This window comes from Aethalodelphis obliquidens, unplaced genomic scaffold, assembly GCF_003676395.1.
Source record: "Aethalodelphis obliquidens isolate GAN/ISIS:26980383/991018 unplaced genomic scaffold, ASM367639v1 scaffold53, whole genome shotgun sequence".
NCBI lineage: Eukaryota > Metazoa > Chordata > Mammalia > Artiodactyla > Delphinidae > Aethalodelphis > Aethalodelphis obliquidens.
In genome coordinates this window covers 6,094,644-6,156,795 of record NW_020837997.1, presented here as the reverse complement: position 1 = coordinate 6,156,795, position 62,152 = coordinate 6,094,644, and the positions used below count along the sequence as shown (strand labels likewise).

The following is a 62,152-nucleotide window of genomic DNA, read 5'->3' as shown; positions in this document are numbered from 1 at the left end:
GTGTGTGTGTGTGTGTGTGTGTGTGTGTGTGTGTGTGTATGTTGTGGGGTGACCCAGCCCATGCCCAGGTGGGATTCCAGGTATAAGAGAATCCCCAGTCTGTTGACATGGACACTCCCCACCTGGGATAAGGTTCCACCTGGCAGCCGGGTGGCCGTGTGGGTCCCCCATCCCCTGACCTAATGAGGTGACTCTGGCACTTCCGGCAACAGGTGACAATCTGGGTGGCGTCGGGACCATCGTAAAGCTCAGTCTGGAGGTGGGGGCGGCTGGAGCTTTGTTGTGCGGGGGAGAGGAACGGGCCGGGCGGCCTCCTCCCTTCCCGGGGCACCGCGCCAGGCACCTGCTCAGGTGGAGCTGCACCTGCCCGGAACCGAACGCTGGGAGGGAGAACGAGTGGCAGGGTCGACAGGCACCGGGATGCACAGCCAGCCACAGACACCTGAATTCTAGCCTCCGCCGCGCCCCCTCTAATTCTTGGGGAAGGGCGGAGCTTGGGGGTGCTTCAGGACCTCCCCGCTCCCCCCTTGTGCGTACCTCCACCAGCCGAGAAGGGGACTGTGCTGGCTCCACGGTGCCGGCCCAGGGAGGGGGCGCCCAGTGCTCGGGGGAGGGGGGGACCCGTCCTGGCCGCCCCGATCCCGGGGGCTCCGGCAGCGCGCGGGCGGGGGTCCCCGGCGCCGGCTGGCCGCCAGGGGGCTGAGGACGCAGGTGCGCCTACCTGCAAAGCATCGCTGGCCATGTCCACGCGCCGTCCGCCAGGGGTCCCCGCGCGGAGAGAGGGGCGGTGAGAGGAGCGTGCGTACGCCCCACGCGGGGCGGGGAGGGGGCGGGCGCGGCGCGACCCCCCCGCCCCGGGCGCACGGCCCTCTCCGGCCTGCTCGGCTCTAGCCCCGCCTGGCCTGGCCGCCGTGTCCGTGCGCCTCGCCCTCCGGCCCCAGCTGCCGCTTGGCTCGGTCACGTGACCGCTTAGGTCGGCGCCCGAGGAGGGGGCGGGGCCGAGGGGGTGCGGCTCCCGGCGGCCCCCGGGGCTGCGGGGTCCTGCCTGCCGGACGGCCCCCTCCCCGGCCGAGAGCGCGTCGTCGTCTTCCCCAGCCTTTTTCTCTTTCTGAATCCTCCTTCTGCCCACGGGTGCTCCGTTTGAGCGCGCAGGAACCCGAAGAAAAGAGTGAGCCACGTTAAAGCGGGGAGCTGTGGAGGCCTTTGGGCCTCCCGGGATCTCTCAAAAAACAAAACCAATTCATCCCCGCCTGTGTTTGCAATTTTAGGCCTCTTGGAACGGTCCGTCATTCTAAGGCACCGGAGCTTCCCCATAGGCTGGAGACAAGCTCTGAGCAGACTTGTGTTCAAATCCCCGCCTGCCTTGGGGGAGTCCCCAAGCCCTAAAAGCCCCTCATCTGTAAAACGGGAAGGATTTACCTACCCACCCCTTAGGTGTTGGCAAAATTAAATGAGACAATACCTGCCAAGTGCTGTGAACACACAGCTCAATAAAGTTTAGCTGCTGTGATTTTTAGTGTTTTTGCCGTTGTTATGAAAAGGGATTTGAACCCTAAATCCGTCACGGACTCGCTGCGGGCCCTGTGGCCGCTGAGTCCTCAGTTTTCCCTGCTGTAAAATGGGGGCCCGCCTCTTCTTCGGGGCTGCTGCATGCAGGTGGCGCTCCACAATGCACACTCCTGCCCTATCGGAGGCAGAAGGGAGACCTTTGAGGAGCTTCTCAGGGTCTCCGGAGTCTCTGTAGCACGCAGGCAGGCTCGTGGCCGACCCCGCACTCCCTTTCAAATCCGGTGACAGGGCCAAGCCGCGGTCCCTGGGGCGCTGGGCGGGGAGCGTTCCCTGGCAGCGCCGCCTCATTGGCGCCCTCCTGGGACCCGCCAGAGCGTGGAGGGCTGCGGGTACCTTGGTTACCCGCAGCTGTGTGTGGTTTGCACCGTCCCAGAGGCCGGGGCGGGATGTTTTCTTTCTCCCTTTTTCCTTTGGGCGACTCTTTGGGGCTGGTTGTTGTTGGTGGTGGTGGTGGTTAACAGAGAAAGAACGAGAAGGAGGAGGAGGAGAAATTATACCAATCCAGAATCCACCCACTTCTCACCCTTCCACTATCTGCACCGGGTCCAGTCTTCATCATCGTTCGCCTGGACCAGTGCAGTCACCTCCTCCCGGGTCTTTCGGCTCTTCCCTCGACCTCGTAGTCTCTTTTCCCCACAACACCCCAAGGACTCCTAGGAACACCTGAGTCAGGTCGTGTCCCTCCTCTGCCTAGATCCCTCTTTGGCTCCCACTTTCCTCAGAGTAAAAGCCAAAGTCTTACCCGCAGCCCACAAGGCCCTGCACGATCTGCCCCCTTCACCTTCCCTCTCTCCTCTTCTCCCACCTCTTTCCCTTGCTCCCTCCCTCCAGCTACACCTGCTTCCTGGCAGTTCCTCAAATATTCATCCATTGAATTAAAGAAACCTTTGAGCTAGTTCTTTTTCTCTTGATTTAAATATGAGGAAACTGAGGCTCAGAGAGAAGCCCCTCACCCCAATTATAAAGTCAGGATGTTTAGAGTCCTTGCCCTGTCTTCCTCTAATTCTCCAGCCCACCCATTTTACAGATGGGGATGAGGGGGCAAAGCAAGGCTGAGAGCCAGCCCAGGAACTGGGTCACCTTAGCCAAGGATGGGCTCTCTGCTGCCTGCCAGGTTTCCAGGCTGCCTCCCCGGATGGAGCTGGGGAACCCTGCCAAATTCTCTCTCCAAGCTTCCGGCATTCATTTACTCAGTGAATATTTATCAGCACCCACTGGGGACTTTGGTAGCACTGGAAACAGAGTCGCACTCTGGGCTTGAAACAGGGAGACCAAGGACTTATTGTATAATCTCAGCCAAATATGATAACTGCACCAGCACCGCCCTGTAGCTCCTCTGGCCTCTCTCCAATCCTCTCTGGGGCCTTGGAAACCCTAAATCACACCCACCCCCACAGCTCTGCCTGCTGGAAAACCTGTTTCTGGCTCTCTGGAGCTCTTAGGAAAAACACCACTCCTCACCTGGCCTACAGGATGGTCCTGTCAGGCCTCTGCCCACCTGTCCAGCTGCATCCCCCTCCACTCTCCTCATCCACATCTAGCAAAACTGGCCTTCTCTGTGTTCCTCAAATATTCTCACCTTATTTCCAACCACAGGGCCTTTGCACTGGCTGTTCCCTGGTCTTTAATGCCCTTCCCTCACATCTCCCCAAGGCTGGCCTCTTCTGATCATTTAGATCTCTGTTTAAGTGTCACCTCCTCTGCTTCCCAGAGCACCTCCATGCCCTGTCATCTCTGGTCCATGGCTCTGTTTTATTTATTTTAAATATCACTCCTCTCTGAAATTTCCCAGTAACTGGCCTAAGCTCGCTCAGTCTTTGTGGAATGAGTGAATGCATACACTGTGAGCTGTCAGGAGAAAGGTATCCCAGTCCAGTGAATGCCTTGAGGACATAGGTGCCCCACTACAGAGGAGGCAGAACGGCTGGCACTAAGGGACAAATTAGGAAATTACAAAATAGTTAAAGAGGAAGGGCTTCCCTGATGGCGCAGTGGTTGAGAGTCCGCCTGCCGATGCAGGGGACACGGGTTCGTGCCCCGGTCCGGGAAGACCCCACATGCCGCGGAGCGGCTGGGCCCGTGAGCCATGGCCGCTGAGCCTGCGCGTCCGGAGCCTGTGCTCCGCGGTGGCGGAGGCCACGGCAGTGAGAGGCCGGCGTACCGCAAAAAAAAAAAAAAAAAAAGAGGAAAAGGGTGTCTGGTGGAAGAAACAGTCAGGGCAAAGGCCTAGAGGTGGGTGAGGTAGAACTCGGCATGTCCTACTTCCTCTGCCTACATCTCCCACCCCAATCCCCTCACTCACACTCTGGCTGCATGACCTCCTCACTGCTCCTCACACATGCTGATTCCTACCACAGGGCCTTTGCTCTGGCTGTTCTCACTGCCTGCAGTACTTTTCCTTCTCATCTTGGCATTCTATCTTCCTCACTTTATTTCCATCTTTACTTAAATGTCACCTTCTTAGAGAAGTTTTCCCTGACTGCATCTCCACCTAAAACAAGGCCCACCCCATCCCTAGCAAAGTCTATTCCTCACATAGTTTGATTTTTCCTCCTTGCAAATTTTAATAAATTTGACTTTACTGTTTTCTTTCTTGTCTGACTTCACCAGGAAGATGTCAGCTCCCAGAGGGCAGGGATCATTGTCTTGTTCACTGTTGGGTCCCTGGCTCCTAGAACAGGGTACTCAAAAAATAGCTGCTGGATGAATAGATGGGTGAACAAACCAGGTATCATAAAGCATGGCTGGATTTTTTTTTTTTTTTTTTTTTACTGCTGATGAACCTGGAGTAGAGGGAAGGCTCCAGATGTTGCAGATGGTGGGAGTGGAATTCAGACTTGACCCTGAGGACTGTGGGAACCACTGGTGGATTCTTAGAAGGGGAGGAACTGAGTGAGGGTTATCTCTCAAAAGATAAGGTTCTTTGCAAACCAAGTCTCCACCAGTCAAGGCCAGAGAAAAGAAATGGGAGTAGATTCATCTGACACCAGAAGAACTAAATGTATCAACAAGGCTAAACTCAAAAACACCATGTGTGTGGGGGGTGGGGGGGCTGGGAGGGGGGGGATAAAAAAGCAAGTTTAAAAAATGATACAGTTTGATATTGTTTATATCAATTACTAAAAACCAGAAAGTGAAACTGTGTATTAAGTTTGTGGAATGTTCAGAGTAGCGGGCTTGTAGTATGCCTGGCATCCTGGCTGAGGCCCGCCAGGCTCTCTGGGTTCAATTCCTGACACCACTGCCTATGAACAGTGAGACCCTGAGCAAGTTACTTCACTGCTCTGTGCCTCAGTTTCTTCATCTGTAAAAGGGGATGATAATAGTGGCGCCTACCTCATAGGTTGCTGGGGAGCCTAAATGAATTAATTCTTGTAAAGCACAGAATAGGCGTTAAGTAATTGTTCAGTATCATTATTTTTATTGAGGATGTTTCTGTAGTGGGGGAGGGGAGTGGAGTGAGGGAAGTGAACAGAAGTGACTTCCACTTTAACGATAAGGTGTTATGTCTTTTATTTTGATCGAGGTATAACTTACATATGGTAAAGCACACAAATCTTTTGGTGTGCAGCTCCGTGAATTTGTACATACATACACACCCCTGTGGCACCACCCAGGCCACTCGCCTGCTGCATAAGTTTTGCTTGTATTCTTTCCCAAGCAACCTCCTCATGTAGATTCTATCACCATAGACTAATTTTGCCTGTTCTCGAATTTCATACCTAATGGAATCATTTAAAAATTTTTTAAATGTCTAGATTCTTTCACTCAATACATTTGTTTTGTTTTCTATTAGAATAAAATTCACACACCATAAAATTCACCCTTTTTAAATGTACAGTCCAGTGATTTTTAGTATGTTTGCAAAGAATATGATGTTTTTGGTATGCATCCATAATGTTGTGTATATCGATAGTTTATTCCTTTCTATTTCTAGTGTTATTCCATGGTGTGGATGGAGCACAGTTTCTTTATCCATTCGTTTGTTGATGGACATTTCAGTTGTTTCCAGTTTGGAGCTCTTATGCATAGAGAATGTTCACTGTTCGTATCTTTTTGTGGACAAAAAGGGTTTCATTGATTGTTAATTCTATACCGAGGAGGACTGCTTAGTCATGACATAGGTGCCTGTTCAATCCAATGGGTCTGATCTGGGATGATCCCCTCCCCCGCCAGGGGCGGGGACATTACCAACGTCAGGAGGCATTTTTGGTTTGGAGACACTGAGGCGTGGGTGCTACTGGCATTGAGAGGCCAAAGATGCTAAACATCCCATAATGCACAGGATGGCTCCCACCACAAAGAAGGATCCAGCCCAAACGTCAAGAGTGCTGGGGTTGAGATACCCTGCTTAACCTTATCACAAACTGCCAAATCGTTTTCCAAAGTGGTTTTCTCATTTTACAAGCCTGCTAGCAGTGAGAATTCTGGTTTCTCCACAGCCTCTCCTCCAGCCTCAGTACTGTGAGTCTTTTCCTTTTTAGCCATTTGGGTGGGTGTTTTCAAATTTTCTGTATCTTAAAATAATTCTGAAGTGAATCAAGCCAATGTGACAAATGTTACTATTTGTTCATCTTGGGTGGTGGAAGTACTTTAGCAGGCTCTGATCTTTTCTGGATTTAAAGTTTGTGGGTTTTTTTGTTTCTTGTGTTTTTTGTAATTGTTTGTTTGTGTGTTTTGAAGCATAGAAACCCGCCACCCTGCCCCACCCATGGCTGCATGGATGGTGGGTGTGCTGGGCTTTTTTTTTTTTTTCCTGTTTTTCCAGACTTTTTTTTTTTTTTTCAGACTTCTTTACTGGACTCAACTAGCTTCGGTCTCCTCCTCCTCCTGCATCATCTCAGATGATCTAATTACTCCAAGCTCACCTCCCACCTGCTTTCCTGGAGTACCTCCTCTGTCCCTGGGGACTGGTTTTCTCCAGGCTTCCAACTTACCTGGCTTTGGCCTCTATCTCCACCTGTAGAGGTTTTGGCCATGTCTAATGATGAGAGATGGCCTGGCCTTGAATCCCTGCCAGCTGTGTGACTTTGGGACTGAGATTAATCCTCTCTGGAGCTCCTGTTAACCACCCGACAATGGATATGGACAATGGATGTGCTAATACACGCACCTCATCTGCTCCAGGTGGTGATTAGTCTGTTCATATATTTAGATTTCTTAGAACAAGGCTGAACAACCAGGACAGGGACTGGGGTGAGGAGGGGAAGCACTTGCCTCAGACACAGAATTTAAGATACACATGTTTTAGCACAATTTTTTTTTAAATGTATTTATTTATTTATTTATTTTAGGTTGTGTTGGGTCTTCGTTGCTGCACACGGGCATTCTCTAGTTGCAGCGAGCAGGGGCTACTCTTGGTTGCCGTGCATGGGCTTCTCATTGCGGTGGCTTCTCTCGCTGCGGAGCACAGGCTCCAGGCATGCGGGCTTCAGTAGTTGTGGCTCACGGGCTCTAGAGCACAGGCTCAGTAGTTGTGGCATAGGGGCTTATTTGCTCCGCAGCATGTGGGATCTTCCCGGACCAGGGCTCGAACCCACGTCCCTTGCATTGGCAGGCAGATTCTTAACCACTGCGCTACCAGGGAAGTCCTAGCACAATTTTTAAAAAATCAAAATAATGCAGAAAATCCAAAGAAAGACAGGATCAGTAGATCTGATCGTTTCCTTTTGCCTCAGGTGCCAATATGGCTCGGCTTCACGCAGCACTGTTACTGACCCTATGTTTATTTAAAATGTTGATATTTTGTTCATCATAGATTTTAAAAATTAATTTTGATTTTATTTTTATTTTTTTAAAATTAATTTTGATTTTAAAATAGTCCATTCAAATATAATTTATGTTGATGACTGAGTTTTTTGGGTTCTTTCTGTTTGGTTTGGCATTTGGTGCCCCCCCCTTTAAAAAATTTACTTATTTACTTTATTTTTGGCTGCGTTGGGTCTTTGTTGCTGTACGCAGGCTTTCTCTAGTTGCGGCGAGCAGGGGCTACTCTTGGTTGCGGTGCATGGGCTTCGCATTGCGGTGGCTTCTCTTGCTGCAGAGCACAGGCTCTAGGTGCGGGGGCTTCAGTAGTTGTGGCACGTGGGCTCAGTAGTTGTGGCGCACGGGCTTAATTGATCCGTGGCATGTGGGATCTTCCCGGACCAGGGCTTGAACCCGTGTCCCCTGCACTGGCAGGTGGATTCTTAACCACTGTGCCACCCGGGAAGTCCCTGGTGCCCCCTTAAATTTTGCATGCGTCACCCTCATCCTGGCCCTGTTGGGTACACAGGAAGTGCTCTATAAGTGTTAGGATGTAATTATTATTGTACATACAATATTTACCTTATATTATGTAAAGTCTCCCTCTGGATTGACTGGTTTCTCTTCATTGGGCTTTTTGGCTGAAGTTACATACCTCTGATGACTTTAGCTCTGAATTTGTCTAGAACATGGACCCTGAGATAGCTTATACTAAATGAAAATGAAATGCTTGAACCTCTTTGGAAAACTGTGGAGGAAGATTTAATTGTGTCAGGGGCTTAGGGAGACTGGAATGCTGCAGCAGGCTTATTGAGTTTGTCCTACTTACTTTCCCTCCTTGTCCCTCCCCCCAAATCCCCCAATCCTAACAGCTGAGAAAAGACTGAGGTATGGGCAAGAACTGGGAGTAATTGGAAGTTTCACAGGGTGCTAGTGAGAGTGTAAAGTGGAACAACCACTCAGGAAAACTGTCAAGATCTACTGAAGCTGAACACCCACATGATCTTCCACCCACCATTCCATTCCTAGGTATTTCCCCTAGAGAAGTAAATTTGTGTTCACAAAAATACTTGTACAAGCTTTATTAATAATGGCCAAACACTGGGAAAAAACAAATGTCCATCTATAGGTGAGTGGAGAAACTATACCAGCTATATTGGTATAGCCACACAGTGGAATACTACTCAGGAATGAAAAAGAAGGAATATTGCTATGTGCAGCGATGTGGAAAATCTCAAAACATTTTGTTGAGCAAAAGAAGCCAGACACAAAAGACAATCTACTGCATGATTCCATTTATATGAAATTCAAGAACAGACAAAACTATAGTGATAGAAATACCGGTTGCCTGGTGGGGGCAGGAGGAAAGGGGTGTGGTTGACTTCAGAGGGACACAACAGAACTTTCTGGGGTGACGGAAATGTTCCATATCTTCACCAGGCAATTGTCACTCGGGTATCAATCATCAAAACTTATGGACCCGTTCCTTTTACAATACACTTTAGCTCAACTCAGTAAAGTACTGGGTGGGCGGGGAGAAAAAGGTTGGGGAAATTTAATACAAGGAAAAGTAAAATTAACAACAACAAAAAAGTTTTATGACGAAAACATCTGGTTTTGGTTTTTTGGCCTGAACCTGCATGGTCACTGGCACAGTGTCTGACCCAGGAAATGACTCTCAGCAAACGGGAATTGTGTCCTAGGACCATTTCTCTCACTCCCACGCCCTGAGGGGCCCCTTTCCCACTGCTGGTGCTAAATGTCCTCTCCACGCTGGAGTCATTCCAAGCTCCCAAGCTTTCTCAGAACCCTTTCAGAGCCTCCACTCTGCGGGACCAGGAGTTCGCGGATGGACATCCACTTCGAACACCAAGTTCTGAGCAAAGCGTAGAAGCCATATTTCATAAGGGCGAGACGCTCACCCCGGGCCCACATCCAGGCTTCAGTTGCCCGTACAAAATATGGCGGCACCTACTGAGGTCACAACCTCGATTACAAGACCGCGCGCTGGCAGACGCCCGCCTCAATCAGCCCACTCGGGCGCCAACTTTCAGGTTGACCAATGAATCCGAGGCATGAGGCACGCCCTCTTTCCACTCTCCCCCAATAGCTTCCAGACGTCTCCCGCAGGATCCAATCATCGCTTCCGTCTCTTTTGAATGAAAAGCGAGCGGTCCAGTGAGCCGAGCCGCAGTCGGACCCACGAGACAGGAAACGCGATAGCTTGTGTCAAGGCGCGCGACCGGTAACAGGAGTCGGGTGGCGGTCCTCGCAGCACGCGGAGGTGAACGAGGAATCAGGTGAGCGGCGGGCCCAGCTGCGGGCCCGCGGTGTGGAGACGTCGGACCTGCGGGTGAGCGGGCGATGGGAGACGCCAGGGGTTGAGGGAAGGACGAAGACTGGGCGCGAGACGAGGGGAGGCGGGGCGGCTTTGGTGTCCGGCGCGCGCGTTGGCGGCCGTTGGGTGCTGGGACGCACGCGCAAGGGGCGGGCCGGCCTTTGGCGCGCTGGGTGTGGAGACCGCTTCTGGCAGAGGCTGTCATGGCGGCCCGCGGGCTGAGCCCGATTCTGGGGGAGGTCTGCCTGTTCGAGGAGCCCCGATGCGATTCGGGGAGGGCGTCAGGGGGCGACGCCGGGGTGTGGGGCCGCGGTGGGAGAAGCCGGAGCTTGTAGACCTGACGGTCTTCTCCGAGTTCGAGAGACTCTCCCCTCCCCCACTCTCGCGTTTAGGGGGTGGATTCGTGGTTCCAGAGATTTCGGGCAAAAAAGATGTTCAGTAAGGAACAAACTCTTAGGTAGAAATTCTCGCTGGGAGCACTTCAGGGTGAAAGGGTACGCGTGCGAGTCAGAGTTGTTACTTATTCTGGTGTCAGCATTCAAGTTCATCAACTCTTGGGGCCTCAGCTGTCTCGGCCACCCTCTCTGGGTGGAACAAACACCGCCAGATCCTTTCCTGATCTAATTTGTTTTGAGCTTTAGATCCTATCTAGTCACTTAGTCTAGAAAATTTTGTATATCAAACTTAGTCTGTCCGCAAATTTGTCTCCCCATCAAAACAAAAAGACTTTGTTTGAATTCCTAATTTTTTTTTTTTTTAATACACCATCTACTCCCAGATTTGAAGCCCAGAGTAGATGACTCTGGCTCTTTTCTGTCTGAGCTTCTCCCAGGGGGTGGTCCCACCCTGTAGGGTGTTCCACCATCTTTTCCCCTACTTAACAATGCCACCACTGTAGTTAATTGGGTGTCTGGTTTTCCTTGCTGCTGGTCTCTTACCCGACTCCATCTTCTCTGGAGTCACTTGTTCTTGGGCAAATCCTGATTGAGTCACAACTCAAAAGCTTAGTCAGCGATTCTTTATTGTTTAGCAAATTAAGTATGAATGCCCTGGGCTTAACCAGCTCTTCCAGCTCTGTCTTCTGCCTCTACTTCAAGCAGCCAGTGCTTTCCATTCCCTGAAAGGGTCTGGTGGTTTCTGGACTGGCCTTTGCTGGCTCCTGTTCTTCTCTCTGATGCCTGGGGACTGACTCCTTCCTGTCTTTGCCAGTGTTGGTATCAGATTGCTTCTTTCAAGAATCAGATAAGGATACATGCTTAACTTTAGCCCCTAAACTCTGCTTTGAGGCCCTGATTCTAAATCCATTCATTCAGCCATTGCTGTTGAGTGCTTACACAATGTATGTCAGGCCCTGTACTAGGTGCTGGACTGACATGACTGGAGGGGGTTCTTTTTTAGTCGGGCCAACGGGCCTTTTTGGAGCAACAGAGGTCTGAAAGAAGTGGGAACAGCAAGTGCAAAGGCGCTGAGGCATGTTTGAGGCGCAGCAGCAAGGCCAGTGAGTGAGGGTGATGGGGGAGATAAGGTCTGAGTGTAAAGGGAGTCAGGTTGTGTGGGGCTTGGTAGGCTGTGGTGAGGACTGTTTTATTCTGAACGCAGCGTGAACCTGTAGAGGGTTTTGAGCAGAGGAGTGACGTTTTCTGACTTAGCTTTTATAAGCTCCCTCCAGCTGCTGAGGGGCATGGAAGGGGGAGTTGGGGATGGAAAGCAGGGAGACCGACCAACAAGGAGGCTATTGGCATAATCCAGGCAAGAGATGATGGTGCCCAAATGTCCATCAGCTGACAATGGATAAAATAACTGGTATCGCAGTACAAAGGAATATTATCCAACCATGAAAAGGAATTATGTACTGATACACGGCTACAATGTAGACGAATCTTGAAAACATGTGAGTGAAAGAAGTCAAACCATCACGTGTTGTATAATTCCATTACATGAAGTGTCCAAAATAGGCAAATTCGTAAGAAGAAAATAGATTAGTGGTTGCCAAAGGGAGTTGGTGGCATAGGATGGTAGCTAAAGGATGTCGTCTTTTTGAGGAAATGTGTGCTAAAGCTGATAGTGGCAGGGATTGCGCATCTATATGACTGTACAAGAAACCATTGAATTGTACCTTTTAATTGGTGCCTTGTATGGCATGTGAATATCTCCATAAAGCTATTCTAATCTAAAAAGAAAGATGGCAGCCTGAGACTGGCAAGGTAGCAGGGGTGAGAAGTGGTCTGATTGACCTGGCGGGATTTGTTGGCTGATAGAACAGGGAGAGAGAGAGAAAAGACAACAGTTTAGAGAATGGAATTGCCTTTTTTGAGATGGGGGAAACAGGCCTCAATTCCCAGGGGGAGAGGTGAAAGAGGCAGCTAGGTAACTGAGTATGGAGTCTGTGTCTCCATAGAAACACAGTTTGGGAGGCTGCACAGAGGTGGTTAAAGCGCCGGGGCTGATGGTCACAGAGAATGAGTGGCAGAAGGGCCAGAAATTGGGCCCGGGACGCTCAGCATCCAGCTCAGGAAGAAGAGGGACTGCTTTAGTACTTCCAGCCCCTAGTCTGGAGGCTGGGTTGCAGCAGGGAGGAGTAAGGCAGTATTTTCATGTTTGGGTCCCTTGCAGCCTGCACCCAGTAGGCGCTCTGTATGTATTGGATTAAACGAAGCCAGGCGGTGAGCGTGCTTTGTATTAATTCCATTTACCATCTCAGCTGTATTCTTATTGGCTCTGGGCCCAACGGGAGGTCTTTCCATGAGAGCACTTAATTGTTCCCCTGTGCAGACCACAAATAGCAGGAGTAGCTGGGCCTGGGCAGACACTGCTTCCTCACAAGCTCCTGTCTCTCCAGCATCCTGGCAGCCACATATCCAGGTCGGGAGTGGGAAAGCGGGGTGGGGGTGGGGTCCTTGGGGAGTGAAGGGGAGGGGACTCCTTGAAGCTAGCTGGTCTGAGGCCTTGACCTTGATGCTGAGAAGGAGGCATTTGTGCAGAGACCTGGAAGCAGTGCAGCAGTGTGTTCCCAGGGGTGGGGGTGGGCGGCCTGAGCTGGAGTAGGGGCTCGATGAGTATCAGCAGCCCGATAAAGCTGGGGGTGGTTTGAAAGGAGTGGCGTGGAGTGAGGTGGGCAGGGGCCAGTGGGGAGGGTTGCGGGCGGAGAGGAACTGGGGGTTCGCTTAGAGCAGTGGGAAGCCCTTGGAGGCGGAGGGTGTGGGTGCACGTGTGGGCGTCGCTGGCAGGGCGCAGGGAGAGGTGAGGTGGCTTGGCGGGGCATGGTGGAGATGTGGCCACAACAGGCAGAAGCTGGGAGGTGCTGCACACATGGAGTGGTGGGACCTGCTGTTGTTGTCAGTGTCGGGCGTGAGCTAAAGAGGGATCGGAGAACGATGTCCAGTCTTGACTTCAGTGGCTGGGTGGCTTTCTGTGCCAGCTCACAAGAGCTGACGCCAGCACCTCGCCCCTCTCGGACCTGTGTCAACAGCCTGCAGCTTCTGTGCAGCCATCTCCCTCTTCTCCCACGCTGGGTGGGTTTACCTGCATGCATCAGTCACCTTAGTTGCTTCCCTCAGCCCTTCCCTCCCTCCTCTGTTCTCAGCACCATGGCGGAACAGGATGTGGAAAACGAGCTTCTGGATTATGAGGAAGATGAAGAGCCCCAGGCTCCTCCAGAGAGCGCTCCAACTGCTCCCAAGAAAGATGTCAAGGGTTCTTACGTTTCCATCCACAGCTCTGGCTTCCGGGACTTTCTGCTGAAGCCTGAGCTCCTGAGGGCCATAGTGGACTGTGGCTTCGAGCATCCATCCGAGGGTATGCCTCCCTGGTCCTTCCCGCCGAGGCCTGCCTCTGACCGCCTCAGTGTGGTCCCCTCAGCCACCCGGTGAGGGGCCTGCACAGAGGGAACATCTGGTTTCTGATAGCTCATATGCTCTCTCCCCCTCAGTCCAGCACGAGTGTATTCCACAAGCCATCCTGGGCATGGACATCCTGTGCCAGGCCAAGTCAGGGATGGGCAAGACAGCGGTTTTTGTGTTGGCCACCCTGCAGCAGATTGAGCCCGTCAACGGACAGGTGGGTGGGAACCCTCCTTCCTAGGCCCAAGCTACCTGAAGCAGCAGGAGTCATGGCTCCTCTTTTTAAAAATCCCTGTTCCTGCATCCTCTTTCTGGACTTTTAAAATTAAACACAGTACTCAGTTGTAACAAAATCGCCCCAAAGACAACAAGCCAAGAGAAAAAACTAAAAAGTGCCCACAATTTGGCCATCCAGCAAGACGGCTGCTCGTTCCATATGTGCTCTTCTAGATCGTACACGCTTACGAAGGTGGGCTTACACTGAATACGGTTTTGTTCCTGTTGTTATTGCTGACAGGCCATAGCTGTACTTCTCATGTCGTGAACATTGTAGTCCCCTGTTTTGGGGGATAATTGAGGTGCATGCTGGTGTTCATTCTTGACATGCTGGGGCACACATCCTTGGGCTGCGTATAGGTGCATGAGCCCTTGTTACCCACCTTAGGCTGGATGGTCAAGGAGAGGAGGATTTTGTTCAAGGCCATGGTGTGGTCTCAGTGCTTGGTGTTGTGGGCCAAGAGGCAGGGGCAGCCTTCTCCTTGGTGGTCACAGGCCAGCCCGAGGGCAGGCTCAGGAAGCTGTTAGCATGGGGCGTGTCACCAGCTAGGCTGGATCTAACTCTTACTGAGGCCTCAGTGCAGGACCTGGCGTAGGGAGTCACAGCTGCGTAGCTGTGAGAAGACACAGAGAATGAGCGGGCTGTGAGAAGATGGAGGCATCTGGACTGCGCCTTCCAATGGCCCAAGGGCTGGGGGCCGCCAAGGGATGAGCACCGGCGTGGGCTCTGGCCGGGGGAGGACTTAGGGGACTGTTTTGAGTGTCTCTCCCTGACCGGCCCCACAGGTGACGGTCCTGGTTATGTGCCACACTCGAGAGCTGGCCTTCCAGATCAGCAAGGAGTATGAGCGCTTCTCCAAATACATGCCCAGCGTCAAGGTGAGCCCCTCAGGCCAGGTTGGGTGCCATGTGGTCCTCTGCAGCCTTGCTGGCCTCGGCTCTAGCCCAGCCAGCATTAACCAGGCTTGGCTGCAGCGGCTGCCTTTGAGGTTTGTGGTGGTTTCTGCTCCTTAAAAGCTTGATGAATTATGCATGGCCCCCAGAGGCCTGTGCTGGTCCCAGCCCTGGGGCTGCTTTTCGGTGAAGCTGGGGCCAGACTCAGGCCTCCACTGTCTCCAGGCACCAGGCCTGCTGGGGGGCTGCTGGCGGGCTGTTAGCTGAGTGGCCGTAGGCACGGAGTGGGGGGGTGAGCTTTCGGCCGCCAGATGGTGAAAGGAGCTTTCCGCCTGCATAGGTGTCTGTGTTCTTCGGGGGCCTGTCCATCAAGAAGGACGAGGAGGTGTTGAAGAAGAACTGTCCCCACGTCGTGGTGGGGACGCCGGGCCGGATCCTGGCGCTTGTGCGGAACAGGAGCCTCAACCTGAAGAATGTGAAGCACTTCGTGTTGGACGAGTGCGACAAGATGCTGGAGCAGTTGGGTGAGTGTCCTCGCTGGGTCTGGGGGCTGTGGAGGCCCACGCAGCCGCACCCTCCTCGCCCTCGCAGCCCCCCAGACGTCAGAGCTAGGCGGGTCCTGACAGGGCAGGCCGGAGGTTTCCCTGAAGTGGGATCCCGTGGGTGGCCAGCACTCAGGTCTCCTGTAAGCGATTTTAGGGCGAGTTCTGGTGTCGGCAGAGTGACCTGCTGCTTCTGAGCTGAAGCTTGAGTGGGACCATGGCACCCCACATGAGCCGTGTCCAGGCATATGTCCACGTTAGCCCTCAGTGTACCGTGGCCTCGCTGCCTGTTGGGTTAGTTCTAGGCCCCTGCCTGCCCTCAGTGAGCCCTGACAGGGCCGGTGGGAGATGGGGCTTGTGTCCTGGGAGGCGGCTGCAGCTCTCACCCCAGCGGCTGTCTCTGCCTCAGGCTCCCCTCCCTGAAGCGTGGCTCGAGGCGCGCTGGCACGGCTGCTCCGCTCTGGCAGCGTGTAAGTGGATTGCCGCTCCTCCCGCGCCTGTGCTCACCCCGAGTCCGGGCCTTCAGGCACCTGGGACTCTCCCCTCCAGCCAGTCCTCGCTCACACCGCCCTCGTCATGGTGCCAACGGCTCCCTGGCACAGGTTGGGAGGGGCTGGATCTGGTCTCGGGTGGGGGTCGTGGTCTGGCAGGCGCTCACGCCCACCTGTTTCTTGCCCTCCCCACCCAGACATGCGGCGGGACGTGCAGGAGATCTTCCGCCTGACACCCCACGAGAAGCAGTGCATGATGTTCAGCGCCACCCTGAGCAAGGAGATCCGGCCCGTCTGCAGGAAGTTCATGCAAGACGTGAGTAGAGGCCGAGACCTCGGTGCAGTAGCTTTGGCCTCCTAGAGTCCAGGCCCTTGCTGCTCCCCCACTCCCACACTGCCCTCACGGCACACGAATGCTGGGAGGCCAGCGGAGTTCTCTTCCTCGCTTGTCACGCTGGGAGCTGAGAGCTTGGTTTACACTAGAGCCAGACCAGACCTTAGATGCAGCTGCTGAGAGAGGAGTATTTACTGGGGTACAGCAGGCTCTCTGGAAGCATTGCAGCAAAGCAAAGGAGTCGCTCCTGGAAAGTTCTCGGCAGGCAGGATGCCCAGAAGTAAGCCCTGCCTGCCCCTTCCTCCTCTCCTTCCGGCACAGCCCATGGAGGTGTTTGTGGACGACGAAACCAAGCTCACGCTGCATGGGCTGCAGCAGTACTACGTCAAACTTAAGGACAGTGAGAAGAACCGCAAGCTCTTTGACCTCCTGGATGTGTTGGAGTTTAACCAGGTGATGCTTCCGCACTCCTGGGGCCTGTCCTGGGGCTCTAAGCCTTTGGGAGGGATTCTGGCCCTGACTGCCGCCCCCTCCCTCACAGGTGGTGATATTTGTGAAGTCGGTGCAGCGCTGCATGGCCTTGGCCCAGCTCCTCGTGGAGCAGAACTTCCCAGCCATTGCCATCCACAGGGGCATGGCCCAGGAGGAGCGGTGAGTGCATGCCGCCCTCAGAGCCCCAGGCAGGCCCCTTGGAGGGGAACGCCGCCCAGGATCCCTGTATCTGATGGCCGCCCCTTGTTCCTCCTGCGCCCAGCCTGTCACGTTATCAGCAGTTTAAGGACTTCCAGCGGCGGATCCTGGTGGCCACCAATCTGTTTGGCCGAGGAATGGACATTGAGCGTGTCAACATTGTCTTCAATTATGACATGCCCGAGGACTCAGACACCTACCTCCACCGCGTGAGTGGCCCCCCAGAGGTGTCCCCTCCCTGGTGCCCCCTTCCCAGGATTGGTGTTGGATGAAGACCTCTCCCTGCTTGTTCTCAGATCCCCAGCTTGTGTCTTGTGGCCTGACCCCTGCTCCTGTCTCCCTGCAGGTGGCCCGTGCGGGTCGCTTTGGTACCAAAGGCCTGGCCATTACTTTCGTGTCTGATGAGAATGATGCCAAAATCCTCAATGATGTCCAGGACCGGTTTGAAGTGAATGTGGCAGAGCTTCCAGAAGAAATAGACATCTCCACATACAGTAAGTGGCTCAGACGGGGCTGGGGGGCCACGGCGGTGGGGCCCTTTCTTCCCCCCGCCCCCTCCTCACTGACCTTCCCTGTGTGTGTCCTACAGTTGAGCAGAGCCGGTAACCATGTGCCTGGATGTCCTGGAGCCTCCCTGCTTCCCACGTGTTGCTTCAAGTCCTCTTCCTAGGTGACAGTGGGCCTTTTTTTTTACTGTTTAAAAGCTGTAGATTTGTGTAAGAATAAATTTTTATTATGGAAGCCTGGCTCCCACCCTGTCTGTTTCTGTCAGCTCTCGGCACTTGGTGGAAAACCATGGGCCTGGTCTCCGAGCCCTTAGCCAGGAAGAAATGCCACTTTCTATGTCAACGTGATATTTAATTTTAAGTGTCAACACTGAAAGGTTTATACAGATAAAAAACATTACACAGTATCCACAGCCTTCACATCAGTGAGAACCCTCTGCCCTGGGGGCAGATGGGCCTCTGTACCATGAGCCTTCGGCCCTGCCCTTCTCCCACCCCTGACCTCAGTCTTAGCTTAACCGGTGCTGAGCCCCAGCACCCTGGCCTCTTGTTCTGTAGCAAAGACAGATGAGCGGGGAGGGCCAGGCTGGGCACAGGAGCCCTCAGTCTGTCTGGGCCTTGTGTGCCAGGGCAAGGGGCTGCAGTCCTGGGCCAGCTTCTGCCCCTGCCCTGGGTCCTGGCTAGGGTGGAGCTGAGAGGCAGCCAGAAGCAGGCCCAGTAGGTCCGGCTCTCCACCCTGGCTGGGTATTCTGGAGTACGGTGCCAGGTGGCAGTTGTCACCCTCCTCTCCATGGTGCGTATGGGGACCAGGGCAGGAGGGAGCAGAGCAGTGGGAGAGGAGAGGAGGTCTTCAGCATGTGCAGGAGCTGCGGAGGCCACGGGAGCCGCTGGCCCGGCCAGGACGGCGCCTTCACATGCCAGACTCTGAGGGCCTGAGGGCCTGGAGAGAAAGGAGCCCCGTGAGAACTGACCCCAGGCCCAGGTGCCTTATGGCCTGCACCCCCGCTCCAGGCTCAGCCCTTACCTGAGTCTGACTCTGGCTGGAGCCAGACCCAGAGGTGGATGTGGCGAACTCGGAGTACTTGTTCCTGGTGACCATGCAGGCCCACCTCCGGTACTCCTCCCTCACCTGTGGGGCACAGGGTGCCAGGTCAGGGGAGGAGGGGGCCCCGGGACTAGGGTCCCAGCCCCGCCCGCAGCCCGCCCTGCAGCCCACCTTCTTGTTGAGGAGGCAGTACAGCACAAAGAGGAAGAGGCCCTGCAGGCTGTTGAGGATGCTGAAGGTGTAGCACAGCACCCAGCTACGCTGGTCGAAGAGGAACAGGCCGAAGACCCAGGTGCAGCCCAACACAAAGAGCTGGGCGATGGCGGTGATGGTCAGCACCCTGTGGGGAGGTGGGCAGTTGCCGCGTAAGGTCCTCGCCTCACACACCCACTCCTGCCAGGCCCCCTCCCTGCCCCTGCTCTCACCTGGCCTTCTTTAGTTTCTTTATGTCTGGGTTGATTTCAGAAAACTTCTGAGTGAGCTTCCAGACAGTAATCACGAAGATGACAGCATTGCACTGGGTGGGGAGCACAGAATTCGGATTAGGGGGTGTCCTTGGAGCTCACAGGGAGAAAGCCGGTGGAGCCGGCTCAGTGTGGAGCCAAGCACCTCAGGTTTCCACAGGTGTGGGGTGGGGAGTGAGGCAGTTACCAAAACGATGAAGGTCACAGGTCCCAGGAAGCTCCAGAGGAAGCCGTTGGCGTGGTCCAACCAGCAGCTGGGCGAGAAGGGAGGGGTCTGGTCAGCACCCAGTAAGCCCAGAGGGCGGGGTCACAGGCGAGCAGGGGCACTGTGTTTGGGTGCAGCCTCCACGCCCTGGCCCTCTCCCACCACCTCGCACTCACTACTGGGGGCGGCCGTAGCCCTGGCTCTTGATGGCTGCCGAGACGGCCACGATGAACAGCGGCACGCCGTAGCCGATCAGGCACAGCCAGCGCTTTCTCAGGCCTTGGCCTTGGAACACGCGCACCACGAGGAAGTAGAGCTCCACGCCCTCGAGGCTCATCCAGCAGAAGGCGGCCAGGAAGCAGTAGTGCAGCATCGCGGCCACCAGGCGGCAGCGCAGCCCAACCTGCGGGGCGGGGGCGGGGCGGAGGGACAGGTGACGTCAGCGATGGGCGGGCCCGACGCCGGATGGCAGGCGGAGTCAGGGCGTGGCCTTGCGGGGTTTAAAGCGGGCGAATGGGCGGGGCCCTGGGCTTCCCGGGCCCGACCACCGGACCCAGCTGGGAGTGGGTGGGGCTATTCCACTCAGGGCCCTCGCAGGTAGGTCTAGCGCTCAGGCGAGAGTGGGGCCTTCCACGGGGCGGGGCCTCACCTGGCCGCCTTCGTTCTCGATGCCCGCCAGGAAGACGGTAGAGCCCACGAAGAGGCAGATGCAGAGGTGCAGGTGCACCGTGGTGCGCGAGCCCTGGATGGGCCGCACCAGCAGGAAGGTGAGAATGCACAGCAGCAGGCAGACCAGCGACAAAGCCAGTCCCACCTTGGTGATCAGGGCCAGCTTCCAGTCCTGGATGCAGGACGGGGTGGGCGGGACTCGATTAGTGCTCTGAGGCCTTCCTGCCCTCCTTGTGGGCCCCACCACCAGCAGGCACCTGGGACCTGGCCTGTAGGACTCTGATCAGTGGCTCATCTCCCCCCCACCTCTTCTGCCATCAACATCTGAGTAAACCTGCTGTGTCTCATCCTAAATACCGCCCCCCCCCACCCCCATGGGTGCAGCAGGGATCCCTAGTTCTTCCGGATGGGCTTCTCCACTACACACCCAGACAGCTCTCCTGAGAAGGTCCCCAGTGAGGCCTCAATGGCTGCAACCTTCTTTCCCAACACTGATGAGCCCATCTCTCTGACCCTCATCTCTATCTCATCTCTTGCCCCTCCTACACCTGGCCACACCTATGAGCTCCTCAAAACCCACATTTTTGTCCTTCCTGGGCCTTGGGCCTGGACCACCAGCCTCCCCTCCTCTGCCTGGCCCATTCCAGGTACTCACATGGCCCAGCGTATCTATGGGTCCCTCTGAGGCCACATACAGAAAGCTGTGCTCCCTCAGGAGCTTTTAGGGATATTTAACAACTTGTTAGGGGGTGAGCGGTCAGAGGGGCACCGGCTGGAGCAGGGCCTGCAGTGCCAGGCCACTCTGTTTAGTTGCTGGGTCATGTGGAGGTCTGGGGGGGTCCCAGGGAAGGCGCTGGGAGGTGTGGTGTAGGGCCGCCTGGGCTGTGCAGCCATACAGAATCAGGTGGACCGTACCCCCAAGAACCAGCTGCCTGTCTCACCGAAGCCAGCCGTGCCACCTGTGGGCTTTTGCGGATGGCCCCTGGTCTGCTCACCTCCACATCGTAGTGGGCCATGAGGATGGCAAAGCTGCTCAGATGATTGCATTGGCAGGTGGTGCTGCCATTCCCGCTGCCCAGCGTCTGGCAGCCCGAGGTGGACCAGTACCCTCTCCTGTTGCTGTCACTCCTCCAGAAGGCGCAGATCAGCTCCTGCCTTGTCCCAGGCATCTCCCACTGTGAGCAGGTAGGGGCGGTGGTAGAGGTTAGCCTGGAGCCCACTCTTGGGTACTGGGCTTGGGTTGAACCCAAAGAGGGCTGTTTTTCATTTGGCCTTTGTCTACTGAGCACCTACTGTGTGCGTCAGGCCAGGGGACACGGGAGTAAACAGGGCAGACACAAGTCCCTGTCCTTCTGGGGCTGACATACTAGTGGGGGAGACAGACAGAAAATAATAAACCTAATAAATTTTCAATAAGTAAACTAGATAGTGTGTTAGAAGGTGCTGAGTTCAAAAGAAAGAAAGAAAAGAGCAAAGGAGAAAGGTGAGGTGTGATTACAGATTGTAATTTAAAATAAGCAGGTCAGGGAAGGCCTAGAAAAGGAGGTGACATTTGAACAAAGACTGGAGACAGGTAAAGGACTGAGTCATGTGGAGGAAAGGTGTCCCAGGCAGAGGGCACAGCAAGTGCAAAGGCCCTGAGATACCTGTAAGGAAGGAGCAGAGTGGGTGGAAGTGGGGAAACAAAGGCTGCAGAGGGACCACGGTGACCTTGGCCATGGGGTGAGCAGTAGGGCTGAACCCCCCTCCCCACCCAAGGACTCACAGGGTGGGAGAAGGCGAAGGTGACCTTGGAGTTGAGTTTATCTGTGTTCGTGTTGCTCAGAAAGACCAAGTTGACGGCTGAAAGAAGCCTGAGCTGGGCACCGCGGACAGGACTTTCGTAGATCTCTTTCAGCTCGGTTTGCTTCTCCAAGTCCAGGTCCAAAGAGGCATTGGCCAGCAATTTCTGCATGTTCGGGCTGGAGAGGATTCCTACCACGGTGGGACCTGGGGGACAGACACGCTGGCTACCTTCTGCTCTGCTTCCTTCTGTGCCCCATCCAACCTCCTAAGATGTCTAATTCAGGCTCACCAGTCCACTGTGATGCCTGGAGTCCCTCCCCATGGGTCAGTTTTCAGTTGCTGCATATTCGGAATCTCACCCCTAGCCATATCCCAGCTTCTCCATCCCTCTCCCTCAGGTGCCCACTCCGTATCCTGCCATTACCGGACTTCTCGGCTCCAGCTGCCACGGCCCAGTCCAGCAGCATCCGTGCCTGGCTCTGGCCCACGGTGATGTTTCCATTCCCCTGCTCCTGGACCATCAGGGACAGCTCTGAGGGGACAGGGGGCAGTGATCAGGGGCTCTGGGTGTATGAGGGGGGCCCGGGGCTGGGGCGGAGCAGGACGGGGTCTCACCTGTGTCCCCAGGAGAATGGTAGATGAAGGAGCCATTAGACATGGCTTTGGCCAGGGTCCTCAGGATTTGTTCGAGGCCTGAGAGCAGGTAGGTGGCTGTGTGGTGCCTGGAAGACAGGTCCAAGGCCTCCAGGTCCCCTGGGGTTTTCAACAGGTCATCCAGTGACATGATGAGGTACTGTGGGTGTTGGATGACAGCTGCTGGGTCATTGCACCACAGGGGCTGCCTGAAGGACCCTGATCTCACCTCCCCTCACCCCGCCCCCACAACTGGGGTACACACTGGAGAACCACCTGGGTTGCCTGGGGGACAGACACAGGGGAATCTTCAAGACACTGCAGTAGCCAGAAGACAAGTAAGGGGACTGAGTATATGCCTGCGTGCACGTATTATAACAACGACAGCGCTTAACATTTATCAGGCACAGGCCCTTTCCTGCCCCAGAACGGTTGCCCCGAGCCACAGGTGTCGCTTGAAATATGGCTCCACGTTGAAATGGTAATAGTTTGAATCTATTGGGTTATATGCAATTTTCACATTAATTTCACTTGTTTACTTTTACTCTTAAATTTATTCTTTACTTTTATATCTTACTATTTTTTATTTTTATTTTGTGGTACGTGGGCCTCTCCCTGTTGTGGCCTCTCCCGTTGCGGAGCACAGGCTCCGGACGCACAGGCTCAGTGGCCATGGCTCACGGGCGCAGCCGCTCCGCGGCATGTGGGATCTTCCCGGACCGGGGCGCGAACCCGCGTCCCCTGCATCGGCAGGCGGACTCAAACACTGTGCCACCAGGGAAGCCCTACTTTTATATTGTAAAAATGTAGCTACAGGAAAATTTTAAATGACACAAGGGGCTCACATGTTTCTCTCTCTCTCTCTCTCTCTCTTTTAATACTTATTTATTTTGGCTGCGCCGGGTCTTGGGTGCAGCATATGGGATCTTTGTACGGCATGCGGCATCTTTAGTTGGGGCATGAGGACTCTTACTAGTTGCGGCATGCATGCGGGATCTCGTTCCCCAACCAGGGAACCCAGGCCCCCTGCATTGGGAGTGTGGAGTGTTACCCACTGGACCACCAGGGAAGTTCCTCATATATTTCTCTTTTTAAAAGTTATTATTATTATTTTTTAGGGGCTCAATATTTCTACCAGGCTAAGGACATATGCCAAAGCTTACGTATACTGCTTATACTGTGTGCCAGGCACTATTCTTTGAGCCTTACTTCTATTAGTTCATTTAAACCTTTTCACCACCTGTATGAAGCAGGCACCATTTATGAAGTGAGGAGACAGGCCCAGAGAGGGGGAGTCACTTGCCTGAGGTCACACAGCAGGAAGTGGCAGCGGGTAGGATGGGGTGTATTTGAACCTTGAGGCCTGGCTCCAGAGGTGAAATTCTCAACTGCTTCATTCTATTGCCATTATATCCCTCTCAAATGTGTGTGTGTGTGTGTGTGTGTGTGTGTGTATACATTTTGGGGTGTGTATGTATGTCTGTGTTTGTACAATGTATATATATGGTGTGTGTGTATATTGTGCATACAGACACAGAGGCCCCTGCTTGGGCATCTCCACTCACACTGAAGCATCTTCCAGCCACCCCATACTGTCCTGGGGTTCCCCCCCAGGGCCTGCCCTTACCTGGATGGTTTCCTGAGGCAAGGCTGAGTTGAAGTCTATGCTCATTTTCTGGACTCTTTCAAAGAAGTCAGAGAGACTCTGGAGAGAGGGGAGAGAAGGGGGGTCAGAGAACCTCATCCTGGATGGGGGAGCTTGGGGAAAATGGGTGGACAGGGTGAGCTGGGTGGAAGATTTCCTGTCTCCTGTTCCCTGCTGGGGCCACTCACCTGGCTCTTGATTTCAGGGGGTGCGGTCCAGGTGGGGAAGGAGATCTCTGCAGGGGACAGGACAGCAGTTCATTAGGTGTGAGAGTGTCTGTGCTTGTTGTAGGAGGGGGTCTGGGGTCAGGTCAGGACAGGTACCTTCGCAGATGGTGCCCATTTGCTTATCCTGGAATCCGGGTTTGGGCACCCAGCCTTGGCGGCACCGACACGTGTATGAACCCACGTTGTTGACGCAGATGGTGGAGTTGTGACACTGATGCTGCCCGGAGCTGCACTCATCCATATCTGGGGACACGAAGAAGGGGGTCTGGCTCTGTCCCAGCCCTGATGAGGCCCCTCTCCTCTCTGTGCCCCTCTTTTTCCCATATCAGTGCCCCCTCCCACGCCCGGAGGTGATGCCACCTGCTGACTGCACATCATCGAACGGTGCACGCTGAGGTTATTTACGGGAAGTGTGCAGAGTTCTGACACGTAGCAGGTGGGCCCCATACAGATAGGCAGGTTGTGAAAATACTGAAGTATCTTCGTCTCAGTAATTAGCTGCTGCCTGGAGTCCCTGGGAGCTTATCTCTTGGTACCCCAGCTCCTTCTCCAGGACCCCCAGATGTTTTGACATTTAGCCCCAAAAAATTAATGCCTGGCACAGCAGGGCTCCCCCAGCATTCTTTCTGTTTGGTTTGGGTGGGTGCCACTGAATATGTGATCAGATGTTTTAAGTGTGGGTCTCCAAGAACATAGCATCTGAGCTCTGAACCTTCGCAGACAGTGTTGTTTGGGCTGCTGGGGGCCCCAGGAACTGGCTTCCAGCCTGGACGGCAGTGGCACTTATAGGTGCCCACGAGGTTGAAGCAGTGGCTGGAGTTGTGGCATGGGTTTCTCCCCGAGGTACATTCATTCACATCTGAGGACAAAGCCAGAGGGTCAGGCGCCCCCACTTCCACTTCTCACTGTACCCGCTTATCACTGCCCAGCACCAAGGACCCCACTGTGATTGCACGTGCCATCACCTGGTGACCTTCAACTTCACCCTCAAAGCACCTTAAGGTAGCCTCCCTGCAAGATGGGCGTGGCAGGGGCCATGGTCCCCACTTTATAGTAAAACCAGGAGGGAGACTGAGTCGTGGGGTCTGGAAGTCCAGCCCTGGACTGAGGTTCCCCTTCTGGGAACAGGAAGTGACAGCTTCCTCTGCTCGAATGTGACAGATGAGGAAGGGGCGAGGTCTGGGGATGTTCACAGGGGCAGGGAACTCCACAAGGGAACCCCAGGCCCAGAAGGCTCTGCCGCCTCCCTGGCCTGTGGTGGGACCTTTCGGGGAGGCGAATCCTTGGGCAGGGCCCGGGCAGGCCCTTGGCATTGCAGGAACCTGAGGCTCTTCTCCCTCCTCCTCAGGCTCCAGGGACCACCTCGACTCCTTCTTCAGCTCCAGGCCAGCCTCACACTGTCTTCCCAGGGCCTCTACCTGTGCAATGTCTTGGGTCCTCCAGGTTGAGCTTCAAGCCAGGTGGGCACCGGCAGATGTAGCTGCCCGGCGTGTTGATGCAGACACTGCGGCCTTTACAGACTTTGGGTTTCTGCTGACATTCATCCACATCTGCAAGGGAAAGGAGACAACGATGGATGCCTGCAACTGTGGACAGCCTTCCGGGCCCACTCTCTCTCCGTCGGTGAGTGGGTCTTTTCTAATTCACATGGAGGCATCCCGTGGGTGAGCATGGTGGCCCAGATGTTCTGTTGTCCAGACGTGGCCAGGAGTGACCCAAGTCCTCCCCCGTCTGCCGGCTCTGGCTCTCTCAGCCTCCCTGGGAAGCTCCCAGCTGTGGTGGGGACATCACAGCTGCTTGTGTCCCAGCCTAAGGATTTGGACACAGGCCTGGGCGTGCCTTCCTGGGAACCGAGTGCAGGAGAAATGCTGTGTTCCCTGAGCAGGGAGGCCTCATCTTGGCTCCCGGTGATGGGCTTTGTCCTGACTCCCCCAGAGGGAGTGCTGTCAGCTGAGTTCTCCTTGGATCCTGGTGACCCTGGCGGGACAGCACTCTCCTGTCCATGCTAACTCTGAGACTCCAGCTCCATGGAGATGCCCCAAGACCCACCCCTGAGCCACGCCCCTCAAGGACGAGGCTTTTGGGCAGTGGCACAGAAAATGAGGGTGATGCCGGAAAGGCCAGGGCCACCTGGACAGTGGGCACCAGGCTGTGCTGGACAGTGGGGCTGACGTCTGGCCAGGCAGCCTTGGGCCTCTGAAGGTGCCTTTTTCTGATTCCCACGAAGGCATCGCCTAGATTGGCAGGAAGTGGTGAGAATCCACGTCTGAGCAAGGCCTGCAGTGGGCAATGGCTGGGTGGCTGGAGCAGGGAGCAGGTGTCATGCATGAAGGGTGGCAGGTGTTTCTGTCATCTTGGCCCTTGGCCTCTCACCTGGGACGTAGACCCGTGGACCCTGCTGAGTGGGGCTCAGCCTCCGTCTTCTGTCCCCAAGTGGTCTGGGTCATCGTGGGGCCTGGGTTGATCTCTTCGGTAGAGGGTCAGGCCAGGGGCAATGGTCCCGGATGACAACCTGTCCTGTCATCTGGTCCAGATGGGAGCCTCTTTGTTCATCTGATTCTTCCAGTGTGTTGGGGGCTCGACGTCACCCTGCCCACCCCTGACACAACGTCCTCCCAGGCCCCAGTCATCAGAGCTGTCTCAGGTCCGTGAACTGGAATTACTGGGGAAGGGTCAGGGTGGAGCCTTGTGTGGGGAAATAGATGGAAGCTGAGTGGCTGAGAATTGGGGTCAGGGTGCCAGGAGGCATCTTTTCCAGGCAGGTTGCTGAGCCAGGGCAGGGCTGGCCAGGGACGGTGGACCTGTCCTTGAATCTCCCTCCTCCCGCATTTCTGGACAGGGTCCCAGGGTCCACCATGGCCCAGGGGGTCTGAGAGGGCCCCAGAGGGGCAGGTCTCCTCCCAGCAGTCACTAAGAGCGGCGAAGAGGGCAGATAGTGTGCTGGAACACACGGTGCTGTGACCTCATTGAGTATCTTGAATGCCAGCCACTCTTTTGTTTCATGCACATAAGATGCCAGGTGGCCGGGGGGATGTTCCAAACATCTGGAAGTGACCCTCTGCAAAGGGTTCTGAGCCTTGGGGTTCAGAGAGGGTTGGGAGATGAGGTACGTGCACAAGACGGCCCTCTGATGCCTGGAGAAAGTGGGATGAGGAACCCAGGGAGCAGCCCGTGTCTCCTGCCCGTAGCGGACCCCACGGCCAGGACACGGGCGGACACATCCTCAGGTGTGGCAAAGGTTGGAATGCTGAGGAAGGGGTGCACAGACAGTCCAGCTGAGCCAGTCACAGAGCTAGGTCTTCAGGCAGCAAACTCTGGTCCAAACCAGCAGGCTACTCTCTCGCAGTCACCCTCCTTGAGGTCCGTAGAGCTCCCTCTCACACCTCACTCTTGTTCATCTGTGTCTCTGCAGGGGCTCACAACAGTGGGTGGGTGGCACCCCCAGCCAAGGCACACTGAGTGGGCTCCATGACCACCATGTACAGTTGTGCAGGTTCCTGACTGCACAAGGGTGTCCAGCCAAGGAGGCAAGTGGGAGAGGAAAACCAGCTCACTCTCCATTCCCTAAACACACAGTATTCACCTTGGAGATGAGGGACATTTTTCCAGTTCACGTGAAGGTTCTGGCCAGGCCACAGGTTTCAAGCACAGCATACCCCCACAGAGGCCCCTGTGGACCAGCAGCACCTCCACATAGATGCAGGTCCTCTCTTCCCTCCCACCAGGGAGGCTCTGCCGCCCTCCCTCTGCAGGGCAGGAGGGAAGGCGCTGGGACCAAGGTAGCCGCAGGGTGGGCCTGTGGACCCTACTCAGGGTCCTCTGGACCCTGGGTTCAGCCTCTTCCTCACCTCCCACCTTCCCCTCCCCGTCCTCAGTATTCACGTCTAATCCCCTCTCTGGACCCCTCTCTGGAGTCGTGGCTCCTGTCTGTCCACTGCTGGCCCCATCTGCCCCTTTCCCTGCCTGCCTGCCCCCTCTGGAAAGGGGGCAAAACCTGGTGATGTGTGGAGACCAGGCTCCTCCGGGGTCCCTGGTAAGGGGATGGACTGGGACAGCTACTCGCGAGCACCCACCGTGGGGCACAAACCACAGGGATGCCCGTCCTGGAAAGGGTACATTAACTCATAATCATTATAATTTAAAAACCCAACAGCCATCACTGTTTTGTGTTTTGTGATCTCCTATGCCTTCCTGGCAATTCTATGAGGTAATAAGCGCCATTGGTCACCCCCTTTTTACAGATGGGTAAACCGAGGCACAGAGAGGTGAAGTAACTTGTCCAAAATCACACAGTTAATAAAAGGCAAAGCTCCTTTTGTTTTTATCTGTAAAAGATAGAGACTCTAAAAAAACAAAACAGGGCCTCCCTGGCGGCGCAGTGGTTGAGAGTCCGCCTGCCGATGCAGGGGACACGGGTTCGTGCCCCGGTCCGGGAAGATCCCACATGCCGCAGAGCGGCTGGGCCCATGAGCCATGGCCGCTGAGCCTGTGCGTCCGGAGCCTGTGCTCCGCAACGGGAGAGGCCACGGCAGTGAGAGGCCCGCGTACCGCAAAACAAAAACAAAAACAAAAAAAGCCATACTCTCGCAATAGTATTATCACATCCCACATGTTAACGGTGATTTCTGAATAAGTATCCTGGCCAGTGTCACACACACAGCTATCAGGTGGCAAAGCCAGGATTTGGGTCCCTGGCTCATGCCGCCCTGCCTCTCTGTGCAGGTGGGAAAGGCACAGGTACATCTGTCCCAACTCAGACCTGGGTGCTACACCTGTAACCAAAGCCCTGACCCCTGGATGCTACAGGAATGCCTCAGTATTTGGGTGACCCCAAACCTCATGGATGGAGAAGTGGAAGATGCGGGTCATTCTTACCTCGACACGTGTTCTCACTCTCATTCTTGAACACTGTTGCCCCAGAAGTAAGCTCATATCCTGGGATGCACATGCAGTCATAGCCCCCTTCCGTGTTCTGGCAGTCTGCTAATTTTCCACAGGACACTGTCAAGGGTGGTCCGCACTCGTTGATGTCTGGAACACAGCAGGGCAAAGGGTCACCTCCCAAAGGCGTGAGTTTGGTCAGGGCAGAGATCCCCATCCCCTACCTGGCTCCCCAGCACTGGTCCTGATGGCTAATCAGTGTCTTTTTAGAAAGAATTAGACTCTCAGGCAATACTGCTGAGGCTGGGCTGCGGCTGGAGCAAGCCATTCCTGAAGCTTGTGCAATCAGCTCTGCTCTTCTTGGCCCTCTGGCTGGCACCCCAGATTGGGACACCGTGGGAAGTGCTGAAGTGGGGGGTGGGTGGAAGCTCTGCATCCCCCTCCTCAGTCCTGAAAGGGCAAACTGAGGCACAGACTCCAGACTCCTGGAGACCCAGTTCCTCTCTCTCTCCAGGAGGCCATGTTTATTCATGTCTCATCTCTCCACCTCTCTCATAGCTTTTCCTTTCTCTTTTTTCTGTCCTTGATGATGGTCCTGAGGAGAAAGGCTGAAGCCCCCAACCAACACCCATATCCCCCCACGGGCATTGGACTGCACCCCACAATCTCTGCATGTCCCTCCATCACCCCCAAGCCTCTGTACCATCACAGCTGCCGAAGGTGTCGGTGAAGTCCTCCCCAGATGAAGAACTGAATCCCGGAGCGCAGCGGCAGACGTCGCCACCGACACATGAGGAGTTTGCAGGGCACTGCCTAGCACAGGCTGTGGGGATGGAGACCTTGGTCAGAACGTGAGGGCTGAGTCAGGGACTGGGGAGGGGGGCAGGATCATCTCCATAAGAAGGGGTGTTGGGGAGGCTTGACCCTGGCCTTCCCCCTGCAACAGGCCTCTCTCCTGTTTGGGCTGAGGGGGGTGGGTGAGGGTCTAGGGCCCCTTCCCCAGGCTCCGGCTGTGGACTGAGTTGCTCCCAGCAGACTCACCCGTGGTGTTCCGGGACCCAGCTTCCGACAGAGTCAGCAAGACACACAGCACTGGAACAGAGAAGGGGAGGGTCAAGGGGGTCACCAGAGCAGGGAAGGGCAGATGCAACGCTAAGAGAGAAGCAACTGTGGAAAGGGGGCTGTTGGCCCCTCCCAGGCTTGGGCTCTGTCCGTTGCTCAAGGAGAGAGTGAGTACGTGGCACCTCCCAGAGACTGGACACCCATGGCCAGAGGCTCTGCCACCTGTCACCTGGAGGTGGATTTCAGAAACTGAGGGATGGAGAAGGGGCCCAAGCACCGAGGGGGTCCTGGCTCCCACGGACCTGTGGGCTCTGTCGGCAACAGGTCAGCAAACACTCTGGAGCCTGGCAGCCACAGTTCAAATTCTGGACTGTGGTCAGGTTACCTCATCTCTCAGAGCCTCAGCTTCCCCTTCTGTAGAATGGGGATGGTGACGGGACCCATTTCCTAGAGTAGTGTGAGAAGTAAGCCTCCGAATATCACCTGGTGTGTCAAAGTGTTTACTGTCATCAACGTTTCTTTTCTTTTTGAAAAAAAATTACATGGGATTATAGTTGATTTACAATGTTGTGTTAATTTCGGGCGTACAGCAAAGTGATTCAGTGACACATATGCATATATTCATTCTTTTTTTTTTTTTTTTTTTTTTTTGGCCGCACCGAGAAGAATGTGGAATCTTAGTTCCCCGACCAGGGATCCAACCCTGAAGTGGAAGCTCAGAATCTTAACCACTGGACCGCCCGGGAAGTCCCACATGTATTCATTCTTTTTCAGATTCTTTTCTCATAGAGGTTATCGCAGAATATTGAGTAGAGTTCCCCGTGCAACGTTTCTCTGTGTAAGAATGAGGGGGTTGGAGGAAAAGGACTGGGTGTTTTCTCAGATCCTCCCCACCCCCGAATCTAAGATCCTCCAGCCCACACAGCCGTCCTTGGGGACGCAGGTGCATGCACACCACGCCCACAATATCTGTCAGCCCTGATGGCTGTCTTGAGACCCAGTGGTGACATTTCACCCTAGCCTCCCCTGCGCACAGGAAGATGCTGTGGGCTCACGTTGGGGGTGGTGCTGGACGAGCACCTCCTCCCCGGCTGTACCTGCTGCTCAGGGGCACCCCACTCTCGGGGCCTCCTCAAGTCATCAGGGGCTTTAGAGATGGGGATCTCCTCACGGTTCACCAGAGACAGACAAGAAGACAGAGATGGAGAGAAAACAGAGATGAGAGAGAGGGAGAAAGAAACAGAGACAGAGAGATGAGGAGAGACAGATGGAGAGAAACAGAAGTTAAGACAGTGATAGAGAGGGACAGAGAAACAGGACACTCAGAGAGAGACAGAAATGGCAGAGATCGGACAGAGAGACACAGACATGGAGATTGAGAGCAAGATAGAGAAAAACAATTAGAAAGGGGGTGGGATGGAAACAGAGGGAAAGGGAGGGAGGGGGTGAGGGCAGCTCAGCGACAGGTGGAGGCATGGGGAGGGCTTGGGGGAGGCGGCCAGTCCCTGCCCACGTGGGAATGCCAGGGAGGCAGTGCAGACCCCAACGATCCAGGGAGACCCAAAAGGGGCGGTGGGCGGAGGGATGGGGGCCGGGAGGAAGGGCAGGCATGAGTCACTTCCTGGGCCAAGGGAACGGATGACTCATAGCCCATTGCCTTTGGAGGGAGGTCCCAGGGGAATTCTGGGGTCCAGCATCGTGCGCAAAGCTTGTGGGGCTGTCAAGGGTGCAGGCTGGGGGGTCCCCTGACCACTCAGCCCCTAGGTCCAAACTTGATACCCCTCGGGCTGGCGGTGGGCAAGAGTCCCTCCCAGAAGCACTCCCAGCCAGGGTAAACTGAGGCTGGAATGTCCTTCCCCTCCCTCGTGTGAGGATTTCTCTCGTCCTCCTCTCTGGTCACCGGACTTGGCTAGTTTCCCCCTTGGCTGGGGCTCAGTGCCTCTTCGCATGACACACCACAAAATGGCCTTCCCTGGTAGGATGGGACCTGGGCTGATTTGTCCCCAGCTCCCAAAGTCCCCGGTAGCAACTTTCACGTTCACAACTGCCCTGTTTGTGTCCATTCTGCAGATGGACAGACTGAGGCTTGGAGCCCAGAAAAAGATTCAGGAAGAATCTGGTGAACAGAGGAGCTTGGAAAAGGTGGAATTGATGGGGGTCAAGGTTCCCAGTTGCTGCAGGGGGATGGGACGGTTGTTTTGTGCCCTGTGACCTCTGCCTAGGCTGGGCACTGCTTCCCCACCACAGAGGCTCTTGGGCCAGGACTTCTCCATCTGGGTCCTTGGAAGTCGCCCAAACAGGAGCTGGGAGTGGAGCCGCTGGTCATCTGCTCCCAGTCCCATCTGGTTTGCATTCCCCCCGCCGAGCCCTGAGGCGTAAGATTCCTGGGGTGGGGATGGGGCAGTCGTCCTCTCCTTGATCCTCCTGCTAAGGACCCCCCAGTCTACCCCCCAGACCAGCCAGTGAAATAATAATAATAATAAATACCGTTTACTTAATTCTGTGAACCAGGAATAGTTTGCATACGAACTCAGTTCACCTTTAACACAGTCCTATAAAGTGAAGACCAGTCTTGCCACATTTTACAGATGTGGAAAGTGAGATTCAGGGGCTGCGAGATCTGGCTCCGGTGACACACCGCCCCCCATCAGGTGTGCCCCACACAGATTCCAGTTTCTTGCTTCCCAGTCTGGGAGCCACTGGGCTCACGCCCGCCATCCCGGGCCAGCACAGGGAAGCCCGTCCCTGTGGCCTGGGGAAGCTCTGGTTGGTACCCCAAATGCCATTTCTTCATTCTCTTTGTTGCTTGGTTGCCCTGGCAACCAGCTGCCCACGATAACCGGTAGAGCCACCCTGGGTGGGGCGGGAAGGGAGGCCCTGGGGAAGTCGCAGCAAAAGTCAAGTTCAAACCGTCCACTGGCAAAGTCCTTTCCACCCACGGCTGAGTCCAAGCTGGGCCCAGGGGAGCCAGAATGAGGGTCTCTGGGGCTGCCCCATGCCACTGAGACAGTGGGGGACAGGTTGGGGGTACCCCCTCAATGGGGAGGTCCCACCCCAACCCCCCAGCCCTCCAGCGCCGCAGCGCTCCCCTATGCCCGGCTGTCTTCAGGAGTCCCAGCACTCACTTTTTTCCCCTCTCCTTCCCCAAACCTGTTTCCCCGCTTTGGGAGCGCTCAGAGATTTCTCTGGGAGAGGGGGCAGGCTCTTAGAGCACCCTGAGGGATCCTGCCACGGCTTGGGGGTGCTGGGCACTACCAGCCCCTCTCCCCATGTGCCCTCAGCCCCTGCCTGACCATGTGGCTTCCTCCGGGCCTGGCCCCAGAGCTGCCAGCCGCACTTTGCGTTTCTCCCCGGGGAGGAGGGGGCCGGAGAACCCCATAGTGCTGTCAGGAGCTCCCTTGCTGCCTGCCCCCCACCCCACGGGGCCGCAAAATTCTCACCGTGAAAGACGAACAATGCAACGCTGTGAGGGCCTCCCATGGTCTAAGCTGCCCGCAGGGGAAGCAGAAGATAGGGCAGGGCTTCTCTGTGTCTCCAGGCTGGGCAGCTGTGCACGCTTCCCCAAGGCCCACCAGCCCTTTATAAAGGCGGGGACAGCCACTGGCCCAGTGCCCTCCCTGGAGCTGGCGGGGCAGCTGAAAACCAACAGGAAAGTGCAGTGAAAACACAGACCCAGGGGCGCTGTGTGTTGCGCGCGGGCGTGCGCGCGCACACACACACACACACACACACACACACACACACACACTCACACACACTCAAACGTGGCACAGAGGCACAACCTGCCCGTTGAGTGTCTGAACTCTCTGGCCCCTGTGTACTCGGGTTGGCTGATCCCAGGGGCAAGGAGGAAGTCTTCCTTGTCTGGCATTGAGGTTGGGGAGGAGCCACGTCAGAAATAATAGCTCAGGGCACCCACGTTGGGGGACCACCCTGTGCTCGCTGCCTCGTCGTGCTGAGTCCCCAGGGCCAGCCTCTGAGCTAACAGGACCTTCCTCCTCTGTTTTCCAGATGAAGAAACTGAGGCACAGAGAGGCCAGAGTCCAAAGAAGAGCTGGGGGAGGGGCACAAAGGGGTCCTCACGGATGCCAGGCTGATGCCAAGAAGAGAAACTGCGGAATCTCGGGGCCACCGTGCTCCTGGAGCTGGCCTTTCTGGGTCAGCGTTTCACCTGGTAGGAAACTTATATTTGGGGCATTCCTGGGTACTGCACTAATCAACAGAGAATCACATGATAGGAGAGTTGTTTCCTTTTCAAATAAGTCATATGACTGGTTTATCTCAAGCCTTCTGATCGTTTGTTTTAAAAAACACTATTATTTAGAAAGCACTTAATGTGAGCCAGGCCTGATTTGCCTAGCGTTATCTCTTTATCTATTTTAACTCATTTACTCCTCGAAATACCTTCGAGGCAGGTGTTGCTATGATTCCCATTTTGCAGAAGGGGGAAACTGAGGTGCAGGTAACAAGTGGCTAAGCAGAGATCCACAGGTAGGCAGTTCAGTCCCCAGGTCCCTGCAATGAGCCCAAGGTCCAGGAGAAAGTCTCTACTGGGTGCTAACACCTTGGTGGCCCTGAGGTTTTTCCAGCTAGAATCCATGGTTTATGTTCCTTGTGTTCTTATTTATTTGTAAATTTACAGACTATTTGAGGCAGTGAGAAGGGTTTCCCAATCAGGACATCAATATAAAGATTCTTTTTTAAATGAATGGATTCAAGGATGCAAAAGCTTAGAAAATTAAATAAAATATTAAGTACATAATAGTTTAAAAGGTTAGGATTGCAGTCATGGAAAAAAAAGGTCACTCATGGCCAGAGGCAGAGAAGCATTATCCCAGGGATGGTGGAGCACCCCCAGTCCTAAAATTAACCCCTTCCTGCTCTTCCTGTCCCTTTGACCTGGACAGGGCATGGAAAGGGGTCCCATCAGGGTAACTGAGGTCTCTCTGTGCCTCAGTTTCCTCAGGGGGAGGGGTGTGGACATGGGAGGAGACTGGGAGGGGAGGGGGACAGACAAGGCCCAAGGTGGATTTTTGGCTTTTTTCCCTTAGAGCTGGAAATTCCAGGGCTGGACATGCCCCCACCTCCCCCCACCACAGGCCCACAGGTCTGACAGCTGGTGCTTGAAAAAGCTGGGGGGTAGGGGTTCCAGCCTGGGAGAGCCACTGCCCAAGGGTTGCAATCATGCCTTCTCCTCCCCCAGAGATGTGTCTTGGGCCCTTGGAGCAGGTCTAACCATCCTGGGACTCAGTTTTCCTTTCTGGTGAATGGGATTTTAATTCCTGCCTACTGGCCTCACAGAGCAGGGTAAGGAAGGAATGAGTGACATAGGAGAGAAGGATTGGGGAAGGCACGAAGAGGGACATCCCCCCCCCACCCCACCCCCCACTCCTTTCCCCTCCAAGTGGCCCAAGGGTGCCTGGGAACACCTGAGTCAGATCTCATCCCTCCTCTGCTCAAGCACCCTCCATGGCTCCCACCTCACTCAGAGTCAAACCCCAAGTCCTTCCTTGGCCCATAAGGCCCGGCCTGCTCTGCTGTCACCTCCCTGCCCTCACCTCCTCCCACTCTTTCCTCGGTAGCTTGGCTACAGTTTTCCTTATGGAAAACACCAGGCATGGGGTGACCTCAGGGCCTTTGCACAGGCTGTTGCCTCTGCCTAGAGCACTCTTACCCAGAGAACTAGATAACCTCACAGCTTGCTCCCTCCTCTCCTTCATGTTTTTGCCCAAACATTCCCTGACCAACCCCCCACCCCCCATCCCCATGTCATAAATGTAATCCTCCGAATATTCCCTACTTTCTCAGTTCTCTGTAGCCCTTCACCATCCCCCCATCACGAAATTTACCTACTTAATTTGTTTACTCTCTGCCCCCCACCCCCCCTAGACTGTCATCCTGGAGGACAGGACTTTGGTCCATTTGTGTCTCTGTAGAACCAGAGCAAAGCCTGCACCCAGTAGGGCTGCATAATTAGTAATACTACCCTCCACTGAAGGAAGCCCACTACAGGCTTCATTATCTTGCCCCTGCTGAGATGGCACAGTGTTTCTCCCCCTTTCCTCTGCCCTGAAGTTCCAGCCCCAAAGCCCTGGACAATCTCGAGACCTCTGTTCCACAACAGTGTGAGGTAGGGACATGCATCCCTGTTTTTCAGATGGGAAACCAGCACCTGGGGGGTTGGGCCACTGGCCTGAGATTCCTCAGCTAGGAAGTAGCAGATCCAGGACTAGTCAGCCAATCATAATGATAGTATTATTTATTATATTATATTTATATTTTTATTTTTATAGCTGCCATGGTAACACATCATCACAGTGGATGACAGTATTCATCCAGCGCCCACTGTATGTAATCATTTTGCAGGGATTGAACTCACTTATCTTCCCAGTAGGCTAGGAGGCAGGTGCTGTGATTTCCATTTGGCAGATGGGGAAACTGAGGCACAGAGTAGTAAAATGACATGCACAGTCACAGGGCATCACCATCTCATAGCAGAGGTCCTGGGCAAACCCAGCCTCTTCCTCTTTTTATTTTTTTAAAATATTTAGTAATAAATGAAAGTGGTGCTGTGGGAGATCATGTACCTTTTTTTTTTTTTGGCCGCACCTCATGGCTTACGGGACCTTAGTTCCCCGACCAAGGATCAAACCTATGCCCCCTGCAGTAGAAGGATGGAGTCCTAACCCCTGGACTGCCAGAGAATTCCCTATGTTTTGGACTGTGTGGTCTTGGGCGGGTGATGTGGCCTCTCTGGGCCTCAGTTTCCCCATCTGTGAAATGGTCAGAACCTCGCAGCAGGGCTGGTGAAGATCATAAGAGAGTGAGTGGATTGCAGGGATGTCGCTGAGAATAGACACTCAGTGAACCACAGCAGTGGCTCTTAGGATGATACCCTTTTCTTTGCTGTCCTCTGCGGTGGGGAGGGAGACGAGGGGACCCCAGTGTCCTGCCCCCTGGCTTCTTGTGCCAGCAGCCCATGCCCAGCACCCTCGCAAGCCCAGGCTGAGAGAGGGGGTCAGATGGGATCTTCGGGTAGAGGGGGCATAACAGGAAGCCCCCTGGAAGGGAGACAATGGCAGAGGAAGGGGCCGGGCCAGCCCCCACGCGGATGAGCCCAGCTGCTGGCTCCAGGAGAACGGCACAGCTATTGTGAGGCCAGACAGCTGTCCCTGCGCCAGGAAACCCCATGGAGTGAGGGAAGGGGGTGGGAGGCCAGAGACTGATGGCCTTCAACCTGGGGAAAGGCCCAACAATGGGCCCATTGTCTCCTCCTGCAGGCTGGACACCTGGGTTCCCTTGAGCCCAGGCCTCCAGAATCCACCTGACCAGGGACTCCTGGTGCAGACTCAGCCCTGGCCCAGCTGGCATCCTCCTAAGCCCTGGCCCCCACCTGGCCTGGCCCAGCCTGGGGAGTTGGGAGGCAGTAGCAGAGCTGGGCCGTATTTATAGTTCCCTGGCACTGTTGAGCAAACTTCTAAATATAGAAGCTGAGCTATTTGGGGCCACGGCCCTGGGGCAGAGTGCTGGGGAGCACTGCACAAGCACCTATTTAGCCCGGGCCCCCAAGACTGCCCAGGCCTCTCAGTCTCCAGGGGCTGGGGCTATGGGGGTCTCAGGGGCGCTTTGTACCCCATTTGAATGGGGGATAGAGGAAGATGTGGAGGAGCAGCCCAAAGCCAATGAGAAGTGAAGCAAGAAGCTGTGATGCCTTAGAGGGCTGCGTTTAGGGCCAAGGACGGGGCACGGGGTCCCAGCGCCCTGTTCCACCTCCTCCCTCACCCCAAACTGACTGAGGTAAGAAAAGTAGGTTGAGCCATCAAATCAGTGTTCTCAGCTTCTTGGAAATGAAGACCTTCAGGAAACTGTAAGGACACCTCAAACCCTAAACAAACCCCAGCACCTAGCAACCCACTTCCCCTTCCCCATCAGCATTGAACTCACTGGTGGCCCCAAGGAAGTGGGCAGTGACATGGGCTGGGGGCGGGGTGGGGCTATAAATAGCTGGTTTATAAGCAGCTGCAGGGCCAACAGGGCAGCGGATGGCCTCGGGTCGGAGAGGGCTCCTCAGGGGTAGCCAACTTCACCCCCCCTCCCAGCGATCCCCAAGATTTGGGGAAGTAAGAGGGAACAGAGAGGCGAGTTGCTTAAAAGGAGCAACACCAATGATTCTTTAAAGGCAGCACATTAACAAGATGGCTGTTAAGACTTTAACAGAACGTTCATGTTTCCTCAGTAGCAACTGGAGAAACAGTGGAATATTACACGGCTGTGAAAAAGAACCCCAGGGGTCAGCTGCCAGATGGCTGGGTCCTGGCAACACACTCCTTTCTTCATTTTAAAAATTGGATGCAGTGCAAAAATCTTAATTTGCAGCTGGACAGGTTTCAGAGTAGAATCTTTATCCACCCCCCACCAGCTTTATTGAGGTGTAACTGACAAATAAAATTGTAATATATTTAAAGCCTGTGATATGATGATTTGATCATAGTCGAATCTTGAGCAAAAAAGAAGTCCCCAAAGCCCATCTGAAAGCCACCCGAGTCATAAAGCTCAGACAGAGAAATTGATACAAGATAAGCTTTCAGCATACCAACATGTCTAAGAAAACTTAAAAAAATAAAGGAGTGGGACTTCCCTGGAGGCACAGTGGATAAGACTTCGCACTCCCAATGCAGGGGACCCGGGTTCGATCCCTGGTCAGGGAACTAGATCCCACATGCATGCCACAACTGAGAGTTCCCAAGCAACCACTAAGAAGCTGGCGAGCCGCAACTAAGGAGCCCTGGAGCCGCAACTAAGGAGCCTGCCTGCCGCAACTAAGACCCGGTGCAACCAAATAAATAAATATTAAAAATAAATAAATAAAAATACAAGTGATTATTATAAAAAAAATAAAGGAGTGAGAAAATAACAAACAGAATTCAGGGTGGTGGCGGGAGAGGGCAGGGCCATCTCCCACTTCTTGTTGAGGGCTTGTGGGTATACCTTATGGAATTAAAAAAAATTAATGAGTAAAGTAAAGTGGGTCATGGATAGACCCATGGTCATGAGAATGACATATCATCAATTCTGTGAACCAGACCCTGCAAACAATATTTTGAAATTTTAAAATATTTAAAGGCTTTAACGAGAAGCATTTAGAGGAAGCAAAAGAAAGACAGCCGGAGGTGGCCAGAGGTGGGGAGGCACAGCTGGGGAAGGGGAGCAGCTGGGGGGTGGTGGGTGCTGGTGGGCGGTAGGGGTGGGAGAGGGGGGAACTGGCAGGCGCCAACAGGAAGGTCTGCAGTCCTGAGCTGGGAACAGTGTGCAAGTCTCGCTGCCGTTTCCACCTCTTTCTCACAGCTCTTGGCTTATTCCCCATTCTGCAAGGGCTTCTGGGTGCCGCAGGCTGGGAGCCGACAATGCCCAGTGAGGGTGGACTCCGGCCTCCCAGGGCCACTGCAAGGGGGTCATGGAATGTGGGGTGAGGCGGGGTAGGAAGGGGGTTTAGGCTAAGTGCCCTCGTCAGTTTCTCCCCATGACTCATTTTCCCCATCTGGGCCCCCGCCTCACGGGTTTCCAGGGTTATGGACTATGAGACCACAGATGCTGCTGATGGTCATGACCAGTCCTGGAAAGAAGTGCTGTGTTCTGGGCAGGGACTTTGGGAGGAATAAACCCATCTGCAGTCTTCTCTCAGATGTGGGTCTGCTTTCAACAGCTCTGGCAAACAGTCTGGCAATTCCTCACAAAGTTCCCACATGCGTGCCATAACTAAGAGTTCACGTGCCACATCTAAGGAGCCTGCGTGCCGCAGCTAAGACCTGGAGCCACCAAATAAATAAATAAATAAATAATGTGATCCATCCACACGATGGAACATTATTCAGCCATAAAGAAGAATGAAGTTCTGATACATGCTACAAGATGGCTAGAGGTGGAAGTTGCACAACATTGTTGAATGTACTAAATGCCACTGGGTTGTTCACTTTTAAATGATTAATTTTATGTCACGTGAATCTCACCCCAGTTTCAAAATATCCTGAGCTGGTCACGGCAGTGTTCCCCCAACCCCACCATGGGTATCTCTCCTGTCACAACTTCTCCTTTGTGGCTCATAGGTCTCCCCTCATTTCATGTTTCCACTGCCCTGAGATGAATTAGGCATTACGTTCCTCCTTTTACAGATCTGACAGTCATGCATTCACTCAACAAACTTAGCATGCCAGGCTATGTTATTGCATACTGTTCTAGGTACTGGGGGCGTGCAGGTGTGAACAAGCCAAACCCAAATCTCTGCCTTGTGGGGCTGACGTTTCATCACAGGAGAGGACTGTGAACATGATAAATAAGAAATTACGGAGAATGTTAGGAATGGGAACATTGCGCAGGTTAATGAAAGGGGGGTGTGCTGGGGGGTTGCTGAACTAAATAGGGTGGTCAGGGAAGGCCTCTCGGAGATGATAGTTGAGGAAACACCTGAAGGAGGTGAGGAGGGAGGAGCCATGGAGATCTGGGGAAGAGACGTCCAGACAGAGGGAACAGCCTGTGCAAAGGCCCTGAGGCTGGTGTGGAAGAGCAAGGAGGCCTGTGTGGCTGAAGCCAAGTGACTAGGCGGGGAGAGAAATAGGAGAGAAGGCCAGGGAGATCATGCAGCAGCTATAAAGCCAGAGGTGACATTTAAAATATTTTTAACACCTAGCAAGGTGTGGAAGCTGACCAGCGAGAAAAGTGTTAGCCTATGTGGGTTTTTTCCTATTCCCCTAATCTCTGAGGGCCTCCTCTGAGTGCCTGTGGGGACCAGAATCCTCCACTTGTTTTATCCATTGTTCATTGTCCGCATCACTCCAGTGCACCTGCTGCGGTCAAGGCTGTGTCCCCTGTACCTTTAACAGCACCTGGTCCACAGCTGTGCTCACTAATGATTGCGTGGGACTTCCTTGGTGGCACAGTGGTTAAGAATCCATCTGCCAATGCAGGGCACAAGGGTTCGATCCCTGGTCGGGGAAGATCCCCATGCCGCAGAGCAACTAAGCCCGTGCGCCACAACTACTGAGCCTACGCTCTAGAGCCCGCGAGCCACAATTACTGAAGCCCGCGCCTTCTAGGGCCCGTGCTCTGCAACAAGAGAAGCCACAGCAATGAGAAGCCCATGCAGTACAACGAAGACCCAAGGCAGCAAAAAATAAATTAAAAAAAAAAATGGTTGCATGGATTAAAATCAAAGTCTGAGTTTATTGTAGTTATATCTTTGACACTTTTCTTTTTTTTCTTTCTTTTTTTAAAAGTGAAGTATAGTTGATTTACAATGTTGTGTTAGTTTCAGGTGTACAGCAAAATGATTCAGATATATATATATATATACACATATATATATTCTTTTTCAGATTCTTTTCCCATATAGATTATTATAAAATATTGAGTATAGTTCTCTATGCTATACAGTAGGTCCTGTTGTTTACCTGTTTTACATATAGTAGTGTGTATATGTTAATCCCAAACTCCTAATTTATCTCTCTCCCCCCCTTTCCCCTTTGGTAACCATAACCTTGTTTTCTATGTCTGTGGGTCTATTTCAGTTTTGTAAAAAAGTTCATTTTTATCATTTTATTTTAGATTCTACATATAAGCGATGTCATATGATATTTGCCTTTCTCTGTCTGCCTCATTTCTCTTAGTTTGATCATCTCTAGGTCCATCCATGTTGCTGCACATGGCATTATTTCATTCTTTTTTACGGCTGACTAATAGTCCATTGTGTATGTGTATATATATATATATATATATATATATATATATATATACACACACCATATTTTCTTTATCCATTCCTCTGTCGATGGACATTTGGGCTGCTTCCATGACCTGGCTATTGTAAATAGTGCTGCAATGAACATTGGGGTGCATGCATCCTTTTGGATTATGGTTTTCTCCGGATATATGCCCAGGAGTGGGATTGCTGGATCATATGGTAACTCTATTTTTATTTTTTTGAGGAACCTCCACACTGTTCTCTGTAATGGCTGCATCAATTTACATTCCCACCAACAGTGTGGGAAGGCCCCCTTTTCTTCACACCGTCTCTTGCATTTATTATTTGTAGACTTTTTGGTGATGGCCATTCTGACTGGTGTGAGGTGATACTTCACTGTAGTTTTGATTTGCGTTTCTCCAATAATTAGCGATGCTGAGCATCTTTTCATGTGCGTGTTGGCCATCTGTATGCCTTCTTTGGGGAAATGTCTATTTAGATCTTCCACCCAGTTTTGGATTGGGTTGTTTTTTTTGTTTTGTTTTTGTTTTTGTTTTTGTTTGCGGTACGCGGGCCTCTCACTGTTGTGGTCTCTCCCGTTGCGGAGCACAGGCTCCGGACGCGCAGGCTCCGGACGCGCAGGCTCAGCGGACATGGCTCACGGCCCCAGCCGCTCTGCAGCATGTGGGATCTTCCCGGACCGGGGCACGAACCCGTGTCCCCTGCATCGGCAGGTGGACTCTCAACCACTGCACCACCAGGGAAGCCCTTTGCGCCACCACGGAAGCCCTGTTTTGTTTTGTTTTGTTTTGTTTGATATTGAGCTGCATGAGCTGTTTTTGACACCTTTCAACACCTCAGTAATCTCTTTCCATTTTCATTTATTTTCCTTTTTTTCTTTCTTTCTTTTTTCTTTCTTTTTTTTAAGGAATGGAGCAGTCTTTGATCCATGGCTGGACTAGAGGGCAAGGCCATGGCTCTCAGGCCCCTGGGAATGAGGCCCAGCCCTGAGAGCCAGCAACCCCCTAAACTTTGCTCCTGAGTGCCTCACTGTCTTCACCCTAGTCCCAGCTCTGAGTCTTATGAAGGCAGCAGCATTAGCTGACTTTAATATCACCTCCCCACTGCCCCCGCCAATGTAGTTCTTTTTTCTGCTGCCCTCCACTTATGGAAATGGTCTTGTTTTCCTTTTGTGGCAGTGGCATAAAAGTTCCTTTTTTTTTTAAATTAAATTTTATTGAAGTATATTTGATTTACAATCTTGTGTTCGTTTCAGCTGTACGGCAAAAGGTTCCTTTCAAAATAAATTCATAAAGAATTTAAAAACGGGGACTTCCCTGGTGGTCCAGTGGGTAAGACTCCCTGCTCTCAGTGCAGGGGGCCCGGGTTCAATCCCTGGTCAGGGAACTAGGTCCCACATGCATGCCGCAACTAAGAGTTCGTGTGGGCAACTAGGAGTCCAAATGCCGCAACTAAGAAGCCCGTATGCCGCAACTAAAAAAGATCCCACGTGCCCCCAACAAAGATCCCGCATGCCACAACTAAGACGCAGCACAGCCGAAGTAAATAAAAATAATAAATAAATAAAAATAAATATTAAAAAACATCTTTAAAAAAAGGAAAAGTTGCTTGAAGGAACAACCTGTCGTCGATGGAGAGAGGAATGAATGATGCTTGTGAGCTGTCAATCAACTCCATGCTGCAGGAGGTGAGGATGGGGCAGCAGACCTGTGTCCTGTGTGCAGGAGTGGTGCCGCCTCAGCCCAAATTGTCTTGTAGGTGAAGCCACTGGGATCCGGGGTGAGGGAAGGGGAAAGGGCCCCTCTGGGCAGACAGCACTGTCTTTTCTGAGTGGTTGGAGAAATGACTTTTCTGAGATCATTTCCTGTCGGCATCCCCATATCTGGGGATGAGGGTGTCACTGGGATTTTCCGTGGCCTTTGGCGTGGGTCATGGTGCCAAGCGATGAAACTCAGCAGTAATCTCTTTGTGAATATGCCACCACCATGCCTGCCTCTCGCCCCCAGTTTCTGCCTGGCTCAAGGATCCAGCCCTGGGCACGCCACAGGCTGCCTGATGCCCATGAGGCCAGGAGGCCCTGGCATTGACAAAGAGACTGGCACCCATGCCCTGGGCTTTCTTTGAAACCGAGTTGTTAAAATCCCTGGTGGAACAAATGACCAATAAGCACATGAGAAGATGCTCAACATCACTAACCACCAGGGAAATGTGAATCAAAACCACAATGAGATGCCACCTCCCACCCATTAGGATGGCTACGATCAAGAAAACAGAAAATAACAAGTGTTGGCAAGGATGTGGGGAAATCGGAATCCTCGTGCACCGTTAGTGTGAGTGTAAAATAGTGCAGATGCTGTGGAAAAGAGTATGGCAGTTCCTTAAAAAAAAATTAAACATAGAATGAGCATCCCACTTCTGGGTTGCTGTATATACTCCCCACTCCCCCAAATTTGAAAGCAAGGTCTCAAAGAGATATTTGTACACCCATGTTCATAACAGCATTATTCACAATAGCCCCAAAGTGGAAGCAACCCAGTTTCCATCAGTGTGGATCAATGAATAAACAAAACATATGGTACACCTACACAATGGAATATTATCCAGCCTTTAAAAGGAAGGAAATTATAATACAGGGTACAACATGGATGAAGACATTACACTAAGCGAAACAAGCCAATCACAAAAGGACAAATATTGCATGATTCCACTCACGTGAGGTAACTAAAGCAGTCAAATTCGTAGAAGAAAGTAGTGGTTGCCAGGGGCTGAGAGGAGGGCTGGGAGGGGAGTTGTTTAGTGGGTATAGAGTACACCTTTGGCAAGACGTATACGTTCTAGAGGCTGATTGCACCACAGTGTGAATATACTTAACACTGCTGAACTGTACACTTAAAATGGTTACGATGGTAAATTTTATGTTATGTGATTTTTACTCCTTAAAAATAAAAAAAAAGGAAGGACATTCTGACACATGGTACAACTTGGATGAAACTTAAGGACATTATGCTGAGTGAAAGAAGCCTGTCACAAAAAGACAAATACTATATGACCCCACTGACATGAGGCCCATAGAGTAGTCAGAATCATAGAGACAGAAAGCAGAATGGTGGTTGTCAGGGGTTGGGGGAGGGAGGAATGGGGACTTACTGTTTAACAGGGACAGAATCAGTTTGGGATGATGCAAAGAATTCTGGAGGTGGATGGTGGTGACAGTTGTACATTATGAATGCACTTAATGCCACTGAACTGGACACCAAAAACGGTTAAGATGGTCAATTTTGTTCTGTGTATTTCATTACATTGAATAAAAATCCAGGGTGGGAGGTGGGACTGAGGCTGAACCCACCAGTCTCGTGAGTCTGTCAGATGACAAAGCCTGGGACAGGCCCTCCAGGGAGTCAATACCAATTATATCCTGAATCCTCATACATTTCCATCCCCACCTGGACCTTCCCACCTAGTTTCAGACACCCAGCGCCTCCTCAGTCTCACCCAGGGCTGCTACAGTGGTCACTGGGCTCTGTCACTACCATCCCAGCCCTCTCTACTTCCAAGCAGAAGGACGGCACTGCCCCGCCTACTTGTGTGGCCATGTGATTTGCTTTGGCCAATTAAAAGTGAGCAGTGGGGCTTCCCTGATGGCGCAGTGGTTGAGAGTCCACCTGCCGATGCAGGGGTCGCGGGTTCGTGCCCCGGTCCAGGGAGATCCCACATGCCGCGGAGCGGCTGGGCCCGTGAGCCATGGCCGCTGAGCCTGCGCTCCGCAACGGGAGAGACCACAACAGTGAGAGGCCCGCATACCGCAAAAAAAAAAAAAAAAAAGTGAGCAGTTATGACACTTCCAGGTGGAAGCTTTAAGAACTGGTGCTGGCCCTGCTGTGTTCCTTTTCCTTCTGCAGTGCGCAACCTGCAACATGCCAGACAGTGGCTGAGTGAGAAGTAAAACTCTCTGATGTTCTAAGCCCCTGAGATGTGGGGCTCACATGCTACTGCAGCAGAACTGAGGCTGCCTTGATTCTGATACAGCAACCGGCATCTGAGTCCTCTCCTGTGGGTGCTGCTGGCCTCAGACCATGAACCCCAGAGCTGGAACTAGGGTGAGAAGTGAGGCATTCATCACAGAGAGCAAAATGTAAGGGGGCAACAAAGAACTCAATAGTCAAGATGAATATTATTTTAATGCAATGTTTTAAATAATCAAAATGGCGACTTCCCTGGCAGTCCACTGATTAAGACTCTGTGCTTCCACTGCAAGGGGCGTAGGTTTGATCCCTGGTCAGGATCCCACATGCTGCGTGGCATGGCCAAAAAATAAAAAAAAATTAAATAATCAAAATTAATGCAAAACCTCCAGGGTGAATAAAAAGGCAAAATTTTAAATGAAGACGGGATCTGTCAACATGATGTACCAAGACATATTGGAGCCTGAGGCAGAGGGAAAAATCAGTCTGTGCACCTCACTCACCTCAGTCTAGTCCCAGCCCTGGTAAACACCCCAGATGCTCTGCCTGGGAGCTTTCTATGGACCACAGGGCCACAGGTCTGAATTGATAGGAAGCTAACATGCCTGGGAATAACCCTTCATCATTTTTGGTGGATCAATACCCCAGCTCCCTCACCCCTCATATGGGATAACTGAGGTGTGTGTCCTCTGCACTCTGTCAGAGGTGCCCCACAGGGACTGAGTCCCAGATGTTCACAGCAAAAATGTGCTCATTCAGACTCTCAGTATTTGCTGCCCGCCCCTCCCTATCTCACTTCCCTTCTTCTCCACTCATGCTTTCTAGGATCCCGTTTGAAGGAAGCACCTGCACTCAAATCCCCGTTTCAGGCTCTGCAACTGGGGGAAGTAAAGTCAAGGCAGAGGCCTATTACAATTTTTTTCAACATGACAAACACTATGATATCTGGTTCCCCTCCTAACTTCCGGCCAGACCTACTGCATTAGTGATTTCTTGCTGTTATCCCAAACGTAGGGGCTTAAAATAACAGCCAAGAGTTACATCTGACAGTTTTTATGGGCCGGGAATTAGGTGTGGCGTCACTGAGTTCTCTGATTTAGGGTCTTTCGTGGGCTGCCATCTCCATGTCGGCTGGGGCTGCAGTGTCATCTGAAGGCTTGATAAGGGAAGGATCTGCTCCCAAACTCACTCACTGTTGTTGGAAGGACTCGGTTCCTCACGGGCTTTTGAGGAGGTGGCTCCCAGCTCCTTGCCATGTGGACCTCTTTACGGGCAGCTCACAATACAATTTCATCAGAGGCAGGGGGAGAGACAGAGACTTGGAAGTCTCAATCTTCTGTAACCAAAGTTTGGAAATGACATCCCATCACCTTTGTTTTATTCTACTGTTAGGAGTAAGTCACAAGGTCCTGCCCACACTCAAGGAGGAGGGATTACACAGGGTGTGGATACCAAGAGATGAGGATCACAGGGGCTGCCTTGGAGTCTGTCCACTGACTTTCCCCTTCTTAGTGTATGACTCAGTTGTTCAAGCTCCAGGTGGGGGTGTCCTTCTGGACTCCCCTCTTTCTGTCATTCTGTCCATGAGGCCTTCTGTTCTCACTTCCTTCGCACCGACGGACTCGGTGGGCTTGAGGTGCTCCAACCCTGCACATTTCAAAGAAAGGACAGACTGCACCACTGACCCTTGCCGTGCTCTTGGAGGTCATCTTTAAGCCCCTGGAGTGTCCTGCTGGATAAGAATGCCTGTATACCTAGGATCCTACCCACACCAGATAAATCACAATGTGATTTATGGTGGGGTCCTTGAGCCCCCATGCAGTATCAGCTTGGCCCCCGGAGGAGCTGGTGCCTAAGATTGGCTACCCGGTGGTCAGCTGTACCTAAGTGACTGGCTCCCAGTAAAACCCTGGACACCAAGGTGGGAGTGAGTTTCCCTGGTTGGCAATACTCCAAATACTCCATGCTTATCGTCATACATCATTACTGGGAGAACTGAGAGCTGTCTGCGTGACTGGGAAGGGACAATTGGAAATGTATGCCTGGTCTCTTGGGACTCTGACCCATGTGCCATTATCCTTTGCTGATTTTAATCCGTATCCTTTGCCTGTTATAAACTGCAACTGTGAGTAGAACAACTTTTCTGAGTTCATTTGCTATTTCCTGTCTCTCTCCCCTGGATCGAGAACTCTGGAAGGTCAAGACCTCATCTGTCTTTCTCAGGAGAAGCAGATGAGTAGAGTGGTCAAGGGTTTGTCCCAGCTCGGTCACTTTCTGGTACTGTGACCCTGGGCAAGCAACATCTCCTCTCTGTCTGTAAATGGAAACAGGAACCCATATTTCTCCTTCACAGAGTCGTCAGGACTCTACAAGTATTGGGTTGGCCAGAAAGTTCATTCGGGAACGTTTTATGGAAAAACCTGAATGAACTTTTTGGCCAACCCAATATTAACTTTTAAGCATCGGTCAGTCTGTCTCCCCAATAATGAGAGCATGGTCTGGTGGGTCAGTGGTCAGCAAAGAGCAGATGAATTAAGGAGACCCCTCCGAAGCCTTTGACATGGAGAGGCAGGAGGGGACCAGAGATGCCCAGGAGGTGGTGGGGGAGGGGAGGGAACACAGAGGCCAGAGGATGGGGAGGTGCCAGGGAAGGTGGGATGCCTAACTTGTGGCTGTGGCCACACACAGGACCTACCATGGCTATTTGGGACTCGCTGGGGAGCCAGCCCCACTGCGGCCACCAGGGAGGCAGCCTGAGGGAGTGACAGAGCTGGGAAGAGAAGGAGAGGGTGGGGGAAACCAAATCCCACAGTCGTGGCTCCGAAGAGAAACTGCGTGGGAGGCCTGGGGGGCGGTGGGGGTCAGGACAGCTGGAGCCCAGACTGTGGGTGGGTGACTGCCAGGCCCAAAGAAAGCCTATTCTGGGAGGCAGCCGGTCTGGTCCGGCCTGGGAATACGCCTCCCCTGCTGCTGGATGCCCTGGAGATGCCGCTGTGCTGCTGGACACAGCCCTGGCCCCCCTGGGAGGAATGTGCTCCCCACCTCTTTCTCTGCCTTTACTCTCTTCCACATAAGGCTTTCAGGGGGTGCTCCTGCCGTATGAGTTCAGGACAAAGGAATCAGAAGCACATGGGCTGGATTCCTCAGGGAGGAGAAATTCTGGAAAGAAGACTAAAATGAATGAGAACAGAGCCAGAGCGGGTGCTGGGATGAGGATTTGGGAGGCTCCTGGCTCTGAGCAGTCTCTGCCCCTAGTGATACCCACCCCCCCAGAACTCTCAAATCGGGGCCATGCCTCAGCTGGGGACGAGGGTCACTGTGGACCCATGTGCAACCTGGCACCTCCCCTACCTCTCTGAGCCTTAGTTTCCTTCCTAGTGGCCCAGACGCTCAGGTCAAAATACTTGGAGTCAAAAAAAAAAAAAAAAAAATACTTGGAGTCATCTGTGTCTCTCCTGGCTCTGTCCTCTCTCTTTCTTTCTCTCCTGCATCAGCAAACCCTGAGGACTCTACTTTCAAAATCTATCCAGAATCCAACCACTTTTCATCTCCTTCCTGGCCCCCACCCTGGACCATCCTCATCATCTCCCACTTGGACCAGTGGGAAATGATGGACCAGTCACCTCTGCCCTGATCTTCCAGCTCCTACTCTTGCCCCCTCTACAGGCTGCTCCCCCAACAGTGGCCAGAGGACACCCTTGAATACCCTCCTCTACTCAAGAACCCTCCTTGGTTCCCACCTCACTCATAGCAAAAGTCAAAGTCTTCCCCATGACCACAAGTCTCTGCACACTCTGCTCTGTCCCCTCCCTGCCCTCGCCTCCTCCCACTTCCCCCCTTACTATTTCCTCTGCCCCGCTGGCTTCCTCACTGATCCTGGCATGCTCCTACCGCAGGGCCTTTGCACCTGCCGTTTCCTCTGCCTGGTATCCTCCTTCTCTAGATCTCTACATGCCTCTCTCTTCACCTCCTTCAGATCTTTCCTCAAACATCACCTCCTCAGAGAGTCTTCCCTGATCCCCTGACTTAAAATTGCACTCTCCCCATCCCTGCTTAATATTTTGTAACAATCACCATCCGACACCTGTATAGATTTTCGTTTCTCGTCTTGCTTCCTGTCGGTCTCCTCATGAGAACATCAGTTCCACGAGGCCACGTCCGTTTTACTCCCTGTGGTGTTCCCAGTGCGAAGAATAGGTACTTGTTGATCTAATCAACTGAATGGTGACAATCTCATCTGAAGATTGTTGGGACAACGTGGGGTTTTTTAGCTTTATTGAGACGTAATTTACATATCATTTAATTCACCGGGTGTGCGTGTACCATCAGATGATTTTTAGTGAATTCACCAAGTTGTGCCACCATCACAACAGTCTGGTGTTTGGGAACAGTTTCAATAGCTCAAAATTTCCCTCGTTGCCCTTTGTAGTCTGTCTCCACTGCCTCCTGGCTCAGGCAACCGCTGGTCTGCTTTCAGTCTCTCTAGCTTTGCCTTCTCTAGAAATTTCACATAACTGGAATCATATAAGATGCAGTATTTTTATTGATTTATTGATTTATGTTTGGCTGCGTTGGGTCTTCACTGCTACGCGCCGGCTTTCTCTAATTGCGGCAAGTGGGGGCTACTCTTCTTTGTGGTGTGCGGGCTTCTCATTGCGGTGGCTTCTCTTGTTGCAGAGCACAAGCTCTAGGCCTGCAGGCTCAGTAACTGTGGCACACGGGCTCAGTAGTTACGGCTCGTGGGTTCTAGAGCGCAGGCTCAGCAGTTGTGGCGCACAGGCTTAGTTGCTCCAGGGCACGTGGGATCTTCCCGGACCAGGGCTCGAACCTGTGTCCCCTGCACTGGCAGGCAGATTCTTAACCACAGCGCCACCAGGGAAGCTCCAGATGTAGTATTTTGTATCTGGCTTCTTTCACTTGGTATAATGTTGTTGGGGTCCATCCACGTTGGTGTGTTTACCAATTCTTTGTTCTTTTTCATTGCTGAGTAGTATTCCATTCTATGGATCTACCACGTTCTGTTTATCCATTCCTCTGTCGGTAGACATTTGCGTTGTTGCCGCATTTTGGCTATTATGAATACGGCTGCTGTGAACACTCGTGTGCAAGTTTTTGTTTAGAGTTTACTTTCATTTCTGGATCACAGGGGACATGTACGTTTAACTTTCTAAGAAACTGCCAGGTTGTTTTCCAAAGTGATGGTACCATTTTACATACCCACCAGGAGCGGTTGAGGGTTCCAGTACCTCCACATCCTAACACTAGGTATTATCAGTCTTTTCTGTTCTACCTCTTCCAAAAGGTGTGTGTAGTGGTATCTCATGGTGGTTTTAACTTGCATTTCTCTAACCACTAATGATCTTGAGTATCTTTTCCTATCCTTATTTGCCATTCAAATATCCTCTTTGCTGAAGTCTCTGTTTGAAGCCTTCAGAAGTTTGATAGTTTTCGGGGTTTTTATTTTGTTTTGTTTTTTGTTTTCTTTTGGCCTCGCTGTGCGGCTTGTGGGATCTTAGTTCCGCAACCAGGGACTGAACCCAGGCCCCGGTAGTGAAAGTGCCAAGTCCTAACCCACTGGAACTCCCCGGAATTCCCTAGAGTTTTAGCTTTTGTTTAGGTCTACAATCTGTTTAGAGTGACGTTTTGTGTAGAATGTGAAATAGTGTATAAGTACTTCCTCTCCTACCCTTCTTCTTCTCCTTCCTCTTTCTTTTACATGTGTATATCCTATTCTTAGGAAAATTCCAAGGGGAGGTTATTTCTGTTTCTGGTTGAGTGGGTACTTGGCTTTTGCTTCCCTGTCTGTAACTCTCCCACCAGCGTCAGGGCAGGGCTGCAGGAGAGAAAACCATAGGAGCCTGCCCAAACAGGATGTTGCCCAGCCTCTCAGGGCTGAAAGCCAAGCTCAAGGGTCCTTATCGGCACTTGCATTGGCAGCCCAACCACAGAGCCTGCCACCCCATCCCTGCTCCTTCCTACAGCCCCGGGCTTGAGACTCAAACAGAGCAAGGTGTCAGAGGGGCCCAAACTGACCTCCGGACCCCTGTGCCTCGTCTGAGGGAGCAGCCCCTGTCTCCATAGGGCTTCCTGGGCTGGGGTGACCTCTCTGTGACCCAGCTTCCTTCCCCTCAGCCTTGCCCCAGCCAAGCTTGGTTATGCCTCTCTGTGCCTCCAGCCACGCCTGTTCCCACAAGCCTGGAGAGGGCAAAAAGCAAACATTCCCCAGCAGTCCTGCCCAAGTGTATCCTGGATCAGGGTGGGGCTGGGTCCTCCTGGGAAGGGGAAGCCCGAGGTACCTTGTCCTCCCAGCCCTTCACCCTACCTGTTCCTCTCCCGGTGGGTCGTAGGAAAAGGTAGCATACCAAACCTCAGGGAGACACAGGGGAGAGGATGGCTGTGGGCAGATCATTGGAGATCATGATGGGTAGAGACCCAGCCTCTCTCTCTGTGTATATATGACGGCTACTTTGTGGGTCTGACCATCTACTCTTCCTGTGAACACCTGAGTCTGGTCAGGTCCTGTCTCTCTTCTGCTCAGAACACTCAGCAGCTCCCACCTCACTCACGGTAAAGTCCAAAGTCCTCCCCATGGCCCACAAGGCCTTGCACAATTTGCCCCGTCAACTCCCACTCTCCCCCTCACTCATTCCCTCCAGCCACACAGGCCTCCTCGCTGTTCCCCAAACACACCAGACACAGTCCAGCCTCAGGACATTTGCACGGGCTTTTCCCTTTGCCTGGAATACCCTTTCCCAGATATTTTCACTCCTTCTGCCTCAAGTCTTTACTCACACACCACCTCCTGTTTAAAAATCTCAGTTACCTTTCCCCAGCAGTCTCTATCCTCTTCCCCTACCTTAATTTTCTCTAATTTTTTTTCTCTAATTTTCTCTTAATTTTTTTCTAATTTTCTCTAATTTTCACGCCTAATATCACTGGAATTCACGTCTTTACCAGCCCCAAGAGAGAAGGGGTGTTTCTGCTGTATTTCCAGCACCGAAACCAGAACCAGGCACACAGTAGGTGCTCAATAAATGTTTGTTGAATGAGTTGTCTTCTTCTCTTTCACATTTTGTCCACTTAGGTCTGATGGGGCCAGGCCCACCCTCATCACCAGGAGTGATCACATGACCAGGCCTGGCCAATGGACAAATTCCACTTTTTCTGGCTGCAGTGACTGACTCCTAAATGACATGGATCTCGGTCTGTCCAAGGAGAGGTAGCTCCAGGACTTTTGCCAGAGCTCTTGGCAAAGTGGCCATCTTCCCTGGAGTTTCTGGGCTGATAAGATATAAGCCAGGGATTGCTGAGGCCATTTAATCCCCATGGGAAATGGCTGCCTGAGAATGAAGTTCCCTAGAGGAGAGCTCAGTTGAGAGGGAGAGATTACTTTGTTTAAGCTCCTGGATACAGCTGTGCCTGAAGCCAACATACCCTAGATTTTTCAGTTACGTGAACCAATAAATTATTTTAATTCTCAAGTCAGTTTGGGTTTGGATTTTTACTTGAAACTGAAATAGTCCTGACCAATTCTTCCTTCCTCTCTCCCTCTTTCCCTCTTTCTTTCTTTCTTTCTTTCTTTCTTTCCTTCCTTCCTTCCTTCTTTCTCTTTCTTTCTTTCTTCCTTCCTTTCTTCCTTCCTTCCTTCCTTCCTTTCTCTTTCTTTCTTTCTTTCTTTCTTTCTTTCTTTCTTTCTTTCTTTCTTTCTTTCTTTCTTTCTTTTCTTTCTTTCTTTCTTTCTTCTTTCTTTCTTTCTTCCTTTCTTTCCTTTCTCCCTCCTCCCTCCTTCCCTCCCTCCCTTCTTCCCTTCTATCTCTAATTGAATCATTACCCAATCCTGGCCTAAACCACCATTCTTGCCTCCCACCCCCACCGCCCCATACAGCCAACACAGCCGAGTCAAACTGCACTTTTTACCTTCCCTGAAACAAACCTCCTCCAATCACTGCCTCCCCAGGCTCACCCCTCCTTAATTCAGTGTCTGTGGGACCTGCCAAATGTGGGTGTGAATACCAGCTCTCCCACTAGACAGCTTTGTGCCCTGGGTAAGTGACTTCACCTCTCTGAGCCTCAAGTTTCCCATCTGTAAAACAGGGGCAAACAGCCTGACCACTGTTCCCAGGTCGGCCTCCTTTCTAACCTCTTCTGATGAACTGCTCACCTGAAGCTCACTCTTACCTGCCCTCGGCTCACTGCCCTTGAGCTGTGCGCAGAACCTCCAAGTCTATCCCATGGGACCCTGCAGAAGAAGGTCCCAACTCACCCTGACCCCTGGGGTCACCACAGTCACGGCCCAGGACTCTGATGGGACTGCTGACATCACCCCTACTTTACAGATGAGGAAACAGAGTCCTCGGCCCACATATAAACAAGGCAATTTCTCAGAGGGATTAAAGCGTGATAGGCTGGAGAACTCCCAGGAAGCGTGCCTGGGGAGACAGTGGTCAGGGAGGGCTCCCTGGAGGAGAGGACATTTTAGGGCCAGAGCTTCTCAGACACAGCATCATGGGGGGAAAAGTAAGCCAGGTAGGGGGACCTGCAAGGTCAAAGGGCCTGAGGTGGGAAGCAGTGGGTGTATCTAGGGCCCAAGGAGGGGGTCCGGAGAAGAGCAGGGAGGTGGGCAGGTCCTTATACTCATGTCACCAGGAGCCCAGGCAGAGGGCTCTTGGGAGGAACAGAGTGGCCCCAGGTGCTGAGTGAGCTCCCGCTGAGCGAGCCACCTCTGGGCCCCCCTGGGTCTCCTCTCTGCCCAGAAAGTGGATTCTCTGCCAGCAGAGTGCTGGTTTCAGATCCGCATGCTCGCCCCCTGCCCCCACTCTCCCTAGCCCACCACACACCTCCGTGCCGGGAAACTGAGAAGATTCCAAGTAGTGGGGGGGGGGTCTGGGAGGGGAAATATTTTGGTTCTCAGAAGGCAGGAGAATTGTCTGATTCCCAGCCTACTGGGGGTAATTAACCCTTCACAAGGCAGTAATTAAGTCTGTGCCTCTGAAACCGTAATTAGAAGCTCCGGGAGGCTCCGCCCCCGCCCCAAGCTGCAGGCAGTCCCCAAAGCTGAGGCCAGCTGGGACTCGGGACAGGGCTCTGTTCTCCTCCAGAGGCTGAGGGAGACCCACGGCCTCCCTCAGGGCACCCACCCCTCAAAGCAGGGACCCCGGGAACAGTGCTTATGGGACCCGGGCATTTCCCTGCACAGTCCCTTTTGGGGTTTTCTGGCCACACAAGGGGACTTTGCTTTTGGGGGGCATGAAGACAGGGAGATGGGGCTGGGCAGGGGTCTGGGGTGTGGGGCTGGTGACAACCCTTAAGGGTTTTTCTCTCTGGCTGAGGGGAGCTGAAGCAGAGAACCCAGCCTCAAAGGTGGTGAGGACGCCAGGGACAGGGGCTGGGCACAGGGAGGATAGGGGCAGTCCTGGGGGCGCTCAGTGAAGACAGCGGATGCCCTCTGGTGGGGGCACTCAACACAGCCGAGAGGCATTTGACTCAGAAGTCAGACTGGCTGTATGGTTCCCGGGTCCCCCAGGGAGGCAGCCAGGGAGCAAGGAGGGGGCTTTGCCAGCAGAGACGAACCCCTGCCCCAGTGCCCACCTGGCATGGGGCAGCTGGCACACAAGGAGCCCTGGGACATGCAGGTCCACATAGACCCCCTTGTTTTGTTCCTGCCCCAACAATCTAGCCCCTGGCATCCTCCAAGGAGCTTTCTGAGGCCAACTCTAGGTCTCCCCGCCCCTAGGTCAGTCACCGAGTCCCATTTCTCTCCACTTCACGTGCCCTTTGGCGGCACAGTGAAGCCAATATCGTCAGACGCAAAGGCCTGGGAGGGGAGGCAGGACACATGGTCTGGGGCTTTTCTCTGTGGGGAACACTTGCTCCCAGGTCTTCGTGGTGGGTGGGGAGGATGGTATCTGTGTGGAGCTGAGTGGTGACAGAGGGCTTTTGGTTCAGTCTGAGGTTTATTCTTTTCCTCTCAGGCTTTTAGGAGACAACTCCTCAAGGGGGAGTATAGGGTCAGGTTTGTCTCCAAAAGGGGCCTTGACATCCCACCCGACCTCTCCCTCCACCTCTCAGCTCTGGCCACCCTGACCCTTTCTTGTAACACACCCCAAGCTCCTTTCTGCCCCAGGGCCTTTGCACTTGCTGTGCCCTCCACAGGACTCCTTACCGTAGTCTTGGAATGGCCGGGGACTTATCCCTCTCAGACCTCAGTGCAAATACTGCCTCCTCGGAGAGCCCTCTCTACTCCCCTCACCCAGAGCAGGCTCCCTGTCCTGTTACATCCCTCTATTTACTTTCCCCTTCAGAACACTTATCTCAACCAGCAATGGCCTCCTTGGTTGTTGTCCCTTTCCTCGTCTGTCTTCCCCCCAGACTATAGGCTCCAGAATACCAGGGAGTTTTACCTACTATGTTCCTTCTGTGTTCTCTGAACCCAGAAGAGAGCCCGGTACAAAGCAGGTGTTCAGTAACTAGTGATGGTGGAGGGGAATGCACGGGGGACAAGATTACAACGTGGAAACAGCGGCTGCGAAAAGCGGAACGTGGAGAATTTTGTAGGCGGGGAAGTCGCATCCAAAATTGCTGAGCAACCCTCCCCACCCCCTCCGCGGGTGTCCTGGGTGAGGAGAGATAGGAGGGGCGACTCACTTTCCGGGGAGTCACATGCACCTCCCTCCGGTGGCCCACAGGTGGCGCTCGCTCCGCGTGCTTTTAGCTGCGGGAAGCAGAGGTGGGAAAACCCGAGCGTTTGTTTGGTGGCTGGGGAGGCACCTGCAGCTACCCCTCCCGTCCTCCACCTGGGGTCAGCCCCTGGCCCCAATCTGGATGCCTCCTCGGGTCCCAACTTCTGGGGCTCTGAGAGGCACGGGGATGGTGGGCTAGGGGTGGAAGGAGCTGAGGGCTCCGCCCCTCCGCCCCTCTGCCCTACAGTTTGCTCCCATTCCACACAAAACTAGTAAAGCAGCCCCATGCCCGGGGGAGGGGAACGTGGGGGAAAAAGGGCTTACTATGCGCATGTCTTGTCTTAACCCTTTATGGCCTAGAGCTGGGCACAGTGCTTGGCCTCGGTGGGCCCTCAGAGCATACTTGTGGAATCGTGAACGGGGGAATCCCCATTTTACAGATGGGGAAACTGAGGCTCCGGGAGGCCCAGATTCACAGAGCCCAAAAATAGTGAGCCTGAGGTTGGACCCATAGGTGTGTCCAACTCCAGGGTCAAAAGGTTTAAAAACAGAACCATTAAAAATGGATTTCTTAGTTACCCCAAGTGATGTAGGAATCCATTTGGAAAGTCAAAGTCTTCCCTGACCCTCCTCACCTCAGACCCCAGACGGTGGTGGGGAGGGTTCCCGTCCACCCTGCTTTCTCTGTCTTCACAGGTGTCTACACATACCACTGGGGGCTCCTGGATTTCTAGCTGGGTCACTGGGCATAAACTCCTCTCTCTGGGCCTCAGTTTCCTCATCTGTAAAATGGGCTTAACGGTCATTGAACTATCTCCCCAGATGGCTGTGAGGATCCAATGGGTTATTCCCATGAAAAGCTCTTAGAACAGAGCTTGGCACACAGGCTACTCCCAGATTGTGAAGGTCCCTTCTGGCAGTCCACACATCCTGGTGGGAAACACACCGTTCTCGAACGTTCCTGCTCTTTCCCTAGTATGAGGGCCTGGTGCGTAGTGCACCTCTGTGGTCTGAGGCCTGTGAACCCCACTGCATGTCTGTGGTGTATGTGCAGCTCTTTCTACATGGGGGTCAGTTTGGGTGCCAGGGTGTACGAGGCAGTTGGGTTCCTGTAGACCAGAAGTTCTCAACCTCAGCACTCTTGACGTTTGAGGCCAGATCATTCTTTGCTGTGGGGTCTGTCCCATGCACCGTAGGTGTTGAGCGGCCTCACTTGCCTTGACCCACTGGACACCAGTAGCACATACTTAATTGTGACAACCAAAAATGTCTGCAGACCTTGCCAAACATCACCTGAGGGGCAAACTCACCCCCACTGAGACCTGCAGCTCTTTTGATAGGTACACACACGGTCACGGTGGGTGTGCACTTGTACACACTTCTCTGTGGGTGCCTTGGTTTGGCTTTCTCCAGAAGCGGACCATGACACGAGGGTGGAGGGCACGTGGTTTGTTTGGGAGATAAGATAGATGTTTGTGTTTTCCCCCAATTCTTTTTGTTTGTTTGCTTCCGGCGGTGCGGCTTGTGGGAATCTTAGTTCCCTGACCAGGGATTGAACTCCGGGCCCTCGGCAGTGAAAGTGAGGAGTCCTAACTGCTGCACCACCAGGGGATTCCCTTCCCCCCAATTCTTATGTTGAAATCCTAACCCTCAACGTGGTGGTGTTAGGAGGTGACGCCTTTGGGAGGTGATTAGGTCATGAGGGTGGGGCCCTCGTGAATGAGGTCAGCGCCTTATAAAAGGGACCCCAGAGAGATCCCTCACCGTTTTTTGGCAGTGTGAGGACACAGCGCAAAGGTGGCCTTCTATAAACCTAGAAGAGAGCCTTCACCAGAACCTCACCATGATCTCGGACTTCCAGTCTCCAAAACTGCGAGAAAGAAATTTCTGGCGTTATAAGACACCCAGTATTTTTGTTATAGCAGCCAGAACAGACTAAGGCAGGAGATGATGGGGGAAATTTGAGGGTAGGTATACGGGGAGAAGGCAGGGGAGACAGGGCTTGCAGACGCTCCAGGGGCCTCTGGGAGACCATTGGCCCGTGCAGCTGCTGGGAGAGGAAGCAGAGGTATTTATCCACCAAGTCCCTTCCACCTTGGACTAAGGACTGCTTGCCGGGGGGCATTCATTCCCTCATGTCTGGCTCCTGGCCAGGGGCACTGCAGTGGCCAGGGGCCCGGATGTGGTCCAGGCTTGGCAGCATCCATGTAGGGGTCGGGTTGGGGGTGTGCGGTGGGAGGTGGGTTTCTTTACCTTCCGTGTGGTCGTTCCTGGGGGTCTCTGGGCTGTCTGAGCCAGGCTGCTCCAGCCCACCGGAATTCTGCAGCCGGCTGTGTGTATATCTGGTGTGCCAGTGTGTGTTTATCTGCCGTGCCTGTGTTTGAGTCTGTATTTATCTGGCGGCGAGTGTGCGCGTCTTTGTTTTCCCTTCTGCTCCGTCTCGTGGGGGGGGAAACTTCTGTTTTTAATCAGGGGCCAGGGAACTGTCTCGTCACCACGTCAACGACGGCGACATCAATTCAAGGCCGATCAGAAATGATCTTTCAGAGTCTTCTGTGAAGTCAGGCCCTGCCCTGGGAACCTTCCAAAGGGAGGAGCAGCAAAGGGGGTGCCCTGCCTGCTCATTGTAGGCGGAAGAGGGAAACTAAGACAAGTGGCTGCGGAAGTCCTCTCCCGTAGGCAGCCGGGGAAAGGGAGTCTGAGTGCAAAGCATTTCACGTGCATAAAAACTTGACGAGTCTCCTCGCACACAGAAGAAAAAAAATTATTGGCCCATTTACAGATGAGGAAACTGAAGCTCAGGGGTGGGACCCAGAGCTCATGCGAAGCCAGGAGCTGCTGGATCTCCAAGGCTTGTCTCCTTGTTCTTTCAAGTGGCAAACCACTTCGGAAGCTGTCCGTCGCTGCTTGGTCCTCACCTGCACCTCCGTTTTCCCACTGGCCAGCTGGTTACCGTGAGCCCTTCCCTGCTCGCCCGCCGTGGCAGTCTGAATAATCCCTGTTGCTTGGCAGGGTACCAGCCTTCTCATGCTTTCCTTCCTTGGAGGCTCCAGGCCCAGGGGCCTGGCTGGCTCTGTGAACACAGATACTAATTAGCGTTAATTAATTACCCCCTGCGAGGTGAGGGTGGTGCCTGTGGGTCCCCAAGCTCTGAGAGACCTAGAGGCTGACTTGGGTCCCTGGTGTGTGGTGCTCAGAGCCTGGGATGGGAAAGGGCTACCAGTCCCAAGATGCTTCAAGAGCAGGACCCACAGATGGCACCACTGGTTGGCCTCTGTCAGTCGGGGCTGCTCCCCAGTCCCAAGTCGGGAGGCCAAGACCCAGGCCCTGTGACTTTGTGTAACCGCACTTGGGCTGGAGGGGACCCTCACTCCATTTACCAGGTGATGGAGCCTGTGGTCCCCTAGAGTTCACAGGTTCGGCTCACATCCCCACTCTGACTCCTGCTGTGTGACCTTAAGCAAGTCACTTTCCCTCTCCTTGCCTCATTTTCTCATCTATGACATGAGAGTAATTTCTGCCTCGCAGGGTTGTGGGAAAAAATAAACGACCGCATGTATTTCATGGAAGGTACACACTGTCACCAGGGAAATCAGTAACCAGTAGCCACAGTGGTGACAAAAGGCCACTTGGGCCAGCTCTGTCACTTACCAGCTGAGTGAAATAGGGATTCAACGTACCTGGGGATCAGTTTCCCTATCTGTAAAATGGGGGCTAACACCATAGAGGCTTCATGGGGTTGCTGCAAAAATTATATAAAATGATGCCCTTAAAATGTTTAAGACGGTGCTGAACATGTTATAAGGGCATGATGAATATTGGCTACATCAAGGGAGAAAAGAAATAGCTGTGCTTGGGCTAAAGCTTGGAGGCGTGGGTGTCAGGAGGAGAATGTTAATCTCCCCATGAAGGTTGACTGTGATCATGTAAAGGGAATCAGACCACACTTGGGGCTGATCCCTCGGCACTATTATGTGTCTCTTCAAAAGATATACATAAGTCCCAACCCCCAGTACCTGTGAATACGACCTTATTTGGAAATGGGGTCTTTGTAGATGACATGAGTTAAGTTAAAATGAGGTCATCCTGGGTCAGGGTGGGCCTTAAGTCCAACAGGACTGGTATCCAATTAGAAAAAGAGGTAACACACAAAGGCACAAACACAGAGAGGCCATGGCAGACGGAGGCAGAGATTGGAGTGATGCAGCCGCAAGCCAAGGATTGCTGGGAGCCACCAGAGGCTGGGAGACATGGACCGCTTCTCCCCTCAGAGCCTCCAGAAGGAGCCAACCCTGTCCACACCTTGATTTTGGATGTCTAGCCTCCAGAACCGTGGAAGAAGAAATTCTTATTTTTTTCAGCCACCTACTTGGCAGTACGTTGTTTTGTCAGCCCCAGGAAACTCATACAGGCATCCAGCTCCTTTTTTTGCAGTTTTGTAGTATTCCACAGTACCGTAGCTCATTTTTTCCATCCTTTACTGATGGGCACATAGATTATTTCTTGTTTGCATGTCACAAACAGCCTGCTCAAAACATGCTGGCTCTATTTCCATACTCGAGACCAGTGACTCCTGGCCACCCAGAAAGCAAATGATGATCTGTGCACTTCACATTTTAATGCATACTGTCAAGCTGCTCCCCTAAAGTGCTGGGCAGTTTACCTCCATTCCAAACGGGAGCACCCAGAGTGTTTATTTCAGTGAAAATGCCGAGTCCTATCCATTGGACCGCCAGGGAACTCCCCAGAGAGTTTATTTTAAACCTGGGTCAGAGCTGCCCAGTGATGCTGTGTTCTAGTTAAAATGGAGCTTCTGTTTCAGAGAGAGCTGCAGAAGGTTTCTGAACCCATCCCCTGGGTGCTGAGTACTGAAGTGACTCTCTCAGAGATCTGGTTTCCCCGGACCCCAAGGAGGTTGGGAGATCCAGGATATGGTTGATCTGGGAGGTGACCCCAGGAAGCAAGGATGGGGGAGAGGGGGAGTAAGGGAGGGAAGGTGTTGGATGAAAGTGTGTTCATGAATGAATCTACACTGCGGACAACTGTGACTCAGTCTTGCTGGGGAAATGCTGAGACACCAAGTAGAACACACCCCTCAGAGTTTTCCCACCAGGGGCAAGGGAGCTGGGGTATTAATCCCTCTCCTTTCCCCAGTCATTGGGCAAGGGCTGCTCCAGCAGTGTGTTTGCTCTCCAGAACTTTCTGCCTGCCCTGGGAATGATCCAGCAGCCAGAGGCTGGCTGTTGGAAGCTGTAGGGTCAGTGTGCCCAGGAGTGGAGTCCCTTGGGGATACAAGTGGGTGCTGACATTCTGGGGGAGCAGAGATAAACAATAAACAGAATAAGTAAATCACAGGGCATGTTCAGAGGGATAAGTGTTGGAGAAAAAAGGGCAATGAGAGCAGGGCAAAACTAAGGCAATGATGCTGTGGGTGAAGGTTCCTAACACCAAGCTCGGCATCCCGTAGGCGACTAATAAATGTTCTGTGCTTCTGTTTAGTCCGAGGAGAGATGAAGAGAGAGGGGAGAGAGAGAGAGAGAGAGAGAGAGAGAGACAAGCTGGTGTGGAAGAGGCACCTGAGCAGGGTGGGAAAGGAGGGAGGGAGAGGCTGGTAATGATGTGAAAAGTAATCGGCCCTTCTCTCTGGGAGGCGGTGAAACTCTAATTAGAATGAAAATGTGGTTTAATGAGGATGAGAACGGTAATTGTGCTGGGCAGCCTGCAGTCCCCACGGTGCCACTTTCCCAGGGGGCCCCTTCTGGGCTTCTGAAGACAGGGACGTGGATGAGGGGGACTAGGGGCTGGGGAGGGGTGTAGTTGGGACCTCATTGTTCCCCAAGAGAGTCCTCCAGGTGACAGTGGGTAAAGATGCTGTGCAGAGCCCCACCTGCCCCCGGGGCTGGTTCCAGGTGCCCC

At 53.2% G+C, this 62,152-nt stretch overlaps 3 protein-coding genes and 1 long non-coding RNA gene across 14 annotated transcripts in view; 2 read left to right on the top strand and 2 right to left on the bottom strand.

Moving 5' to 3' along the window:
- PKN1 (protein kinase N1) overlaps positions 1-929 on the bottom strand; it is a 23,401-nt gene extending 22,472 nt beyond the window's left edge. The window contains exon 1 of the mRNA XM_027084995.1: positions 722-929. Within this exon, the coding sequence (XP_026940796.1) occupies positions 722-742 (21 nt within the window). The 5' untranslated portion in view covers positions 743-929. The remainder of the gene's footprint in view (positions 1-721) is intronic.
- An 8,558-nt stretch (positions 930-9,487) lies between these two features.
- On the top strand, positions 9,488-17,459 carry DDX39A (DExD-box helicase 39A). 3 transcript variants are annotated; one of them, XM_027084992.1, is made up of 11 exons: positions 9,488-9,614; positions 13,236-13,447; positions 13,581-13,708; positions 14,554-14,646; positions 15,002-15,185; positions 15,892-16,010; positions 16,350-16,481; positions 16,570-16,679; positions 16,783-16,927; positions 17,065-17,212; positions 17,308-17,459. In XM_027084992.1, the coding sequence occupies exons 2-11, from the start codon at positions 13,240-13,242 to the stop codon at positions 17,322-17,324; spliced, it is 1,284 nt and encodes a 427-aa protein (XP_026940793.1). In that variant the 5' UTR covers positions 9,488-9,614; positions 13,236-13,239; the 3' UTR covers positions 17,325-17,459. The 3 variants fall into 3 exon arrangements, with proteins under 3 accessions (XP_026940793.1, XP_026940792.1, XP_026940794.1); XM_027084991.1 differs by having other exon boundaries at positions 9,534-9,667; XM_027084993.1 differs by lacking the exon at positions 9,488-9,614 and adding an exon at positions 11,172-11,543.
- A 100-nt stretch (positions 17,460-17,559) lies between these two features.
- ADGRE5 (adhesion G protein-coupled receptor E5) lies at positions 17,560-33,581 on the bottom strand. Of its 7 annotated transcripts, XM_027084984.1 has the most exons (20): positions 33,281-33,577; positions 29,820-29,870; positions 29,482-29,601; positions 28,773-28,928; positions 25,316-25,447; positions 24,610-24,756; positions 23,994-24,140; positions 23,859-23,905; positions 23,653-23,730; positions 22,008-22,185; positions 21,817-21,924; positions 21,373-21,596; positions 20,603-20,782; positions 19,588-19,779; positions 19,115-19,341; positions 18,921-18,987; positions 18,695-18,786; positions 18,441-18,609; positions 18,249-18,353; positions 17,560-18,164 (listed from the first exon to the last, which is right to left on the bottom strand). In XM_027084984.1, exons 1-20 carry the CDS (start codon positions 33,318-33,320, stop codon positions 18,135-18,137), a joined length of 2,490 nt encoding a protein of 829 aa, XP_026940785.1. In that variant the 5' UTR covers positions 33,321-33,577; the 3' UTR covers positions 17,560-18,134. The 7 variants fall into 7 exon arrangements, with proteins under 7 accessions (XP_026940785.1, XP_026940784.1, XP_026940789.1 ...); XM_027084983.1 differs by having other exon boundaries at positions 18,249-18,609; positions 33,281-33,581; XM_027084988.1 differs by lacking the exon at positions 24,610-24,756 and having other exon boundaries at positions 33,281-33,574.
- LOC113608546 (uncharacterized) lies at positions 25,411-38,304 on the top strand. Of its 3 annotated transcripts, none has more exons than XR_003428356.1 (2): positions 25,411-25,520; positions 33,852-38,304. It is a non-coding gene; the product is annotated as an uncharacterized LOC113608546 (long non-coding RNA). The 3 variants fall into 3 exon arrangements; XR_003428357.1 differs by lacking the exon at positions 25,411-25,520 and adding an exon at positions 30,552-30,596; XR_003428355.1 differs by lacking the exon at positions 25,411-25,520 and adding an exon at positions 31,361-31,982.
- The last annotated feature ends 23,848 nt before the right edge of the window (positions 38,305-62,152 follow it).

What these genes read in the sequence shown, in the direction of transcription:
- DDX39A (XM_027084992.1), top strand. Translation starts at nt 13,240, where the DNA reads ATGGCGGAACAGGATGTGGAAAACGAGCTTCTGGATTATGAGGAAGAT. An exon ending in TTGAGCCCGTCAACGGACAG is followed by an intron (nt 13,709 to 14,553) that starts GTGGGTGGGAAC and finishes CCGGCCCCACAG; the next exon opens with GTGACGGTCCTGGTTATGTG. An exon ending in GCAGGAAGTTCATGCAAGAC is followed by an intron (nt 16,011 to 16,349) that starts GTGAGTAGAGGC and finishes CTTCCGGCACAG; the next exon opens with CCCATGGAGGTGTTTGTGGA.
- ADGRE5 (XM_027084983.1), bottom strand. Translation starts at nt 33,320, where the DNA reads ATGGGAGGCCCTCACAGCGTTGCATTGTTCGTCTTTCACG. An exon ending in GGCTACGGCCGCCCCCAGTA is followed by an intron (nt 18,988 to 19,114) that starts GTGAGTGCGAGG and finishes CTTCTCGCCCAG; the next exon opens with CTGCTGGTTGGACCACGCCA. An exon ending in CTGTGACCTTCATCGTTTTG is followed by an intron (nt 18,787 to 18,920) that starts GTAACTGCCTCA and finishes CTCCCCACCCAG; the next exon opens with TGCAATGCTGTCATCTTCGT.